Source organism: Beta vulgaris, chromosome 8 (assembly GCF_026745355.1).
Source record: "Beta vulgaris subsp. vulgaris cultivar EL10 chromosome 8, EL10.2, whole genome shotgun sequence".
Taxonomy (NCBI): Eukaryota; Viridiplantae; Streptophyta; class Magnoliopsida; order Caryophyllales; family Amaranthaceae; genus Beta; species Beta vulgaris.
Genome location: NC_079209.1, coordinates 55,338,451 through 55,410,133, shown reverse-complemented (window position 1 = coordinate 55,410,133; position 71,683 = coordinate 55,338,451). Strand labels below are relative to the sequence as shown.

At 34.7% G+C, this 71,683-nt stretch overlaps 6 protein-coding genes across 9 annotated transcripts; 4 read left to right on the top strand and 2 right to left on the bottom strand.

Annotated features, from left to right (window-relative positions):
- Positions 1-7,363: 7,363 nt before the first annotated feature.
- On the bottom strand, positions 7,364-14,149 carry LOC104901984 (zinc finger BED domain-containing protein DAYSLEEPER). 2 transcript variants are annotated; one of them, XM_010689623.4, is made up of 2 exons: positions 13,775-14,149; positions 7,364-10,785 (listed from the first exon to the last, which is right to left on the bottom strand). In XM_010689623.4, exon 2 carries the CDS (start codon positions 10,763-10,765, stop codon positions 7,604-7,606), a length of 3,162 nt encoding a protein of 1,053 aa, XP_010687925.2. In that variant the 5' UTR covers positions 10,766-10,785; positions 13,775-14,149; the 3' UTR covers positions 7,364-7,603. The 2 variants fall into 2 exon arrangements, with proteins under 2 accessions (XP_010687925.2, XP_010687924.2); XM_010689622.4 differs by lacking the exon at positions 13,775-14,149 and adding an exon at positions 12,829-13,064.
- A 7,475-nt stretch (positions 14,150-21,624) lies between these two features.
- LOC104901982 (hypothetical protein) lies at positions 21,625-29,931 on the top strand. The gene is made up of 9 exons (XM_010689620.4): positions 21,625-22,398; positions 22,917-23,040; positions 24,132-24,211; positions 24,577-24,703; positions 26,927-27,040; positions 27,920-28,118; positions 28,209-28,254; positions 28,793-28,868; positions 29,294-29,931. Exons 3-9 carry the CDS (start codon positions 24,143-24,145, stop codon positions 29,701-29,703), a joined length of 1,041 nt encoding a protein of 346 aa, XP_010687922.1. The 5' UTR covers positions 21,625-22,398; positions 22,917-23,040; positions 24,132-24,142; the 3' UTR covers positions 29,704-29,931.
- Positions 29,932-31,584: 1,653 nt separating this feature from the next.
- LOC104901981 (probable galactinol--sucrose galactosyltransferase 6) lies at positions 31,585-36,130 on the bottom strand. Its single transcript, XM_010689619.4, has 5 exons — positions 35,813-36,130; positions 33,590-34,929; positions 33,115-33,324; positions 32,554-32,688; positions 31,585-32,451 (listed from the first exon to the last, which is right to left on the bottom strand). Exons 1-5 carry the CDS (start codon positions 36,080-36,082, stop codon positions 31,806-31,808), a joined length of 2,601 nt encoding a protein of 866 aa, XP_010687921.2. The 5' UTR covers positions 36,083-36,130; the 3' UTR covers positions 31,585-31,805.
- An 11,114-nt stretch (positions 36,131-47,244) lies between these two features.
- LOC104901980 (hypothetical protein) lies at positions 47,245-56,077 on the top strand. Of its 3 annotated transcripts, none has more exons than XM_010689618.4 (10): positions 47,245-48,521; positions 48,599-48,666; positions 48,934-48,995; positions 49,093-49,242; positions 49,778-49,954; positions 50,761-50,973; positions 51,313-52,946; positions 54,000-54,053; positions 54,145-54,214; positions 55,241-56,077. In XM_010689618.4, exons 1-10 carry the CDS (start codon positions 48,310-48,312, stop codon positions 55,766-55,768), a joined length of 3,168 nt encoding a protein of 1,055 aa, XP_010687920.2. In that variant the 5' UTR covers positions 47,245-48,309; the 3' UTR covers positions 55,769-56,077. The 3 variants fall into 3 exon arrangements, with proteins under 3 accessions (XP_010687920.2, XP_048490694.1, XP_048490695.1); XM_048634737.2 differs by having other exon boundaries at positions 48,406-48,508; XM_048634738.2 differs by lacking the exon at positions 47,245-48,521 and having other exon boundaries at positions 48,921-48,995.
- Positions 56,078-57,690: 1,613 nt separating this feature from the next.
- On the top strand, positions 57,691-67,413 carry LOC104901979 (uncharacterized). Its single transcript, XM_010689617.4, has 6 exons — positions 57,691-58,335; positions 61,615-61,701; positions 62,143-62,307; positions 62,423-62,509; positions 62,593-62,664; positions 65,080-67,413. The coding sequence occupies exons 1-6, from the start codon at positions 58,147-58,149 to the stop codon at positions 67,018-67,020; spliced, it is 2,541 nt and encodes an 846-aa protein (XP_010687919.1). The 5' UTR covers positions 57,691-58,146; the 3' UTR covers positions 67,021-67,413.
- Positions 67,414-68,463: 1,050 nt separating this feature from the next.
- On the top strand, positions 68,464-71,389 carry LOC104901978 (hypothetical protein). Its single transcript, XM_010689616.4, has 3 exons — positions 68,464-68,693; positions 69,409-69,628; positions 71,075-71,389. Exons 1-3 carry the CDS (start codon positions 68,567-68,569, stop codon positions 71,199-71,201), a joined length of 474 nt encoding a protein of 157 aa, XP_010687918.1. The 5' UTR covers positions 68,464-68,566; the 3' UTR covers positions 71,202-71,389.
- Positions 71,390-71,683: the final 294 nt, after the last annotated feature.

The window sequence follows — 71,683 nt, the reverse complement described above, 5'->3', positions numbered from 1 at the left end:
TTTTTCCTTGTTTAACTTCTAAATTCTGATTTCACAAATTGATATTTAAAAATTTTCATCATTTTAATTTTTCTCTTTCTAAATGTTCACACGTTGAGTTTCAATTATATTTGAAATTAAATTTTAATTTTTTATACACAACTGACTTAGCATGAAATGGTCATTTTTAATTTTTCTCCTTTTCTAAATTTAAACACTTTGAGTTTCAATTATAGGTTAAATGAAATTTTAAAATTTTCATACACAATATGATTTTGCATGAAATGGTTTTCGCAAATTAATGTAAATTTTTTTTTTCTGAAAATGGATTTTTGCAAAAGTTGTCCGCAAAAAGGTTTGATATTGTTTTGTTTTTCAAAATTTATTTCTGAACATGGATATTTTTGCAAAAGTTTTTGGGCAAAAATTTTATATGAAACTGAATCAAATTTAAGTCTAATTATATAAAAGCCCTTTTCAACTAATTGCTATTATCTACATTTTTTCAACTACATAACAGTCGACTACTGTAAAATAACTTTGAAGATTAAAAGAATTATGTACCTTGTCTGAAAGTTCGAAAATCCCTGATGGACGAATGTGTGATATAACAGTCAAAATCTTATGTTTTTCTCAGATTTGTGTTTATAGGTAATTTTTGTGAGTATATAATTGTGAATAGTTATTGAGAACAATGATTTGCAAGTGAATTTTGTGAATGTTTTGTATGTATTGACGTTCTAGTATATTAGTTTTAGTTTGTAAGTTAATTTTTGGTTTTTGTGAAGTTTCCTGATCATGAGTGATTTGCGTGATTTTTACAACGTGATTTCCTCAATTCTATGAGTGATTTGTAAAATTTCCTCATATAAGTGATTGTTGAGTGATTGTTGGAAATTAATATTCGGTGGCTTTGTTTGACTCCAATTTTGGTATTGAAATTCCTTTTGTAATTTAGAAAGGGAAGGGGGGCAAAATAGTCAGTTCAAAAGAGGACACCATTGCTCCCCCTTTCCCTTATGTAATAGAGATTAGCTAGGAAATTACTTTATATGGCATATAATGTTCCAACAGTTATTTCATAGCAATATTGTTATAAATTAGTACTAGGGAAAAGGTGGGAAAGGGGAAGGGAACTTGTGAAGTATCCATCATGATTCATGCATACATGTCATGCATGGTAAGATAACCATGCTGTCATGCATGGATAGTGGCATGCTAAATTAAACTTCTGTAATTTAAGCTTTACATTGGGGCTAGCTAATGAAACTCCGAAAGCACATAGCCCTAGCCCCTAAGTATAACAGAAACATTTTAATAATAAACTTAAACACCCTGGACTTTACTGAAGCAAAAAAATTTAGGTTATGTCCCAATTGTGTACCATTTTAAGTTTTTACTCTGTTATTATTTGGTGTTCCTATTCAAAATACTTCTTCTAAATGATTTGTTATTTTCAATTTATTTTTCTTTCAACTTATTATATCTTATTAGTTTATATTAGATCTTATTTGAACTTATTATATCATATTAGTCCTTATTAAACCTTATCTAAACTTATTAGTTATTATTATACTTTATTTGAAGGTCTTTTTTCTTGCCGAACTCAAAATCAAGTCTCCAATAAGTAATATTGTTACCTTAATTCTAATTCTTTTTAATGCATAGGAATTATTAATGTAAGACTGACATTTTATCACAAGAGGTGACCACTTTCTACTGGATGAGGCATATCAGACTGAGATTAAAAAATATGACAGAGTTAGAAAATTTTGGGAGCTGGATTGCATACTAAAATGCAGGTTGGCCAATCTCGCCTCTCTTTGGATTGTGAATTAGTTTGGTTAAACATAGGCAATTTTTTACTTTTCAAAGTTCGGCATGAAAATAAATTGGTAAAACAAGTTAGATCATAGTAAGCCGGATGGAGGGCTGATTCTAAGTTGTCCTTTCCTTTTCAGAAAAAAAAAATAGTAGGTCGAGTTGAACAAGTCTGAAGCATTAGAAGCTTAATCCAGCATTCGTCCACCAAGCTAAGTGAACCGAGCTATGCTGGTTGTTCCCAAGTCAAGATCAGGTTAAACATAAATAACTCATATCTTTATGAAAATATTATATTTATAGAGAAATATAAATAACTAACTTCTTTTTAATTTTCAATGATCCTTATATGTTCAATTATAAGTCTCTATGCAACTGTCCTATCAAAAAAAGTTTCTCTCGTTGAAACCTAGAAACCCTAAAACAAAATCCTCCAGCATCGCCGCCTTTACAAGCTTGCTGGTAGCAGTGACGCTCCACCAGTCGCCGGCGAGCTTGTCCTTTAGTTTTGGTTGCGTCCTTGTTCTTCTGCCCTGTATGGTTGTGCTTGGGTGTTCCTCAGTGGTGATCGGTGGGAAGTACAAAGTTCTTGGTTTCCTATGACAAAGGATTGTCTAGGAAATCTGGTTAATAAAGCCAATGATGGAGTTGCCAAGGGGTTTATGTCACTTTAGGAATTTCAGTGTGGGGTAAGATGAGAGGAGTTTCTCAATTTACTTCTGTTGTGTGTTGTTCTTCTAGTTTAGGGATTGTGATGTTGGATCTTCACATCCGTGAGTTGGGCGAATTCCATCATTTTATTTGTCCAATGTTCTCGTGATGGCTGGATTCAGACTTCATCACAATTAAAAAATGCATCTTGTGGGAGGCCCTCCAATTTTTTTTGGGCCAAGTTTCGACCTCTGAGCATTTCGAATTTCAGGGCCAGAAGTCACCAAAATGACATGAATCCACTGTTAGTTGAATCAGTAGGATAACGGAAAGATGTTTCTCTTCAAGGACCTTGAGATTTAGCATCTAGTGGATATTGTCATGCGCGACAATCTTTTTTTTGAAGATCATCAGGGTTTTATATCTCAACAAGTTCCATCTCATATCAGATCTTTTTCATCAAGACATATAACCCAACCCCACCCATAATCGCTCTGGACAAGCTGTTTTGGACTTGACACGTAATAGTTAATTTTTTCTTCATAAGTAGTAGAGCAATCGAAACTCGTTTTAGTTTCAGTTATAGTTTATTTTTATTTGATTATATTAGCATTAGATCTGTACTTCCGTCTTTACTTGATACAAATTTTCCCGATGATTACAAGTTTGTTTATATATATATGATGCGGTTGAAATTTGAATTATATACATCTATCGCAATTCTCTACATAAACCACTTAAGAAAGATTTTATTCTCTTAATCTTTTCTTTAAGAATTTATGATTACAACATCTAGACAATTTAAGAATACCAAATACCTGACAAGGTTGAATTTTGTTTGGCAGCTATTGGTGCTCACACATGGTCGGTTGTCAAGATGCATAAATTTTTTTTTACTGACTGAGCTGTCTATTGTCCATACATGCATGAGTATTATTGTATGTTTATATATATATGATGCGGTTGAAATTTGTTCTAATAATATTAAAAATAGGGTATTTAGTGAAAGGAACATTCCAAAGATCAGTGACAAAGAGTGACAGAATGGAAAATTCAGATATGCACGTGTATGGGGAGTACTTGGAACATTTACATTGGAGAATTTCATGTACTCTGTAATTTGTCAGTACAGAAGTGACATCTATTCATTTTACCCTTCTAAATGTATTCATGTAAAATGTAAATATATATAATTAACACATGCCTGACACCATCTCATTCCAAGACCCATTGTTCTGCTCTATATATTTTCTTTTGATTTAACCCACAATTTTGTCTTTCATCTAATTTCCCACCATCATTTTTGCTTTAACCACAAATATAATTTTGGTACCATAAAAGCAAAAAAATGTTTCCAAAACAGAGTTTAACATTCGGTTAATGATTTAGGACTTTAGGTATATAGCTGATAAAAATCAACCAAATTCACCAACCTAAATACCCAACCCAACAATAATGAGTTGAATTGGGTTAAGATTTTCAACTCGTGTAATTAAATGGATTAACCTAACGTCCTAACCCAACCCGTTTAATAAAATGGGCTGGGGGTTAAGTTGAAATTTTCCAACCGAAATTCAATCCGTTTAACCTGTTTATACTTAGATCGGTCAGGTTCAGGTTGGGTTTACCATTAATTCGTTCATTTTTCCATCCAAAAAAATAATTTTTCGAGTTAAATGAACAATAAAAAGGTTTGTATAGCATTTAGATTTATCTTCTTGTTGTGTATGGACTCTTGTACTTCGAAATTCTTAGAATGTGAGGTACTTAAGTAATTACTAATGAGATGACCGTTAATAGGAAATTTGAAAATGCTATTAAACTGGTTAGCTGGTCGATTTCAGGTCGACCCATTAAGTTGGGTTGTGTTGAGAATTTCAACTCATTTCACTAAACAGGGTGGGTTTAGTTGAGGATCTCAACCCATTTAAGTAAACGGATCAACTCAAATCCAACATGGGTCAACCCACTTCCAGTCCTAGTTAGGTAGGTAGAAAAAAATCATACTAGGTCAAAATTAGAGCTCCTATTTTTATTTTTTATTTGTTGAGGGCAACACTAATTTCCCTTTTTATTATTGTTTCTTGTATGATACTCTCTCTATCAAAAACTTATTTCATCCGTTCAAAAAGTAGCTACAACGTTTACTTTATCACATTTCAATGCAAAATTTTAACCATTAGTATCTTTGGTTATATGTTTGTAAGATATATGAAAAGTTGTTGTATTGGAAGTTTACATTAACATGAAGATCCCATGTTATTATACATTACATATATTGTTAGGAAACAGAGTGTTGTAGTTTGATTAATGCGGAACAAAATCAATGAAATAATTAATACAGGTGAGAAAACAATATATAAAGATGAACAAGCAAAGAACACAAGGATTTACGTGGTTCAATCCAATTAGACCTACGTCTACATGTGGGGGATTAGAGCTTCTTCAATATGATGGAGAAAAACCAGAGAGAATCATACGAGTCCTAAAATTACTAGAGGCTAAAAGTGTTCCAAAAGTTATATGTCAAATAATGAACACCAGGAAGCCCTTTTATAACATAAGGAACCACGTATAAAATCCTAAAAGATAACTCAAAAACGGAAAACCGCGTAACAGTTAAGTCGTCCGATCGGGTCGGGCGACATCCTCTCGGTCGGGCGATCATTTTCTCCAAATCTGTCGATGTCTCGGGCACGATTGGGCCACCCGGTCATAATTCGCGACGAACGCCCGGACGAGCTGCAAAAACAGAATCTGACGAATTTCGAGGCATAAAACTTAACATATATATTGGTCATTGGTGGTGAAAAAGTTCTTACCTTGACTTTTCAAAAGAGAAACATTGTAATTAGAAGTTTGTTCTATTGAGCTGGATTTGACTTATTAATCTTCACTTTACGCCATGCGCACTCCTCTTTCATCACAAGGCGTGGAAACAGACCATTAATCAAATTCAAATTCATTGTTGAAGTTATGAAATTTCTTAAAATTTATCATAACTCATTGAAACTTATTAAAATTCACATAAATATTCTTTGAAATAAGTAAAAAAAAATTATAAATTGAATAGAAGACATTCTAAGTTTTGAAACAAATGAGCCCAGCTAGGAGGTATGATTCAAATAAACTACTTTCTTACATGTCAAAGTAAATATAATGATAATTTTGAGGTGTAACAATATTATTACTGTTTTTTTATCTCTATAATCTGCTAGATTTGAGCAATTAGTCGGCAAAGTAAGGGTCAATTATGATTACTAAAAAAAGGATGTATTTTAAGAGACAATGAATCTGATTCTAGTATCTTCATGGTTAAATCTTTGCCAAGTCTATAACCATTAACCCACACAATAGAATTATCGATCTAGTCATAATGATCTGGATTTAGTCATAATCTTCTCATTATCTGAATCAGCTTTGCATACAAAAAAAAAAAAAAAACACCCACATGACACCAGCCAAAGAAGCTGTAATTTTTTAATATTATAAATTTATAACAAGGTCGCAAAGCCGCAATAAAAATTACACAAAACTTACTTTGTATCAGTCAATTAGGTATTGTATGATATAGTCCGTTTTTATTCGATATAGTCAATTTTTGTATGAGTTGAGCACCTTTTAATTTGTATAAATTAAGTTTTTGTATGATATAGTTAGTTTTATGTGGTATACTCAGTTTTTGTATGATTTGAGTGGGTCTTTTTATAGTTAGATATTATATAATATAGTTAAATTTTCTATTTATTTATTTTTTTTTGACAAGGAAAGAAAACTTAGGAAAGTCACCCTCAATCAGGAAGCCAACCTAAAACATCCTTACGGGTGATAAGGGAAAAGTCAAAGCCATAAGGAGGAAAAGAGTACAACAGAGAAGGACATGAGTGGCCCCGATGAGCCATAAAATTCGATGCTCTGTTAACCTCCCTGAAGATATGATCGCACCTGAAGGAGGAGAATTGATTAAGCTTCTTACCTACATCACAAATAATATTATTAATTTCCCAAGGCGTAGCCCAAACTTTATTGACTGAATTAATAACCGCAATATTGTCTCCCTCAATTAAAAGATTAGCGATGCCTTGAGACAGAGCACCACGAAGGCCTGCCCAGAGGCCCCATGCTTCAGCTTGGAGAATGGAAGCCGAAAGCCCAGAGCTTGGGCACCTGCTAGAATGACATCGCTATTCGAGTTGCGGAGCACAAACCCAAAGGCCGAACTCCCATTAGTAAGCCTAGAACCATCAAAAATCAACTTAAAAAAATTCCCTGTAGGAGGAGACCAAAGAGACTTGGGGCCTGAGACTTATAATAAATTATTCTCAATCCGAATCCACCAGAGACTTGTTAAAGCAGCAATAATCTCTGACCTTTTTGTCCATTACAAATTTACAATCTATATATCACAAATGTGTTAGAACTGTTAGGGTTACAGTTATCCATGCCTGTCCAAGCTAGCAAAATAGGCCTATTTCAAGTAAGCACAAATAGGACTTGGAAATAGGATTATCAGTCTGACCGAAATAGTAGTAGAGCCATCACAAAATATCAGAAAAAATATTAAAATCATCTTAGAGCACAATGTATGACAATTTATAGTGATGAACTTTGCAGGAAAAACCTCAGGTCATGTGCAATTGTGCATGCTAATGAAACTTAAATCCTCAAATAATATATATTTTTCTCCATACACTCAAATATTTAAAAACACATTCTAAAGTGATAATTGATGGTAATTAAATTTTAAGAAAAATATAGATGTTTAATGATAGACATGCATTACGGTAACTCTCTTATAAAATTAGGCCAAAAGCCGCTATCCTCGTTCTTTTACCACCTACCAAACGAGCAATTAGTCAAATACTAACATAGCTCTTGAAGCGTATTAACCAAAAATAGTGGACACTGACAGTTGAAAACTTCAGAAGCTTCCCTCGCATAAAATTGTAACCAAAATGCAATCCCTACAAACATCTACTCCTAAATCACATAATGGTTCTCGCTTGAAATATTACAATGAGACTACCTAAGAGTCAGGAATCATTTTCACAATCTGTGCTAGAAATAAAATGCGCATCAACATGCGACAACGATGGAAAGAAGCCTACCTACACATTGACATAATACAAGATTTATAGTAATAGCTGCAAAGTCAGAGTTCCATCTTCACTAGTTCTTTTGAGGAGGCTTTGGTTGAATCTGGCTGCAACCAATCCTTAGCACATATGAGGGCCTCGAGAGTCTCTGGCCGCAATGAGCACCGGTATGAATCCATCTCCTTGAACGATGTATCAAATACAGATTCAGCAGAGACAGTCGAGAGGGGCATGGACAGTATATCCCGGGCCATCTTTGAAAGCGTAGGATACTTAAGCTTGTTCAGCTTCCACCAACCTAGCACATCAAAATCTTGGATCCTTGGTAAAAGAGACTCCTCCAAATATTGATCCAATTCTGACTTCATTTGTTGGCTTGATGTCTCCATGATATACATATCAAAGTCTGAAAGTCCATTGCTGTTAAGAAGGTTACCTCCTTCTGAGTCTTCTCCCTTGACATAACCACCATTCCCGTCCCTAACAGGGGTTAATGGAAGAGGATGATTCATGTACTCATGAAAAAGTTCATGGATTCCATCATCAACTACTCTGATGAAATGCGGAGCTTCATCCATAAAGATTTTTGTAAAGCTGAACTCCACAAGTTTCATCTTAAACCGGGGATCCATAGCTACAGCAACTGCCAAGACCAGACAAGAATTTTTCCAGTATTTGTGAAACTTGTCTTGCAAAGGCTTAGCAAGGCCAGCTACAAAGAGATCATCACTTGCAGCAGCACGTGCTAGCTCCAGCTGGATCTTCCATACCTCGTGGAAGAACACGTTTGAAGATGGAGTAGGTTTTGCTAAGAGCAAATTCACAGTATCGTACAAAAGTTTAAGGTACATGCAGATGTTCTCAACTAGACTCCAATCCTCCATGGAAGGGGCATCCTTATAATCAGGGTCACATGTATCTAAGCAGGAGAAAACTTGTTTCAACTCAGAAGCAGCAAGGAGCATTTCATATGTAGTGTTCCATTTTGTGACGTTGTCAAGAGAGAGACTCTTTTCTGTAGGTACTTGGAGCTGTTGCTTTAGCTCCAGAAATTTTTCCTCATGAGATTCTGACGTCTTCACGTACTTCACACTGGTCCTGATCTTCTTGATGGTTACTTCACTAGCAGTTATTACTTCTTGAGCCATGCTGCTCAGAGTGCGAGCAATGCAACTCTGAATCAACAACTGGCCATCAAAGAGCATTGGGTTTTTTACTGCAAGCAAGGCCCTTAAGTTTTCAAGGGCAGCTTCACCCAGTGGTTGATTAAAAGTAATTGTGAATAATTTACGATCAAATCCCCAGTCAGACAAACAAGTACCGATAGCATGGCTCAGTGCTCTATCTGATTCTGGAAATGGCTCCATTACAACATTCAGAAGTCTCCGATGCAACTTCCAGTCATTATCGATGTACTGTCCAGTCACAAAAACATAACCAGTTGATTGACTTGAAGTCCACATATCCAATGTCAGACAAATTCGTCCCGGAATCCCCTCGATGAACCGTTGAAGATTCTGTTTTTCCCTCAAGAAAATTGCTACACAATCACCTTGCACAATGTTAAAGCTCACCATATCAAAACGGGGCTGAAGATTCTGGACAAAGGAGACAAATCCTGGATGTTCAACCATGTGAAGTGGGTAATCATGCATGATGATCATCTTAGCAATCTCATGTCGGCAACGATCCTGATCAAAGATGAGATAAGGTGAACTAGAGCTCCTGTAACGCCTTTTTGGTTGATGTTCAGTACCTGCATCAGTTCCACCGGTCTTTGGCATATATGGGGACAACTGATTCTTCTCCTGCTGACGCAGGACAACAGGGCAAGTCCCTTTAGCAATATGACGCTTCAGGTGGCTCGTTCCAGCAACCTTGGAACCAGTACTGTATGCAAATGACTGCTTGCATACCTTGCAGTATGCCCTCCTGCAGCCCACACCAACTGTTTCAATAGTAAAATGCTCCCAGACGATAGACTTCTTCTTCCGACGCTTATTAGGTTGGGTCTCAGGAGTTGCTAGCTGTGAATTAGGGAGCTCTGTGCTGAGCGGCTGTGTATTGATCAGCTCCATACCAAGAGCATGGGAATTTACAAGCTCACCTCCATGACCATGTGAATTGACAAGTTCTAGCCCAACTGACTGCAAATGAACTGGCTCTACATTGGCATGCTGTATATGCACAAGCTCCGTACTAACTGGCTGGGAATGCACAATATCTGAACCAAGTGGCTGGGAATACACAATATCACCAGGCTGGGAATGAACCACCTCTGCAGCAACCAGGTGCGCATGAACATGCCCGTCACTGACTGCCTGAGAGTGCACAAGTTCTGAACTCTCAATCTGTTCCGAACTGACAGGCTGAGAAGGCATGTGCTCCAAGCTTACAGGCTGTGAATGCATGTTTTCTGCAGTGACAGTCTGTGCATGGATTTGCTCCGAACTAACTGGCGAATGGGCATGCCCTGAATTGACTAGCTGTGGATGCATGGCTTCCGAGCTGACTGGGTATACTGCCTCCTCACCCAGTGGCTCAGGATGAGCAAGCTCAGCACTTGCGTGTTCTTCACAAACTGAATGTGGACCAACTTCTTCGCCCAAACACTGTGAGTTGGCTACCTCCACATCCATTGTTACAGGTTCAGCTCGTTCTGGTTTCACTGTCACACAATTCTCTGCTTGCAAATTTCCGATCCCCGACTCTCTTGGCTGCACATCAGCCTGCTTCGGATCTACCAGTTGATTGCTTTCATTAGTGGAACTAAGAGGTTCCGAATACATGAGATCTGCACTTCCAGGCTGGGAGTGAACCACTTGTCCAGCGATCGGGTGCGAATGAACAAGCTCAGTACTAACTGGCTGTGAATGCAGAACTTCTGAACTGAATGCCTGTGATTGCATATGCTCTGAGTTGACTACTTCTGGATGCATATCCTCTGAATTGACTGGTGGTGAATGTACAGCATCCTCACCGAGCGGCTCAGGACCAGCAAGCTCGGAATTCACATTTCCTGAGTTAACCGGTTCACCAACAGTTTGTGGATCAGCTTGTTCCACCATAGGCAGCGCCTCCTCCATCTCCATCGGCTCGGGTACAGCTCGTTCAGGTTTCACCTTCACAGAATGCCTAGCTTGTGAAGTTTCAAACTCTGACTGTTCATCAGCGTGTTTTGAATCTACCATTTCGTTATTTTCATCAGTGGTCGTCATACTGCAAAATAAGCTAGAACCTGCGATATGGATACATAGTCTTAGCACACATTCTGCAATGAAGTAGCAAAACTCACATATAATAACAAACCAATTAACTGTATAAACTAGAAACAATCGAATATCGATATATATTTTAGTCTCAAAATGAAAATTATATATCTACTCCGCTCCCAATTAATTGCAACCATGGTTCTAAATGCAGTTTCGGTCACAATCGCCGTAAGGGTCACGGTGATGCAGGGACGGGAATGATGTGGTTGTCGTACCGCCAAATATCGGCTTAAGCCATGAAATATCCTTTAAAACCCGCCTAAAATGCGGGTTTTTCTTACACCCTCACAATGCGAATAATATCGGTTCGGTAGATTTGAAAAACTTTTATGACACGGGCGATACAATGCGGCCTTGTTTTGACACCATGATTGCAACACTTCCACTTTTAATACTATTCACAATCACTCATATAACTAGCTTTGTGTTACATATGTATGGAAAAATATAGTTATGTGGAATCTTGTCGGATTCTTCTCAATGTGTAATTTATTGATATCTAATTTTTACCAAAACATAACTAAAGATATTAACAATGTAAATTGTGCATCGGTAAGCGTAAAACTGAAAGTGTTACAATTAAATGGGAGTGGAGGAAGTACAATATACATCACATTACACAACATTGCTCCAAACACTTTCATTAAAATGTTCACATCTAATGGGCTTTGAAGGTGCTAAAAGAAAAGGGTTTCCTATGGTATACTCGTATGTTTCTTTGTATTCTATGATATACCTCCCGCTACTTACAACTTCCAAGTGGTACCTTTCAACTTATAATTCTAACTATATAGTTACCCTTCCATTAACGAAAAGGTTAGTTCTTCTGTTAAATGTATACTTCATGGTAATGTATTTTTCAGGATTCTCTCTCACATTCTGCAGTGTATAGCCATCTAACACATATGTTTGAAAAATCAGCAAGCAAAAAGTTGATAAAAGAACTGATATTACTTAACAGAAGAACTGACTTTTACTGAAAAAAAAGAGTATTATGTAGGTAGAATAAAAAGTTTAAGGCTACTACTCGAAAGCTTTAAAAAGTGACGACACAAAGTAGAAAACAAAGAAACACGAGGATACCCATTAAGAAATCCAAAAAAAGAAAAAAAGGAAAAAAAAAAAAAAAAAAAAAAGACAAAGGCTTTAGAAATTGTGCGATATAAATTTCATTGTTTAAAGCATGGATTTTGCGTTGTATCACCAATTGCGAAATTGAATAACACTAAACTGTAATCCTCCACAACTAAATGAAGTCCCTTTTAGCATTAATTTCTCTAGTGATGAAGGCTCAATAGCAGCAAAATCTCATAACCTTCACAAGTAACACCCACAGCTCATAGCCTCATACACAATCATTTTCCATAATCATGGGGAAATTAATCAATCCCTCAGTTTTTATTAATTGTAACACCTTAATTTTAAATTTTGCCAACACACAACTTTGATCATCAATATCTATTAGCAAAAATTACAAGAAGATGATATTTTTGAAAACATACATTGCAACAAATCCAATAACATTTTCTTCTATACTAGTAAAAAGGAAATGGTTAAAAAACAGGGAGGAGGTATTCATTCGAAGCTGATAACCCAATACTTACCACCAACAAGACTACCCACCCCAATTTCACCGACAACCCGCCACCGCCACCCACCCCCCAAAAAAAGAGGGGGTGGAGGAGGAAGAAAGGAGAGAGAGCAATTTCCGAACCAATAGTTACTTGTTATTTGTTAACATGTATCAGTAGGAGCAAGCAATATGCCAATATGTACTCTAATGCTCACAAACCAAACCCACCAGCGAAGACTTTCATTAAAACAACATATATAGATGGGGAAATGTTAATTTGATGATTGAATAATGATACAAATCCATGATTGACCCACCATATAATTACAAAGAAACAATCTTTGTTCCAACAAACATTCGCAAAAAGGCTATTGTTGAAGACAAAAAGGATGAAACTTAAAAGACCAGAGAAAATGAAAGAGAGAAAAACAATTACCTAAAACTGGGCTCATCCAAGTGCAAAAATAAGACCCAAAAAAGCCAACAACTTTTTTTAATCAAATCGTAGTTAAGGTATGTTTTCGATCCATCTACAAGAAAGAAAAGTAGATCTCCCTAGTTTGTAGCTAATATAGAGAGAAACGAGAAGTCCCATAAAATATGGGCCACCAAAAACACTAAAACAAGATAGAATTAACATACCCTTTTGCTAAAAAAAAAATAAAAATAAAAAAAAATAAAAAAAGTAGGCCCAGTAAAGTGAGCCCATCAGAGGAGGGGAAAATGGCAACAAGGGTAAAATAGTCATTTCACTTAATAAGGTTTTCAGCCCCAAAACTTTATGGGCTATTGAACCATGATTGAACAAAGATCGAACAATTTTATTTTTAGGGTTCATAAGTTTAAGTTCTGTTTTACAATTTCATCCAAATTCAACTACTTTGTTGGGCTCTTTCCAGAACAAAAAAAAAACCCCTCTTTTTTGTTCTGTGCAAAAATCAAACTGAAGATTACTAACAGAACACAGTCAACACACACAGAGAGAAACTGACAGACATAACATAGCATGACATAACATAAGCCCAGATGAAATTGACCAAAAACAAAATTGGAATCAAACCCACCAAAATCAGAAGAATGAAAAAAATTGGAGCCAAAATTCAAACACATGAACAAAGAAGTGACTTACGAACAACTCATGTAGACTTTTTTAATCACATCGGAAAAACAAAAATCAGAATGTCGAACAAAAATCGAGAATCGAAAATCAAAACCTAAATTGAATTTCACAACAAAACAACACAAATAAAAATCATACACACACACTCAAAAATCACTTCACGAACTACTCCAGATCAAAAACTAAGCTCAAAATCGAAAGAAACAAAATCTCAAAACCCTCAATTCTCAACGCAAAATCTAGGGTTTGAGCGAAAACTTACAATTCAACAATCGATAAAATAAACCGAAAACAGATCGGACGAACAAATCGAGGAGAGAGAAAGATGAAACACCGTCAACGGCGGTGAAGATCTAGGATTTATTTCGACCGGAGAAAAAAAAAATGGAGGAGAGAGAAACAAAAATGGAGGAGAGAGAAAGTAAGGTTGGGGGGAGAGAAATGATAATGGGCTTGGATTATTGGATTGGGGGATGAGAAAAGGACCAATGGACCTTTATTTTAGGGAAAATAAAAGTTTGATGAGATTTGTAGAAATTTGGGACTTTGGTTTTGGTGGAAGAAGTTGATAAGGTTAAGAGGACTACAAAGTTAGTAGTTACTAGATCAAGATGGTATAAATATTTTTAGGACACTTTTGGGTGAAAATGAGAGGAGAGAGAAAAAAAAGAAGCATATTTGATATAACTATTTTGGGCACTTGTATGGTATTGGATGGGTCACATGGACCATTATATCATATGGTTCTAGTCCAATTGGTTAATGTATTAGATATTTATGATGAGAAAAAATTGGATTTTTCTTATTTTTTGTAAAAGAAATAAATTGGTTTTTATTGGTGGACCAATAGCCCAATTTTGTTGGTGTAAGGTATAGCATATCCTCATATGTGTGTAAGTATTGGGTATTGACCTAAATGTTGAGGGGTCCTTGGTTGTAATTGGGATGTTTTTGTTTTATGGTGGGAGAATGGGGGTTGGTGATGGTATGTATTATTTAGCCCAATATTGAGTAATAGTCATTGATAATTTGGTAATAGTATGTGGTGAGGTTATGGTGTATAGTCATGGCTTTTGTTGTGTGTTTTGAAGTGGGAGATTGGTGTTTTTTGTTAGTCCAACCCAGTATTTTCATGGTTTGAACGTATTTTTTGAGATTTGCATGTGTTTATGTTTTGTATTAAGGTTTTTTTATATATATAATGGGGAAGAACAAGAAACTAAAAATTAGTAGTGGTGAATTGCGAACAAGTTCGAGCACATAGCTGAGCTATATCATGCGTTCTTCGGACTTATTAGCGATTCACCTTCAAAAGAAAACACCGTGAAAAGGATATTGCGAGTTGCTTTATCTTGCTAATAGTCCAGTAGATCGAAGTAGGAACATCCAATGAAGATTGCAGCGCAGTAATAAGGTTGTTATGGAATGTTGATGGTTGATAACACTAATATATGATGTTTGTAATGTTAGTTAACTCCAAATTTATGGGTAATGAGCCTAAATCAAATAGCATTTAGTCGAATTAAATAATAGCTACATAAAAATTATCAAAAATTAAACAAATTAGGTGAGTACTACCTTTTTAAAAAATGAACTAATTTTTTTTTATCCGGAACAATGTATTTCACTTATTTGTGACTACTTATCATAATTGTCATGTGGCTGTTATGATTAGTAGTAAGATACAGTTATGGGTGAAAGGTATCCGAATAAAAACTGAAGTCCAATCCAATCCGAATTAGTAGACCAAAATTATAATGCGGATTGAACTCAAGCTACATCCGGTTTAGATACGATTTGATTTTTTTTATTGAAAAAATTGACTTTTCATATCAGATCGAGTTCGTGGGTGATTGGATCCAAAATAATCAAATAATAAATAGGCTTTGAATTATATAATTAAGGATGGGCTTAACATATTTTTTTAAAAAAATTAACTCAAATGATCGAGCAGCCCTTCTCTTTCCCTAAAATTATGACTAGCTAACTCCCTAATCATTATCGAAAACTTTATTTTGATGCTCGAGCCTATCGAAAACTTTATTGTGGTGCTCGTGCAAAATTACAGGCTTGTACATATTATTTCTACTATCGAAAACTTTATTTTGATATTCGTACCTAATTTATTTCATCGAAAAATGGAGTTCTAAAAAATTGGATAGTCTGGATCCGGTCTAATCTTATCTAGTGTCTAGAATTTCGGATTGGATTGACCTGTAGTCAAACTCTAGTTGGACTGGATTCGGATTGAAAATTTGAAATACAAATTTTGTTCAGATCGAATTGGACTAGATCTAAGTCCAAACCATACCCAAACTTCAGTTTCACCCCTAAATGCAGTTGGTCAAATTATTTTGACAATGGATATTGTAGTAAAGTTGGTAATACAATAGATAGATTGACAAATAAAAATGCTATATTTTACACATTCACTTTTAGCACTGATTTTTTTAAAAATAAAAAACTAGTTAACTTACAATCGAGTTCATCACTTCACTAGTTGAATTAGAATTTGTTCTGTTATACTTATTTAGATTGGGCTTATCTTGAACTTTAAAAAAATTTCTAAATTTTTTTGAACTTTTAAATTTTTTATCGACTTTCGTGACTTTTTTTGAACTTTCCAAAGCCACTCTCTAATTTTACTAAACTTTTTTCTTACCTTTTTCAGAAGTCCTTTTAATTTTCTAAACTTTTCTTGTTTTTTCTAAAAATAAGTTGATGAGAATATACTTAGCAAATGAAATACTGATTTACTTTCATTCGCAAGCCTTGTGCGGGCTGCTTGGACTTATCGTTACTCGATGATTCATCCTGAGCCGTGGCCCAATACCCAGGCAGGTGCCTTTGGCTTTTTAGGTTTAGTGAATGACTATAAGGGCTATGTAAGGGTTGTCTTTGCGCGACGGGCTGTCAGGCGTGACATCTCACTCTAGTTGGGTGAAGCCACGCGATGGAGTTGTGCGAGTAAACACAAATGATGCACTACTAGGCGACGATGGTGTTGGACTAGGGGTGGTGATTCGTGACTCTGGGGGGATGGTGTGCGCTGTGGCAATCCGGCGAGTTCAAGCACGCTGGCCAGCAGCCTTGGCTGAAGCGATGGCGGCTAAAATTGGGTTGATCATAGCATGTGGATTGGGGTATGTTAGTGTCGAATTAAAAGTGGATGCGTCAAACCTCGTCAAAGCTTTATATGTGCGTTCTTTTGGTCGGGCTCCCATTGATTTAGATTTACGAAGATATTAGTGTGTTGGGGGATGATTTTACCTCATTTACTTTTTCTCATGTGAAAAGGTGTAGGAATACGTACGGTGGCTCATTCAATTACTAGATATTTGCCATTGAATGGCTATGAACAATTGTGTCTTGATGACTTTCCACAAGATATTTTACCTTGACGAACTGGATCTTGATTAATAATATTTCTCACCGCTTCCCCTAAAAAAAAACTAAGATGCCATAGGTTCATGAATCAATATCTCATATTTTCCTTTGAAAGCTATGTAAGAATGATAAAGCGATTCTAACACACTAGGTTGAGTCAACAATCATCAAATATGCATCTAAGACCAATAGTTGTCCACAAACCCATTAAAATTGAACATGAAGTCACTTATCTAAGACTGTTTTTTCTCTCACACACACAAACATGTGACATATCTCACAAATACACTATTACTACCTACGATCTTTATTAGTTTATCCGTTTTCTTTTTTGGGATGTCCCTTATTAGTTTACTCATTTTTTTGTTTTTATTTTTGTAATGGGACCACTAACTTTTCATCACATATACATTCAACTTTAACATAAAATAATAGTTTCTCTTTCTTCTATGTCTCATAATATTATTTCTCCTAATTTTTTGTGTAAAAGAAATGAGTAAACTAATAAAGATCAGAAGGAGTATTAAAGTAAGCATTACATTATGAATGAGAGAAAAGACAATTACAATATGTAAGAGCATTAGTATTTAGTAACCATGAACTATTTTATCCTTATACTAAAAAAAGTACTTCATGGTCATGATCCAGTTTTTATCTTATCACTAATTATACATTAGTAAAAAGGAAAATTTGTCAAAAAAAAACTTTTAAAGGTTTAATTTGCGAAAAAAAAACCTTATAAAGCATTATTTGCAAAAAGAAACCACAAACTAAAATTTTCTTGCAAGAAGAAACATATTCCCATTTTTCGTTGTATTTTTTCTCAATTCCAGCGACGACCCTTCTATCTTTCCTTAATCCCCTATTTCCATTTGCAGCACCACCTCTACTCATCTCAAAAACCACACAGAAAAACGAGAATAGGTTCCATCTTGCAAGAAAATTTAAGTTTGTGGTTTTTTTTCGCAAAGAATACTTTTTAAAAAAAAATCTCGCAAAATTGAACATTTAAAAGCTTTTTTTTTGACAAATTTTCCTAGTAAAAATTATAAAAAGTTGATATTTTTAAAAAAAAAGAAAAAGCAACATCATACAAGTAAAATAGTAAAAGAGGAGAATATGTGAATCTCAACACATATTTGCAACTTCGAAAACAATTTGGTTTCCTTGTATAAAAATCAAATAAAGCCCAACCATGACACATTGATTTTCAATCAATTTTTCTTGCGAATTAGGAATTTGGAACTGGCCAACAACAAATAGAGGAGTGGCAGCATGGACATGGTACCAGAATGTAAAAGGTACACCTCGGTCAAAATGAGTATGAGTTTTCCAAATGAGTATGAGTTTTCTAAATGAGTATGAAGTCAAATGAGTATGAGTTTTCCAAATGAGTACAAGTTTTTCAAATGAGTAGGCATTACATAATTGAGTATAAAGTCAAATGAGTGTGAGTTTATCAAACAAGTATGAGTTGGGTTGGGGTTTTATTTAATTTTTTAATTACGATATTTCTTGATTTATAAAATAAACATACTCATTTGAGTTTTATGTACTCGTTGAACTCAAATGCTTATAAATGTGTATGAAAATTTCCAAATGAGTATGAAAGTTGTTCAAATGAGTATACGTTGGGTTGGAGTTTTATTTAATTTTTTAATTATGATATTTCGTGATTTATAAAATAAGCATACTCATTTGAGTTTTATGTACTCATTGATTAAACATAATACTCAAATGCTTGTAAATGAGTATGGAAATGTCAAATGAATATGAAAGTTGTTGTTGGAACATTTATACATAAATGGAATCAAGTGTACAAGGCAATGAAACAACATTGGATACCTTGTGTTCTTGGATGCTCTTAGTTGATTATGAGGGATGTTACTAGTCATTGATTTAGCATTAATCTTGATGGTTAATTGTAGTATGTTACATGGGTTTAATACTCATTAACATGCTAATGAATTAAGATTTTAATGAGTTCTTCAATGGTGTAGTATCATCACTCCTTTGTGACTAATGGCATCCTAGGTTGATGGCTATAAATAGGCCATTGTAGTTCACTTGTGGACAAGTAGAGAAAGGAAAAAGGTGTTAAGTGTTATCTCCTCTAAACACTTGCTTGCTCTTTGAATTTCTAGCTAATTTTCATATAGTGTAAATCAAAATCCAAAACACAAAGTCCTTTAGAATTCACTTTGATTGATCATATAAGTGAATTACAACTCCATTGTATCTCATTAGTTATTTCGTGGTAACCCGATGATCCTAGTGGGGCGAAATTAAACTAATAGGAAAGCGTAGATTCCGTTCCTTGGAGTGATATATCCGGTTCTCTCATTGATCACACCTAACAGTTGTTCAAATGAGTATGAGTTTGTCAATTGAGTATGAATTGTGTTGGGGTTTTCTTTAGTTTTTTAATTATGATATTTCTTGATTTATAAAATAAGCATACTCATTTGAATTTTATGTACTCATTGATTAAACATAGTCAAATGCTTATAAATGAGTGTGAAAATGTCCAAATGAGTATGAAAGTTGTTTAAATAAGTATGAACTGTACAAATTAGTATGAATAATATAAAAAAATGAAAATTAAATTAAAAAGAACAATTGTGGTTGAAGTAAGGAGTCAAACCGCCAACCTCTATGCAAAATGGGGAAGGAGGCGCAACACCATGACCACTGAAGCAAATGTGGTTTTGCGATAGATTAGCACGTGAAATGTATATAACAGATTACCCGGGTGTACCTATCGCAAGGTGCACCTAGGTGTATGTTATAATTTGCGCATGGGTACTGGTCCATGAGGTATTCCTATTATATTCTACCTATTTTTCAACTATTAAACTACGAGGATTTGAAGAATGAGTAGGATTTAATTAAGGTTAAAACTAACAAAGTTATTAGCCATCAATTACTAAGGACATGTTGATATATTGTCAAGAAACTGAGGGGTACATGGTGTATTTTGAAAAGTATGAGAATACATGATGAATAAACCGAAAACTCGAGGGTAATTGATGAAAAATCCGTTTATTTTATTTGGGTTCAACCCAAAAGAAACCCAAGATGCCAAGACCCTTCCCAAAGTCCTAACTAAACCCTCTAGAATTCTCGTTTTTTTACCGGTGAAAAACCCTAAGACGCAATTCTCAAACTCTCGCTCACTTGCGTTGTTGCCTTGCCGGCGTTACCGACAGACCCGTTTCTGGCAATTTCAAGGCACGGGACGGCATGATAAATGAGGGCCTCTATATATATATATTTTACGTTTGTTGTACCCTCTATGGTCTATGCTATTTAGAATTTATTTTTTAAAAAAACAAATTTATTAATGGCACTCACTATTTGAAGTGAACAACACTTGAGAAATTAGTATAACAATTAATATACATAAGCCAACAAGTAATTCCTATCAACTTCTCACTTCACATCTATACTAATTTAATACAAAAAATTCTACAAACAACAAGACGTCGACTTCACATCCAAACCCAAAAAACCTATCAAATCTCTCATATAAAAAAATATACGAAAAAAGAAATTTCACAAACACAAAGATAAAGTAGAAGAAATCCATCTAAAATATAAATGAACAAATACCTCAAATTTCATCACCTCAAAAAAAAGTGAAACTATTGGGTTAGACCGTCTGACCCAATGTATTTGGTCGGACGGGCTGAGCCCACAAGTTTCATGAACGCGCGACCCTCGCAACTAAGTTTTCAAATATTAGTAAAAAGCACAGGTAAAGAAGAAGAAGACATTGTTAGATTACGAGACATGAAAATCAATGATGTGAGGTATATTAAATCAAGAATATGTCATTTCTGAATTTTCTCCAAGCAATTAGAGATAGAAAGAGAATTCAGAGGAGGAGAGAGAGAGTAAAGAAAAGAGAAGATAACCTGGATGTAGATAAATACGGCAGTAGCAACAAAGAGAAGCCATCTGTAATCACATGAATATCTCGACATTTTTACACTCGTAATTAAGAAATCGAAGATGGAATTATTAAAGCTTGTTTATCAAGTTTTAACGTAGATGAAGTTTTTGATCTATGATTATGAGTTTTGGAGTTTCATGTTCAAGATTTTTGCGGCAAAGGAGTGGTGAGAGAGAGAGTTTTGGAGAGAGAAAATGCGGCCATGTCGCCGCCATTAGTATTGGCGTTCGAAAAATCAGCAGAGGTTAGTGTTTTGTTTTTCAGTTGAACTTTGTTTTCTTTCAGTTAGACTTTGTTTTCTTTCAGTTGGACTTTGTTTTGTTTCAGTTGGACTTTGTGTTTCTTTCAGTTGGGCTTTGTTTTGTTTCAGTTGGACTTTGTTTTTTTTTTCAGTTGGACTACCTGAAAAAAAATGAAGACTACCTGAAAAAGAATGAAGACTATCTGGAAAAAAATGAAGACTACCTGAAAAAGAATAAAGACCAACTGACCCAAAGTAAGTCTAACTGAAGTACAAAAACCAACTGAAAAAAAAAGAAGACTAACTGAAAACAAAATGAAGACTACCTGAAAAAAAATTAAGACTACCTGAAAAAAAATTAAGACTAACTGAAAAAAATTGAAATCACCTGAAAGTCGTCCGACCAAAGATTATGATCGGACGAGTCCGACACAATACGTTCTCCCAAAAAAACCCTCAAATTTCACCATTCAAACAAAAACTGTATTAAAAACCCAAAAACACATGAAAATAAAATAACAAAAAAGAACCCACAAAAGAAAAAAATAGAACCTGCCAGCAGAAAACAAAATCCAGTTTCTCCATTCTCTCTCTATTTTATCGAGAACTTCCTTCCCTGGTTCTTTCAAACTCAACTGCATCTTCATCTTCCTTTCAGAATTTGAGTCAAATTTAGATTATAAATTCGAAACCTCTCTCCTCTCTGTGGGTTTTGGGATTTTCTTTTTCTTTTGTGGGTTTTGAATTTCGATTTCGGATTCACTCAATGGTAAAATTGAAGAAATTCGAAATCTCTCTTTTCTCAAAAATGTGTGTTAATGGAGGAAGAAGGAACTGCATGGGCGGATTTATTATGGTTCACTGGTTCAGGTGAACCCAATGATTTTTGGAAAAAAATTGCCCGTTTTTTTTTTTTTTTAAATTAAAAATATTTTAGATATTAAATATTAGATATATACTATATGCGTGTAAAATAAAATATGAAAGAAGCTTGTTTCCTAGTGATTTTGTATCTCCACACGCATGGGGTTCGAAACCTCAGGCAAACTTTTTTTTGTTTTTTTTTTTCCTAAGCCTCCTCATTTCTTTTCCCCCACAACCCAGCCAACATTTTTCGTTTTTCTCCCAAACAAAGTCAAAACCCTAAATAGTGAGTAGTAACTCCCTAGCCATTGACGGCCCACGGCCAGTCGCCCACCGTGACGGCGTGACACCGTCTCTTCCGTCTTCCCCACCGCGACGGCGAACCAGCCGGCAGCAAGCCTGCAACCTTTCCGAATTCCGGCCGATTGAATATTGAAAGGTAAAGCCCAAACCCAATTCTCCAATTTTAAATATGAATTTTAATGTTTCAGATTTTAGTCTTTTACCTGATTAAAATATGTAATTGTAGTTATGTAATTTTGTTAATCATTTAAATGTTGATTGTTGTGTATTGTGGATTGTGGATTGTGGATTGTGGATTGTGGATTGTGGATTGTGGATTGTGGATTGTGGATTGTGGATTGTGGATTGTGGATTGTGGATTGTGGATTGTGGATTGTGGATTGTGGATTGTGGATGAATGAATGATTAATGTGATTGAACTTTGTAGTGTTTAGACTCATGGAGTTGAAATTTCTTAGGGTTTAGAACTTTTTTGGAAAGATCGTGCAGGAACCCATAGTTTGATATTTGAATTAAGGGTTTAGAATTTTTTTTGGAAACATTGTATTGTGACTATGAAGGGTTTAGATTGTATTGTAGTTTGATATTTGAATTAATGTATTGAACTTTGATTGAATGAATGTATTTTTTTTTTTACCGGCTCCGAACCCATAGGGTTGGAATCTTGGATACGCCATTGGAAGGAAGGAATTATGAGGTGATTGAGATTTGAGAAGGCCCAGAAGGGGAAGGAAACTCACTGTCAAAACCTATTATCTCGTGCCGGTGTTGTCGTCTGGTACTAATCACTCCTCCTACTTCTACTTTTCTCCTCTCTGTATTTGCAAAGCTGTAATGCTTATAATTGACGAATTCTAAAACTTGCGTTAATTTAACTGCTTGATGTTTTGAATTTTGGGATTTTAATATTGGATTGAAATGTATAAGCTCCTAGTTCAATTAAACTTTAGTGAAGATTAAAAAGGGCTAAAGTACAAACTTTTGTTTTTGGAAATGTAAAATCAAGTGAGGGTTTGTGTATCATCCTTTGAATTATATATGCTGGAAATTAAGCTAAGTAAGATGTAGAGTTGGTAATTTTGGTGCTTTAGGTTCTATAATTGTAACAAGACTTATTTTATATAATTATTAAGTTAAGTACGTTTTGAATATTCATAATTTTATTTGAGAGTAAGAGTATGAGTGTTTATCAATTGATTTTGGATTGTTGTTGGTTGTTGTGTGATGTTGTTAATGATGCTGAAGATATTGTTTGCTTGTGTATTGAAATTCCAAACTCATGGTGATGTGTTTGATGAATATATGAAGGTATTAATTGGTTTGATTTAGAAACCTACATGATAGAGTGAGACTAAATAGTTACTAGGAGTCCTAAAATATATTAATTTGTGCTGCAAGCTAGATAATTAGATATTGAATTAAGAACTTTTCATGACTTGAATTTCAGACTGAAAAGAAAGAACACACAATTATTACTAAAGAGTAAAGAACATTGACTCTAGCAAGCGCTTTGTGTTTTAATCTTGATTTAAAGTCGAATTACATCCATGATTGTATTTAGAAATTTGGGTTTTTGTTGTTGTTGGCTTGTTGCTTTACGAATCTCGGTTTTTGGCTCTTCCTGAAACTCAAATTTGGGGAATGTTTCCGAAACCATAAATTTTTTCCAATTTTCTCTCTAGTCAATTCTTGCTTCAGGGGTATAATTCCACTAAAACTAAACACACTTTTTCACCGATTTCGACTTATAAACTCAAATATGTCCAAAGTTTTTTTCATGACATGATAAAATCTAAACTTCGTTCTTTTGGTAGCCTGTTTTAGTAGTTGTATGATTTAATGAATGCTGACAGTCTTGTTTTTCTGCAGGTTCTCGTTACATGTTGCGTGCAATGGATTTTTCCCATTTTAAGCTAGATATTGATGATCTTATCAAAGAGTTTTCCAAGGTATGCTCGGATGGTATTCAGATCTTCAAGCCCCATTATATTCTAGCATATGATTAATGTTTTCTACAGTTGATTTGATTGATATAATTGGTCAAATTCAAGCTTATTTGGGGAGGTATGAAAATCTACTGTCAATTTGCCACTTCCCTTCTTTGTCCCATATAATCCTAGACGCTTCTTTTCTTTGTTGGTTGACCTTTTTTTCACATGCCTGTATATGTGGTCTTCCAGCTTTCCAATGGGTTTTACTTCTGAAGTAGTGTCTGGCTTTGTTATTGCTCTTTTTTTTCTGTCTTGTTACAGTACATTCGGATGCCGAAGCATGTTTTGCCTTGAAATCTAGTAATGAATATGTTTGCTTTCAGGGAGAGCTCAAAACGTTGTCGGACATGAAAAAATTGTGGCTTGAACGAAAGTTTTCCTACATATTTGATGCTCGGCCTTCTACCGGCTTGACGATATTTATGCAATGTTTTTACAGCCATACTATAAGTAAGTTACTTCTTTGATTCTTAATCACGTAACATTGACACATTGTACATTTGTACAGTTTGTTTCAAGATACATCTTTTATGTTTGTTCAGCGAGGTGAGAATTGTCATGAATCCTTAAATCACTACTAGTCCGTCCACTTTTACTGTCACCTCTAGTTGAATGTGAATCGATGTATCTAGCTAGTTAGCGCATATGCAAACATTTGTGAAGCCTTAAAATGTTAAGAACTGCTGAGTTTATATCCTGCTGGTTATACCAAGTGTATGTAACTCATGAATTCATTCAAGTTTCTTTTTTGCTTGTTCTTGGCTCTTTTACTGTTGTGTTTATCCCTTTTGGCCTTTTTATCATCAATTTATGTGTTATTCTCTAAATCCCTTTTCAATCCATATTATCTTGAAGTCAGTTAGAGCGGAATTGAATTCACAAGTTGGTAGATTATGCTTTAATATGTTCTATCTGGACAAGGATTCTGCTATGCATATAAAATATGATCAAATATTTATCTAATGAAAGTTACAAAGAGTGTGTCATGATACTCAGTGACTCACTAAGCAGAGTATGCAGTGTTGTTCATGGTTCACAAAGCAGACTGAGATGTTTTATCTTTTTCTCCTGTCAGTCTGTTTGCTAGTTAGGATAGTGAGTGGTATCCTTCAATTTGATAGTTGAAGCTTGACAGTAATGCTAGCAGACGCAGAAGGGAATTCTTCTGGAACCCTCTGTCTTGATCTATTGAATTATGTTTCTGCAGTGTGAGTTTCTCTACTTTAAGGAGATGACAGACAATACTAGGACTGCCCTAAAGTCCATTGCTTCCATGTGAACTAGTGCTTTATCCTTTATCCATCTATATTAGGAGTAATCAACCATATCCAGAAACACCCAAGGATTATCTTTGACCCACTTTGTGCATCTGAAATGTGCTCGTGGCCTACTTTGTCACACCCGATAGACAGAGGACATACATGATGGTCAGAAGCAACTATTGGATTGATATAATGTGATGCAACTAGAGAAGGATAGAGAACGTGGATGTCCTATACATTTATGACTCAGTCCTCTAAAACGCAAAATTGACCCACTGGATTAGTATATATACTTTTGGCAGTATATATGGATTAAGTTAAGAACCATGTATATAATCTCAATTTTGGTGTTTCACTACCTTCTATTTGGTGCCCAATTTAAGGACGAAATCAATATTAAATCAACAACCCTCAAGAAGGGCACCATCAAGCAAGTGCAAGACCATTTCATAATCTGTAAGTCATATTTTAGTTAACAAGAGGAGGAAGAGGGGAAAGGAGTGTAATTTCTCATGCTATTCTGAGATAGAAGAGCTGGCTTTTCTTCTGACATCTTCTTTGCCTTTGGGTCTCTGAGTTACTGTACTAGCCACGTGCAGAAGCAACTGCACTTCTTAACTTCAATCCCTTTCTTTCCAGTGCTCATGGTAAGCATTCAAATTCCAGATTAGAGAACTAATAAAGTTTGTGACGACAATGGCATGAAGAGCTTACTGCTTACTGCTTACTGCTTACTGCTTACTGCTTACTGCTTACTGCTTACTGCTTACTGCTTACTGCTTACTGCTTACTGCTTACTGCTTACTGCTTACTGCTTACTGCTTACTGCTTACTCAGGCATTTCACCAGGGTCCAGGAGGGTGAATCCAACTCTTAGTAGTTACTCCCTTCCATTTAAAAGTGCAAGATTTGGCTTCTTCTATTTTTAACTCCCATCTCTCTCTCTTTTTTTATTGCTCTTATGGGTTTCAGATCCTATTTCTGATGTTCTGGTGCTGAAACTTCTCACCACTAAATTAATCTTGCTATATCATCATAGTCAGCTAGAAAAGATGAATATGCTTGTCAAGATTAGGATAACAAACTTGAAACGCGGAGTGTAATTTACTGGGATCAGACACAAGTTTAATAAAGAAATTTGATGCTTACTGTTTTATCCCATATATTAATTTGATTATCATTCACATACGGAGAGTTGAATGAGTTCCTTCTATTGCCCCTTTGTTTTAAAAAGCGAATCTTGTGTTGTAGTAGTATTGCTAGTCTGTGACGTAGTATTTGTTTTGGTTGGTTGCTGATATTCTGCCCTTCTTGAGTCTTGATAAACGATTGTCATTGTCTGATTAAAATTTATATAGTTTTGTTGTTGGATGAATACTTATGATATTCTTCTTTCTGGGACTCTAAGCAGGTCACATGGCCCCCACTAATTCTTTGTCACAAAGATTGGGCGCCCTCTATGTCCTCTATTGTCTCTATGAGACACAACCATTCAAGCCTTTGATCAAGATTTATCTATCTCTTGGTATGATGTTGCTTTTTCCTATGAGTAAATCAACTTATGCTCTTTTTTCTTGAGTTTAAGTTAAAGTGCGAATTTATTTATATAGATCAATGCCTATCACATATCACAGCAGACGAAGCTATCATTGAGTCATTAACTGATTATTCTTGCCTTAGCCCTAGTACTTTAGGTGCCTAATAAATTACATACTTCCTCCGTTCTGTTTTAAATGAAACATTGGGTGAAATGACATTATTCATTGATTCAATTTTGACTCCAATTTATTGCTGTTATCTAAAGAAAAACATAGTCAAGTGGGATCTTGTTAGATTCGTCTCGATGCATACTATAAAATTGTAACTTTTTTATATTTTTTAGGTGTGCATAACTAAAAATAGTAATGATTAAAGAAGTGCGTCGAGTTGCGTGAAAAGCAAACGTTTCATTTAAAATAGAACAGACGAAGTATATAGTCTTCCTTTTTTTGGCAATAACTATACAATCTTCATAGTTGCTTTCCCTTGTAGTCATCCTGGGAATTCATTTTCTTCAAGGGCTTTCATCTTAGGTAAGAGCTTGGTAGTTGGTAGTTTGTACGGACACAAAATCTGTTAAAAAGCAAGAAAGCTTTATTGTCCCTGATGTCATGAAAATATCGTAAACTATTTCTGTTCTTTCTGCTAATATACTCCAAAATTTTCATAAATACACAAGGTGATCTATAAATCGTTAACTTTAGTCTCACTTATTGCTGTAAATGTAATAGAGAAACTTCTTGTATGTCTTGTTTAGAAATAGAAGGCCATAGATGTCTTCATGTCTTCTTTGATTGATTGACATATATCTTTTCGCCCCCAACCGTTCATTCAGAGGTGCCTAATCTTATGATGGACTTGACAGGAGAGTTAAGACAACTGAAAGCTCTAGTTGTTAATGCAAAAGAAAAGGGAATCAAAGTAGCATCTGTTTTGGTCAAAAGGATGCTAGATAAGAATGCATTTTTGTTTGGCTTTGTTAACACAAATGATTATTCTGATAAAGAGAGGATAAAGGAGTTGGTAAATGTGCAGAATGCTTGCATAAAGAAGATGCATGAAAAGTATGTCTCAATCTTAAATTTTAATTTAAGAATTAGCTTATATGAATTTAGCTGCATGATTGGTCTTAACTTGCTGCTTTTCCTTTTCAGATTGTTGGCTAATAATGACATTGAACGTCATCTTCACTTGGACATGGTATGTTTCATATTTTTGCGTTGCTATGTTTGTTGCTGACTTTAGATAAAAGAAAAAATAAATATCACACACCTACATGACTGAATATCATGCTATCACTGTGAAAACTGTGGCAATATGTCTAAGATGACTGAAACTTTTTATCAAGTTCAGCTGGTTTTAAACAGGTTTATGCTGAGCTCACAAAAGCTGGTGAGATTGAAATACGTCTTTTGAGTCACTAATGATCCACTTTGAGGAGGTGGTCATTGTTGTTGACTTGAACTTCAGACCTTTTTGGCCCTTATCTAGAAGAAACCCTGATTTCTGTTTCTACTTGCCCTCTAACATACAAACTTATTAGAGTAAAATTAATTGTACTACAAGAAGGTGATTACCCTCGTTATTCCCTGCTTTGCTCCTTTATATGCTGTCTTTTGAACTTCTTTGTCAATTCTTAGGTGAATTACAACTGAAAAGAAATGCCTGAATCCTTTTTGAAATTATTACTGTAATTTCGTTTCTAGTCGTTTCTTCATAACTTGAATTTATGGAACAGGGCATGGAACTTGACCTAGAAGCCCTCATGAAAATGTCCAAGGAATATGAAGAAACAAAAAATCTTGCCATCAGAGGTATTTTTCTTTTTTGTATATCTTATCTTTCTTTCCTCTTGCTCGAGTTCCTTGTGTCTTGAATGTTTTATTCTTCTTCTGTCTTGATGTTATTGAACCCCATTACTAGACTTGGCTAAACTGGCCTGTTTCTTATTACACAATTCAAACCCTCACTACACCTGAAAATGTATGACCTATCTTCACCTGAGCTGAAATTGACCCAAGTCAACCTGGAAATTAGCATGTCTAATATTGATTACCCATTATGATAGAAAGAACTTGTTAGTTATTACGACCCAACCCAACACCAAATCCAGCGAGACTCAGGACCTGATTTGGACGACCCGTTTGCCACTTTGCATGAGACCATAACTGCCAATGCCTCTTCTTGGTCCTTATCTTTGCTAACTTCTTTTATAAATTCGCGTTTTTGTTTCTTTTAGAAGCTAGCCAGATAGTTGATGTCCAAAATATAAACCATATAACGGAAGATAGGCTGACAGTTGGAGATGAAGTGCAAAAGATAAATGAGGAGTGGGGTAATCAAAAGGAAATGTTCTTGCAACTAACACGAACAGACCAGCATCCAGCTGTAACTCATACCAAGCAAAGAGAGAGATCCCAAGAGCGGTCGATGCTGCTGCATGCTGCTGAACAACAGCAAAATGATGATGAACTGCAACAAACTAGGTTCATGGAGCTACTCTTGGGAAATCAATCACCAGAAGCAGCTCATGGGAATGCTGGACGCACGCCAAATGAGCAGCATTCAGTTCCCGGAGAAGTTGAGCTAGATGATGACTTAGATTATGCTATGGACCTGGAGAATGAGTTATTTAGAGATTTCCTCTAGATTATTTATTGTGGGAATGTTGATATTTGTGCCAAAAGAAGGTTTGACATGGAAGATTAAAATGAGTGTAGTTATATAGGTCATAGGTGAAATGAAATTTATACATATTCCAATTTTGATCAATTATATGTAAATACATAAGCAAAATCACTATCTTGTGCTATTTCTCAGTGATGATGAATACTCACGTTTTGTATTGTATTTTAGGCTTGTATTATTGTTGTGTTACTCTTTTGACTTGTGGAACTAATTTGTTGATTGCTGCTTCAATTTGTGGATTTGTGGAATTAATCTGCATATACTATATCAATGAAAACCTACTTTCATTAACATTAATTTTGTACTGTCAAAGAAGAGGATGAACTTTAAGCTATGGTTTTTTTTTTTATCAATACATTCTATGTTAAATTGTCACACTTTTGTAATTTGTGATAATATTCTGAAAAGAAAGAATATATACTGTTTCATCTTCACACTAAAGATCATTATGCTTGAAGATGAATTATTGGTATAGAAAATTATTATGGGACTAAGAGGGAGTATAGCTATATACTCTAGAATTAAGCACATTGATTCATCCATTTGAATATTGTATACTTCCTCCGTTTCAAAATAGATGGTACATTGTTGACTAAAACGCTTGTCGAGGCACTACTTTGACTACTAACATCTTTAATTATGTATTAGAGTAAAGTATAAAATTTTGATTTTCTGAAAATATACATTAAGACAAATCCAACAACATATTACATTATAACATTTGATTTTACCTGATAGTAAATAATGCATGGTCAAACCTCATTCATGAATAGTGGAAAAGTCAACAATGTAGCATCTATTTTGAAACGGATGAAGTATTTGTATTGCTTTGCCATAGTAACAAAATGTCACTATGGGCAAGAACTCTATAGTGAGTAGGGGGCCTCCCCCACCTCATGGTTTAGCATTATTTATACCCACTTTGTTCGAATTGATTTTTTCGTTTGGACGTGGAGATTAGAGATAACTTAAGTAGTGACATATAGTATAATTTTCTAGAATAAGAATAATTAATTAGAAAACGTGATAACTTTCTTGGAACATCTTAAAATAGTAAAAAGGCTATTAATTCTGGACGATAGGACTTTATATAAGTATACAGTCATACAGATATATCAAATATGATATGGGTAGTGTCTTGGATTTTTCTGAGACATTTCTTATAAGCATCACCATTTGAAATAGCTAACTAGTATTGCTTTGAGTTTGCATCTAACACTTGATCACTGCATCTTTTCATGTTTATTTGATTGAGAGTTTTGTTTTTATATGAAATTATAAGCTTTATTTGCTGGTGAATCTCGGAATGATGAAGTACATGAATTTTGGCATTTTCTACCTTTTGTTTTTAATGTGATTGATACTTTTGGTGTTTTGTCCATTTAATGATGCACCGAGTAGTCATTAAATATTCAGGTGGTACACCTGGCATTTGATACCGATGAGTCATTGTTTTCTAGTCCAAATTACTTGACCTAAATCCAGATCGCACTCGGAATATATGATTTCATTTTTTGAATCAAATTGAAGTTGACCCAATTAATTAATGTTGACATCTATTGTCTATCATAATATAATCATAACTCGAAACTTGAAAAATGACTCATCATCCAATTATGACTTGAACTAAATTGATTAAAATGACTTAATTGTCAAATCTAATATGAAAGTTAATATGTTAAATTTACATACAGATAATGGATTTCGCCTGAGACACACTTAACTATAATAATGTTAATATTTACTAATGCAACATCTTTCTCCGTAATATAAGCGCTAGTATCCTTAAAGAATCAGGAAATTCGATTATGTAAGAATGCACTACAGTTTCTGCACCATGAATAATGTCTAACAGAGTAACAGGAGCATTTGAGTTGCCAATTTCATAACTATAAGTATCCTCCATAATCAGAGTATAATCTTACAATAATTTAGTAACAAGAAAGTTTACATCCTTGCTTTTGAGCAGAAGAATAGATCCCTCACTATTGTGCACCTCCAACATTTTCACATATGAGGAGAGCAAAGGGAAAAAGAATATAGCACTACTACAAAGTACAAACTCATAACTCAACCTCAACAATGTGAAGTTCCTTACTCTCATCTGGCATTTGATCTAAACTCAAGGTGACCAAACCTGATCCAGAATCATACTCAAACTCGATCTCCTCGGACCCAACTCGGCATCTCTTCGGCCTTGTTGAAGAGTAAGCCCCAAACATCCCACAACCTTTCACCTCCATTTGGACCTTCCCCACCATTTCATCACCATGGGTCATACCATTCTCCACTCGAGCTCCGCTCCTGACTTGATAGGTTAGCCCGTTGATGGCTCCACCCGCATTAAACATTTTTATTAGCCCAAATGGGGCAAAGCTAAAACCAGGTGCTAAGACCTTGATGGGTGTTACAGTGTAAATTTCAAATTCCAAGACTTTGAGGGACACAGGCAAAGCTACATTGTACGGCAAGGTGATAACCTCACCAGTCCTGTAACGGTAGGCAGCACAGTCCCCACTCCAGTCGCTGGGGTCCACTGCAGCCTCGTTTATGAGGTGGACATCTCGGCCACGGACCACACCCGTTATGGCTTCTGGTCGGGTCGGATGGAAGGTGTTTTTCCGCTCGGTGCTACTCCATGCTGCCCCTTGGCAGTTGTACACTCCTAACACCCCAGTGTACTTGTTCATGTTCCATATCTTCAACAAGCTGCATTTTTGTCACAGGAAATTAGAAGTTAGACATTATACTTTAGAATCATAAACTATAACAAGCTAGATAAACGAGCTTTAGACTTTAGAGGTGTTATACCTAATACCGTCTCTAGCTGGATCACTGAACAAGCAATCACGGGTTGGTCTACCAGGCAAACGAGCCCTGAGGACTGATCCATCAGGCAAAACAAGCTTCCTAAGCAGATCAAAGTTGTGCTTTCCTGGTGCATCACTGTAACACAAACACAAAAATCAGATAACTATAATTATAAATGATATAAACTCAATCAGGTATCACACGTAGGTTTGTTTTCCCCAACTTCTTTTCACTTATTTCAGGAAAAAGTTTATATAAGTTAAGCAAATGGCTAATAATTCCTAACAAGTTGCTAAGTTCAGATAAGTTAAGTTCAGGGATACTAATTTCAGATTATAACTTTCAAGGCTAATATGTTTAAGTAAGTTTAGTAGTTAGGATTAAGATATAGGACCATGGCTCATAGGTTATTATTAGTCAAGTCTTTGGGCTAATAAGGGATACACAAGTTCAACTAACAACTAGAATAAGTTCTAATAAGTTCGATAATATCACATAGGAAGATTAAGGGGAAGAGAATGGACCCTTAATAAGATAAAAGACTACACAGATTTTATGTACCTGACATAGATTGGTCCACCACTGATAGCTCTAGCTGAACCATGATATTCACCAGCAGGGTGGTCTGAATGGAACATGTCCCAATCAGGTAGCATAAACTCTCCTAAGAAAACACTGTTGTAAGCCACGGCTGCAATATGGATGGTATGTGACACGGGATCTCGTGGGTAAAAATCATCTGATGCTCTGACAATCGCGGTTTGTTTTGAGCTGTTCACAACACAACAGATTACAACGTTAATGCATAGTACTTCCTGCAATCAACATGGTTGGTTTTAAAGATTTTGGAGTATAAGATCTTATGTCACAAAGTGCAAAACGACAACCATTCTTGAATACGAATTCTCAAATATTTTACTGGTTAAATTAGCTCATAAAAAGGAATATTAGAAAATGTCCATCACAAATCCAATATTAGAAGCAGGGAAAAGAAAACAGCCAAAGCTTTGTGAAAGGAGGCGAAGAAGAAAGTTACCAGTACAATGCATCGGTGTTGTGGCTCATGCAGGCGATGCAACCATTGTCGGGAAAGTTCCTAGCCACAGAAGCATCGAGAGCCTGGTGGTATTGTCTAGTGAGCTCCACACGACCACCGAACCCTGTGGCTAAGGTCTCTAAGATGCATTGGACATCCACCTTAACCCCATCAATCCCATTAGAAGCCAAATAACTATGCAAGTCATTGTAGAACTTGTACACACTCTTTGGGTTCACTAGCCCTAACCCTTGCACCTTCATAGGGTCACTCTTCCACACCGGCTCATTTTCCACAACTCCTTTAGACACATTAGGGTACTTCATCAGTGACTCGTATTCTTCCATCTCCTTAACCCCAGGGCGGACCCCACCCCAATATCCTGTGATTGCATGCCAAACATACACGTATTTCAACCCGTATTTTTCCTTAGCTATATTTACTATATTCCTAATCCCTACACTAGGGTCATCCTTTTTTTGAAACTTCTCGTTCTCCTTAATCCCAGTTAGTCTTGGCACTAGTTCATCCTCTTCCGATGAAGTTTCCTTTTGTTGATCCACCCCAACAGACTGCCAACCATCATCAATGATCACAAACTTAGGTGGGGTCCCACCAGCAGAGAGGCTAGCCAATCCGGCCTCAACGCCTTCTTGGGTAACTTCTTTGTAAAATGCATCCCAAGTACACCACCCAAAATAGTCAATAATGCTAGGTAACTTCTTCTCATGACGTTGCCTAAACGTCTTGAGATGAGATTTAACGGCCCTCATAGCCTCAAAGATCGTGGCATAGGGATCGGTCCCTGCACTAACAAACAGAGAATGAGTGAATGAAGTCCCTTTGATTTCATCATCCCCGCTCTCTAAGCAAAGCTCTAACTGATCATCCTGTGTGTTCCCCTGTAGGCAAGCCCTAAATGGACCCTCAACCAAAGGAAGAAACACTGTATAGATGATTTGATTGGATTCATCTCCATCGTCTGATTCAATGTGCGACCCATCTTTGGTCTCAACCAATAAAAACTGAGTTTCCAAAGGAATCTCACCACCTTTGTCACCCATTTTTTGGGCCATCCACCATAACTTGAACCGGAAACATGCCATGAACCGGACATCTCTAAGAGAGCCTAATGACACCACATGGCGGCTGCTCAGTTGATCGAACTCTGCCCCTACAAAAACTCCCTCCACCGGACCAGATGATGAGCCTGAGGTTGCTATCACATTGTCTGGAACTCCAGTTAGGATGGTCCGGTCTTTTACAATTGCTTTCCCGTCAGCAATTCGAACAGCTGGTGCTATTGTCATTTCTTTTTCTTTCTCTAGGCTCTCAGATCTCTGTCAAAAATGGAGAATTAGATGACAAAAAAAAACCCCTCAATGATCATCTTGTAATTTTGAGAAAACCAGAACCAGATTTTAACAAGAGAAAATCCCTCTCGACTTAAGGATTGATTCATGATCTCTTATTCAATTCTACAATCGATGTGTACGTGTACCATGCGCATGATACACCAAGGCTTTCTTTTATAAGTAGCTCATTTGGAATTTGGAGGCTCCAAATCAGCAATAAGCAGAAGATACCTAGGCCTAGGGTGTGCACTATGCTACATGGTACACCCGACTGTATAACGTATGCATTGATCCAATCAAGGCTTTATAGTTTACAAATACAGTTTGTTATATGAGTTAAATAGTTTATGATAGGATGGTGGCATGGTGCAGATGTACACTAAAACCATAATGAACAAAAAAGAAACTTTACAAACTAGTATTACACTTGCTCTAAATTAGATAGTATATTCCTAGAATCCATATTAATATAGTTGATCAAATATTAAATATCTCAAGGTAATCAAATTTCTTTTCTTGATCATAGTATATAATTAAAGTTAAATATCTAGCACATAAGATTAAAACTACCCACATAGATATATTTGGAAGAAGATTGATTGGACCCCACCTAAAATAACTCTTACAAAAATGGAAAATTATCTCAAAATCTATTAACCCAAAATGGTATACTCTATTTCCATATGAATTTCATCTTCAACTAACAAAAATCCCCAAAATGTTTTGGACATTAACCCATCTTAGACCATAACAAAAACATAAAAAAAGATCACAACTTTACATAATTATCATCAATCATCTACAAATATAACAAAAACCCAGAAGAAGAAAAAAGAAAGATTTAAGCTTTCATAGATTAAACACTTACTTTGAAAGATTTTACAGAGAATGCTTGAAGATTAAGTGGCTTCTTATAAGATCTGAAGCAATTTAAAGAGAGAGAATTTGAGTATTGCCCAGAAAATTTAGGTGAAAGATTGGAAAAAAGTGGTAAATTTTGATTATTTGGTTTGAATTTGCAAAGAAATGGGTAATATCTGTTAATATTATTGTTGTTTGTGTGAGAAAATAGAGGGAGAGGAGATGGATTTATAGTGCTGCTAATTGGTCTATTTCCCTGCAAAATTTTTGACGCCATTTTTTTTTTTGTGGGGTTTTAGTGTTTTACTGTTATTTTAGAAAGAGAAATTAGGAAGGTGGGAAATACTTCTCTGCTTTGAATATCTAGATCTTCATTTTAATTATTGTTGTATGATGATCCAACGGTGGATATGTGATGTTGTTTGGATTTGATGGTTGGAAATGTTACACGTTGGATCCACGTCCTAGCTTAATCCATAATATAACCCTCTTTTTGGGAATTTGGCAAATTGATTAGTTTGAGTGTTTGACTAGCAATAAAGTCCAAAAAGATGGATAATTGATTTTTCACATTATCCAAAAAAAATTAAGTAATGAGTCATAGTTTATAGTAGTATTGTTATTACGAACTTAAAATTATCAATCTAAAAAAAAATTTGTGTTATTTTCCACGTTCTTTATTTTTTTAATTCATGTAGAAAATTTTTCACTCCTACATTATGAAGATCCTATTAGATCTCTCTTAAATTGAATGTTTATAATATCAATATTTTACTAGTCATATATATGTATTATGGATTGTAGAAACACAAGAGTGGCCATTTCAAAATTGAAGGAGTACTGATATTGTAATTAAACTCGGCAAAATTGATGTGTAATTAAGCGATTATCACGATCCAGTTAATATACGAAGACTTTGATTTCGTGATTAAAATTGATAATATAATTCTAACTCGAGCTAAACTGACTCGTTATTAACCTGATTAATAGCGATCAGGTGAAAATGAGATCAAACAAAAAAATTAACAAAACCAAACTAAAACTAAACCACTTGACTCATCACTCTGTATGTGAGTCATTGCATGCACTTGTATCTAATTAACCTGACTAAAACAATTTTAAAAACTTGTTTATCGCCATCATTAGTTATGTGTGTGTTTAATTTTGAATGTAGACACATTAACATGGGGTTGGTCTATCATGACCTCTTTGGATATTGATTCTTTACTAGATTATAAATTTGCGTATTTTAATAATTTAGATTATTTAGGACACAATCATAAGAGGGGATTTTTTTTAATCGTGTTAACCTACAAAAATTAAAATTGTTGACGTATCATTCATTAGAATTCAACAATTGCACATTATAAAATTACTTGTGAACTAGTAATAATCAATTTAACAGATGAAAACTATCAACTAAAACCAGTTTTAGTAAAAAAAATAAAAATTGAATCGGTAAAATTCTCCTTATGTAACAATCACGTGATATGGTTAACATAGTTTTTTTACATGCAACACGTCACATCATTAATTGATTGATCGATAATAATTATATGTACAAAAATACTGATAAGAATTACAATGAAATTAGTATAAATGCATATATGTAGTTACCAATAAGCAAAAATAAAGCTATTGATCAAATTCAAATTAATATAAATCAAGATAAATTCACATATTAGAAAATAGATAGTCCCTTTATTAGAGGTATGTTGTCGTTCAAAAAAAAAAATTAGTCACTTCTTCACTTTTTGTTTCATCATTCTCGGGATTAATCTAGATGGTAATGCATTTTTCTAGTTGATGTATTGTAGCTACGTGTTCAATTTCCAGGCTTTTCGTAGTAGTTGAACAATCATAGAGAGGATCACTAGTGTATTAGTGTAATTATAAGAATGTGTTTTGTCCCTTTTTCTTTTTACACTTTCTATTGCTTTTCACCTGTTAATCTAGCGTTGGTGCAACGTTTTACTTTATTTGGAATTGGAGTTAAAGTGAGCAACTTGTTATTGTAATTTGTATTGCAACTTTCTATCAAGTACATGGTGCAATTTCAGGGTGGTTCTTGACCAATGAGTAGATGGTGGTATGAGGTGTAGGATGAACCAGCTCCAAAACGCAAGGTAAGAAGAATGAAATGCACCATTTAACATGCAAAAAGTAATTGATTTGACAGCCAATATACATTTCCATTACATCCAGTGTACATGGCGAAAATTCAAAAAACAACTGATTTGACAATTACTGTTCACCATTTAATAACTGATTTGATGTCAACCGCCATCATTTCCCTCATATACTGTTCACCACTTCTCTCTTTTCCACACTCATCCTCCTTGTACATTCTTGGTTTCATGGTTGTTCATTAACAAAATCAAAATGTATAATGACAGCCCCGCAGCTAAAAGTAACCCAATTCCTGAAGCTGATGTCAAGTGAGTAATTTCCAATCTTTGTACACTAGTGTGTTAATGTTTGTTCACTAATGAAATTCAATATGTACAATTACAGTCTCATCCCAAAATTCAATAAATCACAATGTACACTGATGATCATTACTTTGATCACTGAAAATTCTCAAATGTACACTCGTATATTATTGTACACCAAACCATATGCATTTGTACATTTAAAAAATTATTTCAGCAAATTAATGAGAGAGAACGAGAGTGAATGAGTGAGTGATGAGAGAGAAAGAGCTGGCCCACTTTCAAAAATATTGCCAAAAGCCGGCCAAATGGGCAAGGTGTAGGATGCTCATCCTACACCTCGCGGTGTAGAATCTAATTTGCGGTTCTTGACCCATACAATCACAACAATGGAATAGGGCTTCTGAAATATAAGGATCTCTATAATATAATTATTTTTGATTGTTTGAAGAAAAGATAAAAGAAAAACATTTGGATCGGTGGTAAAAGTGTAAAAGAAGGTATAATGAGAACATGAAATTCATCAAAGTTTTGTTGTTTAAACTTTTGAACACGAGTCTTATACTTCTATCTTTTTTTGAACTACAAATGAATGGCCTAATTAAGAAAATTGTTCAGGACCTTTACTATTTTTGCCCATACTTACCCCGCCCCTGTGCAATTTTCATTTACTTGGAGTGAGTAATTAACCCACTTTCATTGCAAATCAATGACATGGCATATGACATAAAATTTTAACATTCACAAATTTTGGGGTGTAACTATTATACTTCCTTCATTCCGTTTTATATGAAATATTGGATGAAATGACACTATTCATTGATCAATTTTGACTGCAATTAATCACCATTATATAAAGAAAAACATAGTCAAGTCTCAAGTGAGATGTTTTTAGATTCGTCTCGATGCATACTATCAAATTATATTATTTTAATATTTTTTACGTGTGAAAATTAAAGATATTAATGATTAAAGAAGCGTGTTGGGTTGCGTGAAAATGCAAACGTTTCATTTGAATCAGGACGGAGGAACTACTATAATTTATGATGTAACGACTCACAAACCATCATTTTTTTATTAAAAAAATCAAAATGACATGGAATAAATTACAAAATGACATGAAGTTTATGTCATTATTTGTATAGTTCATGTCATTCTAGTTGGAGTCTATGTCATTATGCATGTTATATAATAAGTTATGGTGTAACATGTTACACCCAAGACATACTTTTTTTTTTAAATTTTAGGTCAAAGTGAATATATTGATACTATGGAGTTTTCCATGTTAGAATTCGATTTTATTTGTAAATCAATACACTGCATATATAGATCAGTTTACGTGCACAACATTGACAAAAATATTTTTAATGTATATATCATTATGTTAATACATAGACATTGCACCAAATCTAAGATAAAAATAAGTAATCATTGTTTCAAAAAAAAAGAGTAACAAAGCAAGATAAAAATATGGTCAAAATAAAACCTTGGTGTATATTTTTATTCATATATACGTGTTAAATTAATATCATACGATATAATAGCAATCTATTAAAATAAGAGCTACTATAAATCTATGATAATTACCATCTGCAAGTAGGTGGCATATAGCTCATTTGGTAAAGTGTTATACAATAGTACCCAATATTTGAAAATCAAATCTTGCATATATATTTGTTCTAAATAATCCTCTAAAGTCTGTTTACTTCGACATAAAAAAATGAATTAAACTGATTGCAATTGAACTAAGTTGAATTGAATTAAACGGATTGCAACTGGACTGAAATGAATTAAATTATAATTAATCGAAATGATAATTGAAACTAAATTGAACTGAATTGATTATAACTGAACTGAAATAAATTAAACTGAAGTGAAAATAAGTTGGAGAGAAGAAATTCTAAAAAAATAAAATAAAGAATTATATGTCTAAATTTAGCTAAACTCCCTTGCCATACGCGACACCAATAATATCTTTGTTAGTATATCTATACAATTATATTAAAAGGCGTGCTCTTCTTAGGGAGTTTTAGTTCATGTAAACCATCTACAATAAAAAAAATTAAGAAATTGCATAATATAGAGTTTGATCCCAAGACCTCAAATACTATTAAAGTTTTAACCACTAGGCTAAATTGTACTTAGTGTTATTATGATAAAGTATTATATTAATAAATGAAATTTTTTCTTATCCAAGGCATAACCCAGGCCTAACAACTACTCCCTCCGTTTCATTTTAATCTATACACTTTGACATTTTACACTATTCACAAATTGCACTTTGACCCTCATTTGTGATTTATAGATAAAAAATATAGTCATGTGGGATCTTGTTAGATTCGTCTTAGTATGTATTTTATTAATATGTACTTTTTATAATTTTTACAAATACAAAATTAAAGATATATGTCCTTAAAGTTTTACATTGGCATGCGAGCCATGCGTGAAAAGTGTAAGTGTGTAGATTAAAATAAAACGGAGGGAGTAGTTTTATTCCCATAAAGTGATAAAGGTATACATAACCATGCACACGAGAACAGTAAACTTCAATTTTGTTGGCTTCAGTTTACTTTGTAAAATAAAAATACGCGTAGCTTCCGTTTATATCCTTCCACGTGTTTCCAGCAAATTTTTATGTCATCACGTACACAGCCAATTTTTCTTCTGCGTATGAGTTGTCTATCTTCATTCCATATAACCATCTAATTGCAGTAATTAATTGAGCAGTAGGTGATAACCTACTAGTATTGGCATCACTTTCGATTTCAGAGGTTATGAAATCGAGTCTCACTCCTTACAAGGAGGAATTCCCAATTTACCCTCTTTCTTGCAAGGGATTTTATCTTACCTAAAAAAAAAACACTGGTAGCATAATTCATTAATTACTAACTAATATGAGATGATCAACATTTATTGCTAACAAGTGATAAATTAGCACATATGAAAAATATAATGATTATTATTGTTAACCTTATTTGACCATGCACAACAAGAAAATCACCCTTTTTCGACGGTCAAAATTCATCGGTAAAAACACGGTGTCCGTCAGTAACACTATTACCGACGGCTAGCCGTCGGAAAAACACCCTCAGAAAACTAGGCGTCGGTAAATTTCGGATTACCGACGGAAAAACCGTCGGCAATTGTTATTGTTGGCTTTTTTCCAATTACCGTGAGATTATTTGTCCATCACAAATTAGCGACGGAAAAACCGGATTTCACCACCGTCACAAATTAGCGACGGAAATAAAGCCGTCGTAAATTACCATCGGTCAGTGGTTACCGACGGTTTGTCGTCGGCAAATGGATTCTTTTTTTTTTCTTAACAGCCCACTTATACTGACGGACCGAGGGTAATTTACGACGGAATAAATCGACGGTAGTTTCTATTGAATTTTTTTTCCATATTAAATATTTTATTTTGGAACCTATACAATATTTAATATAATATACATATGATCCAAGCTCCATACTCCATACTCGTTGTAGTTTATAGAATAACCTGTTTGTAGTTTATAGAAATATCAAATACTATTATAGTTAATATTTGATTAATATCCGACATAATATAAAAATATGCATCTTCCACGTTTACAAAATACAAGTCTTAGACAAATCTAAACAACAAATGTGGATCTGTTTCCTCCCGCCGCTGCTTGGGTCGTCGCCAGGGTCCTGAGTGGAAGAAAAGAAGTCGCGGCACTGACTAAACATCCGATCGTAGCGCTCCAGTGCCCTCTTCATCTCCGCAAATTGTGCTTATCTTTCCTCTTCCTTTTGCAATCTCGCTCTCTCTGCCTCGAGTCGCTCTCTTTCCATCTCTTCTCTTTTCCGCTCAGATTCTTCGAGGCGCGCAGATAATTGAGAAATCATGGATGGAGTGCAAGTCGAAGAAGAGGAGTTTCCACACCTCGATGACCTCGCTCTGAAAGTAAAGATCATTTGCACTCGTACCAAGACCCAAAACTCTTCCCTTTTTCCTTCCACCAACAGTCTCGAAGAATATTTGGTCCGGGTCTTTCTGAGTTCCGCTTGCTTGACATTCTGAAACATTTTTGTCATATGCGGCCTGCAAAAATTCAGTTAGTATACAAGCAAAAGACCTGAAACAAAAGTAAAAAAAAAGGATGATTTAAGCTTGTTACTCTAATGCACAAATGCTATAACTCTAATCCAGTCGTGTGATTGAGATTCATTATTGTTTCTCATGTAAGGAGCATTTTCATTTTCCCTACATATATATACTAATTATTCTAAAGATTTAAATGATTTATCAACAATATGTTTTACTGTAATTCTATACACCTCCCATCAGGGCAACACGTATTGAAATCTGTAGTATTGTAACTTGTTAGATGAAGTTTGAAGTATCAATATTCATTAGTCATTACATTAATTTAAAAATACATAAAATTTTCTATCTGTAGAGAGATTCCGTAACTTGTACACGATGATTATCTTTCATGGAGTGTGGGATTCTAATACATTAATTATAATTATAAATTTGGAGGACATAAAATCAGGAATGCTGTAATTAAAATTCTTAAAATATTTATGTGATAATAATGTTTCGTCGAAGAAAGTACCATAGAAGAATTAAGCAGGTGGTGCAAGAAAATTCAATCATATTTTAGTTTAAAAATAATATATAGAACTATCAATTGTTATTTTAGTAATTTGTATAACAATCAGTAGGCTATACGTGTAAACGTGTAATCTTATATAACATCCTTAGTACACTATGATAAATTGATGCATGATTGATGTCCTAAATCTCAACAAGAACGTATTCACAAAATACTACGTATTAATGTCTAAATTAGTTTTGGAATTTGTGTAATGCAAAATACAAGAACATTATGAGTAGTAAATTAGTACTCTTAGGCTCTTTCTCATAATCTAAAGTAGAGTGGAGACTCATACCATATGGATTGAGTATTAGAGTTATGGAGTAAGTTTTCTATTTAAGATAACGGGATATTTATTTAAGGATCGATTGAGAATAGTATAAATAATTATTATTAGTAGTAGTAATTTTTAGGTAGTTAAGTTGAAGTTCATTTCATGAGAGTGAACGTTGGAGATCCCTCTTGTAAGGGAATAAGGGTGAAACTCGATGGTAGGAATTTATTCACCTCGGATTCCAAAAGGTGATAATGCCAATACACTAAGCCATCACTAGTTGCTTATACAATCAACAATTATTTGAGGAATGGAGGGGTATTAGATATATTAAATGCATGAATTTTTTTATTGTATTTTAATTATTTATTTAACACTCGCAATATAGATATTAGTTGTGAAACATGCATTTTCATTGTGTTGAAACCCATTGAAAATTCACTTATGAGTGTCCTAAATTGGAGAAATATGAGAAGAATAAACCACTTTATAAGATTAGGAGTTACTCCTCCTATCACCAGTTGGTTTTAAGAGGGAACCTCTTTGGCTTGTAAGTGAGCTAAAACTCTCATCCTCTATGTTGGGTTACCCAGACCCATTTCATATAATTTGAAAATTAACACATTGAAAATCGTTAATAATAGATTTTCTTTTATGTATTTTACAACCATGTATCAACGGATGGAATATGTGACATTGATGAGATGGTGATCAACATATTTTCCATATACCTTATCATTGTGCTTTTTTTTTATTATTAAGAAAAATAATTGGTCTTAACACCAACTCCTGTTAAACTACTAGCTTATCGGACACATCAGAGGTTAGTTATAAAATTAAACAACCCAAAAATAAATTCTCCAACATATTAATGAGATGAGGATTCGAATCCTAAACATATATCCTGAAATTTAAGGTGATACTCCTCCAAGCTACTACTTTTCCCCCGCTTTATCATCATCATGCATGGATTTGATAAATGATAAGTATAGTGTATAATTTGTTGAAGAATCATTCATGGTGCGTTGATAAGAAAAACGAATATACTCCATATTTAGATCGATACGGCTTAATTTTACGGAGATGCGTGACAGCAAAAGGCAAAAGTATATGATTGTCACACACATACTAGGATAATGACGCACTAATCTAAACACAAAAATGTGAGACATGTTAAATGTACAGCTATGATTGATGCCATGTAAGGATAATGAAAACGAAATGCTAAATTTTTGTTTGTTCGCAAATTATTGACCACAAAACTTAGCAATTTTTAATAATATGCATGGATTAATACTAGGTTTTAAATAATGAGACAAGACATCTGTATAAATTCTTTTTTCTCACAAATACTAATTTCCATCTTAAAGATAATGCAAGTGAATACTAATTAGTCCATCTTAAATATTGGTGTAAAATCATCATATAGTATAATCTAAGTAGGAAAGTAACTAACAAAGTAAAATTTTGCACCACAAAAATAGTTTAAAACTTTAATTGAATATGATTTGTTGGTAGTATTTATTATGTATGATCTTTTCAGTATATTGATAATAAAGTTATGAAAGATACTGATATGTTTCCTTTGTTTTTTTTTTTAAAAAAAATCTTTCTCACTTGAAATCTTGACATTATTCATATTTAGAGAGAATCTTCTCAATTTCTTTCAATTTATAAAAAAAAATATAATCATGTAGGTCTTGTTTGATTCGTCTCAATTAGTACATTATTAATATTCAATCGTTATAATTTTTACTAATATATAATGAAAGATATATGAGTTCAAAGAGGTGCATTGAGAGGCGGGTACGAGATAGTGAGAATGATAAAAAAAAGTGAAAGTATTGGGTCAGACCGTCTGAACAAATACTTACTGTCAGACGGGCTGACCCAGTGACCTCAAAACACCCTCTCCTTTGGCCCTTAGCTTCACAAAGCTCAATCATCACCATTTTCCCAACACTTTTCACCTTCCCAAACCCCCTAACTTTCCCACATTCTCTCTCCTCCATAACAACCCAAAAAAATGGGACTCAAAAAACGCAGCAAAAAACCCACCCTCACCGAGCGGAGACTCGCCGCCGGTGGGCCCATTTGTTGAGTTCCAGAACGGCGAAGACAACGCATGGTACAATGTTCAGCTCTTACTTCATGGTGAGACTTTCATCGTCACGTTCATCGAATTTTAGCAGAAGTTGATTCGACAAAGAAGGTGATTAATAGTAAGGATGAAGAAGGTTGGGCCCCACTTCATTCTGCTTCCAGCATTGGCCATCTCGATACTGTCTCAACTCTCCTCAATAAAGGTTTTTTATTTTACCTTTTTTTTATTATATTCTTTTCCTATTTTCCATTTTCAGTTGGACTTTGTTTTGTTTCAGTTGGACTTTGTTTTGTTTCAGTTGGACTTTGTTTCGTAATATGTAACCAACTGAAACAAATAATGGACCAACTGAAACAAAAAATGGACCAACTAAAAGAAATAATGGGCCAACTGAAAGAAATAATGGACCAACTGAAAAAATTAAGACTAACTGAAAAAAATGAAGACTACCTGAAAAAAAATGAAGACTACCTGAAAAAAAATGAAGACTACCTGAAAAAAACTGAAGACTACCTGAAACTCAAGTGATGTGGTCCGACGAGAATATTGTGTCGGACGAGTCCGACGCAATACGAACTCTAAAAAAAAACAAGAGTACTAATGTAGATATAATTTGCTTCCAAGTCCTAAATATTTCGTGCAACTGTTTTTTTTTTTTTTTGTTGAGCATGAAATCAAGCCAGTAACTCATAACTTGCCAAGGACAACTAGTACTTCATTATTTTCTACTGCAAGGTCGAATTTTGGCATGTGCATAAAGGTCTACAACACAGGATCACATTTTCTAAGGGTCTAATATTGAGGTTAAGCTCATTTCGAAAGAATTCTGATATTTTTCTCAATTACAATAAGTTCTTCTTTCTCTCTCTTTTATTACTGATATATACCTATTTTTCAAAATTTCCCAATTCACGCTTCTATTTATAATAAAGGTCTCATTTTGCTATAAGAATAGGGTCACAATGATCTAAAAAATGACTAGTTTACCCATTTATTGTAAGAAGTGGGGTAAGAAGGAGAACATTTAATGTGGATTGTGTAATAAAAATGTATAGAGAGAATGTTGCATGTGATGTTTGAGTGGAAATAAAATGTGAAAAGAGGGATTGAATATAGGATAAGAAAGGGTAATTTTAATAATGTTTTGCTTTATGATAATTGGTGTGTTTCTAGTATCGTAACTCATAAAAATGGTCTTCGCCCTTTGCTTATGAGTAGTGGGGTTAATGTTGATCCTCGCTTGTTTGTACTTGTTGTAAAAAAAAAATAGAAAAAGAAAAAGGGAAAAGTGAGTACGGTAAAGGGATAGAACTAGAAGAGTAGAACAAAGAAATATCAAAAAACTCAAAATTGGTAGAACAAAATGAACAGGGATTAAAATGTATTTTGATGATTGCAAGTTTTGCAACTAGAAGATATCATTTAGGCCCCGTTTGGTAGGGCATAAAATATTTTTAGTGTAAAATGATTTTCATGGAAAACAATTTACAATGAAAAACACAATTCCAAAATTCGTTTTCCGTTGTTTGGTTCGATGTAAGAAAAATGATGAAATGAAAGGAAAATGAAAGGGAAAGTAAGGAGGTAGTGAGAGGAGTGTACAAGAGAGATAAGGAAAATAGTTTTCCCTTCATTTTGAAAGTAAAATAGTTTTCCATCATTGGGAGAGTAATTTTACCCCAAGGGAAAATGGTTTTACACTCTTTTGCCAACCAAACAATGTAAAACTGAAAATAGAGGAAAACAGTTTTCCGGGAAAACGTTTTACACCCTACCAAACGGAGCTTTAGAGAAAGAAAAACAATTATCAGCTAGTTTCCAAAAAAAATAAAATCATCAAAAAGATCAATTTGGTACACTTTTCAAAACTTACAAGTTTTCACATGTTTCACTAAATCACGTTCGCAACTCGCAACTCGCAAGTAGACACTATAGCACCATGCTGCGACTCTGCGAGTAATATATTTCCTAGGGACTTGGAAAGTAATGCGACAATGCAGTTTCAATAAATCAATTTGGTAGACATAAACTATTTTTTTTTTCTGAAGCACTCTTTTATTATTTATAGAATTTAAGGAGAAGGATCTAATTTGATTATCTCTCACACAAATTTCTAATCTAGATGTGAGTGATGGGAATAAGAAAAGAAATTCACACTTCCAAACTCAAAATTGGTAGAACAAAATGAACAGGGATTAAAATTGATGGGATGCCCATAATTTTTTAATTTATTTATCACAAAAGATAATTGGTCTGAAGACCAACTCTTACTAATCTACTAGCATACAGGGCAGGCCAACTCAGAGGTTAGGTACAAGACTTAACAGCCCAGAAGTAAATGCCCCAATATATTGTTAGAATGAGGACAATATCCTGAAATTCGGGATGATACTCCATTGATCTACTACCTCTTCCTCACGGTTGGCACATAATTGATAGTTTTTTTTTTTGAGAGGAAATGGATAGTTGAGAATGTTGTTGTTAAATTTTCCAATTATATATGAAATTATCTACGTGGAATCTCTATTTTATATGGGAAGAGGGGTAGGACACCAAAATATTAGAAACTCTATTTTACCCTTATTAAATCTTTATTCTAACTACTTACTTTAATTAAAAAATAAAAAAATTTGAAAATAAAAAAGAAAATTACCTAATTTATTTAAAAAATTTTAAAAAGATATTACAAAAAGAAAACCATCAACAATTCAAATATCCCCTAACCTATTAGATATAATTAACAATTAATTTAATTTTCTACGTCCCCTGAAAAAAAAAAATTTCTACGTATTTTCGCACGCATCGCGTGCATATAAAAACTAGTAGACTGAATATCAATACCATCAAATGAGAAACTTAGCCCAAAGGCCGAAGCCCATGTATATATTCCCGCCAACTTCATTTACTTCACTCTCCACTCTCTAGTATCCACCCAAACATGGCGCGAAAATCAAAAACTTCTCCCCTTCTCAATTTAGGGTTTTCGATTAAACTTACCTTGTCAATTGAATTCTGATCACAGTTTCTCCAAAAAAATCATCTCAAAAACTACTAACAAAAGCAAAAATGTCGAATTTCTCAGAACAGTTAGAACAAATCAAATCCCTATTTTTTTCATCTGCAACATCTGAGAAATCATTTGCGTATTCAACTCTACAGCATCTTCAAGAGCAAGCGAGCAGCGATAATTCCTTGATTCAGCTGCTTGTTGATTTCAATCAAACTCTCATTTCTTCGATTATTGCCGATATTCGTGTTGTTGACGGTGATGAAGAAATGTAAAATATAATTAGTTGGTTAGTCTTCAAATTATTGTGATTTGATCGTTTTCCTAATCTTTGGATTCTTGTTGCAGTTCTACAATGGCTTTAAAGTGTCTGGGCTTCATACTTTATCTTCCGTCCCTCGTTGCGGCGATTCCGAGTATGTTTTGGATTCTCCTTTTATTGTTCCATCTGTTTGGGGTTTACTTTGATAGTGAAATCAAATGTAAAACTATTCAATCTCCTTAAGTCAAATATAAAGATGATTGCTTGATGATAGCACTTACGTTTTGTGTCATATAGTGATGAATGAATGGTGGTATATGGATTATGTTGCAAGAAAAGAAAATGTAAAGCAATCATGTAGCTTATATTCTTATCTGACAATAACATTTCCTTTGTTATTGTATGGAGTGATTATTTGCAGAGGAATATGTCAGTCAAGTGATAGAGTCACTAGCTAGACTGATCACAACGACGAAAAGCAAGGTAGTGAATGCATGTCATATACTACCTTTTTTTTCTTCTTATTTGGTACTTTTATATGAGCTATCTCATTGTAACATGTTGAAAATCATGATTGCAGGTGGTTTGCAATCTAGGAGTGTGGTGTATATCCATTCAGCAACTAGATGCCTCGTATCTAGCTTCTCATTTCGATACATTGTTAAGGGCTATTATGCATTCCCTTGATAATCCTGGTGGTTCGTTATCTACAACGTTTGAGGCTATTCAGGCAATTTCTTGTCCTGTCCTATTGTTAATATACTATTAGTACACTTTGTCTTTAAATCTTTATGTATTTTCTGTGCATGGTGTCGTTGCGTTTCATGAAAAATATGTATGAATAGTGGACTCAAATGTAATGAGAATGTCAAGCCTTTTGTTATGCATTATCTTCAACATGAATGGAGAATGTTTTAGGTGCGTACTGTGTATTAAGTCTTCAATAATCATTACCAGCTTCGTTTTGTAGTGTTTTGAGTAGCCAAACTTTATGAATCATGTTTCCACCTTTCTCCATATTTTTTGGTAGACTTTCATTCACGGTTCATGTGACATCAGAAATAAATAAGGAAATATGGCAGTGGGGATGGAGAAGGTGAAAAGTCAAAAGCATTTGTTTTGTGGCATGAAGTTTTTTGCATGGAGGAAGTTGTTGCTTTGTGTTGTAGCATAATTGTAAGGTTAGTTCTGTGTTCCTTTGCTCAATGGATTGACGGCAATTTCTAAGTTCCTATCTCTCTTTCTTGTGGGTTTTGTATCTGCAGGCTGTCATGAAGTTAGCAATTCAGCTAAGTAAAAATATGAGAGACACGTCAAACATATGGGCACCTCCGCTATATAGAAGACTCCTTAGTGCTGATAAGAGAGAGCGGGATATGTGCCTAAGATGTCTTTTGAAAATCAAAGGCCTTATTGTTCCTGCACAATTGTCTCTCTCAAAGGTGTGGTGGTTTAACTTTGTTATGTATAAATTGATAGTACAAGGATACTCTCATAGTTTACAACTTGTGAGGGAGTGGCAAGAAATTGTTCTCTCATGCTATCTTGCCCTTTTTGATAGTACAAGGATACTGTCATAGTTTACAACTTGTGAGGGAGTGGCAAGAAATTGTTCTCTCATGCTATCTTGCCCTTTGATTCTGCCTAATTATTTACTGAAATTATCCAGTTATCAAAATTAACATATTATTCTTCCATGGTGATGTTTACATTCAGTCCTCTTAACTGTGCAACTATTTATAAGGAATAATGGGATGAATTAGATTCCATGTCTCTCTGCCTCTAGACTGCTGTGCAAGGTTGCTTTCTTCTATTTTCCCAATTCCCTGCAAATTTGGCATTACACATTTACATGTGAGTAACTCTCTAGAATGAAGTATGTGTTGGACTTGTGAAACTTGTCATGGTATAATCAATAGTGGTAAGTTTTTGTTTGCATATTGCAAGCCATTACCCCCTCTATAGTTTCTGCCTCCGATCTACAATAGGGCTCAAGGCTTACAGATGCTTCAGAGTGTTCTTTTATTAGCTAAAGGTCTGACTTCTGAGTCATGACTCATGTGCATGGCTGTAGCTCTTTCAATCTTGGTATGATAGTAGGCGAGGTCATGTGAAAGTGATGTTCTTATGCCGTAATGTGGTTCATATGAATTTTTTCTCTTCCGAATAGGCCATTGATTTTAAATAAAATTATCTGCTATTTTATATTTTGTAATCACCACTTCCAGATTATGATAATTTTTGTTAGGCCATTGCTCAAGACATGAAGCTACGTTTACTTCCCGGAATGGAGGAAATGGTAAAGCATGGCAAGAAAGTTCAGGCTCTCCAAGCATGGGGATGGTTTATCCGTATACTTGGACATTATTCATTGAAGAGTAGGCATTTGGTTAATGAATTGCTCAAGATTCCTGAGCAAACTTTTTCTGACCTAGACCCCCAGGTCCAGATTGCCACACAGGTACTATTTTCTACTATGATTTGGTTCATGTAGTGTGTAATATCCTGTTTGTTTATTTAGTGTCAGAGATCATTTCGCAGAATATTGCAGCCTCTGGTATGCTTGCCCATAAAGGTTAAAAAAGAGAAAACAGAGAGGGAAGTGCATATTGGTGTTTCTTGGGAAATGAGTTTTATAAGTATAATATAATAGTCCGTTACATCATTTTATTTGGCTTATGATTTTATGTATTCAATATTAGGCATGTCTATGAGCAAGATCCCGAAATATTGTATGTTTAGGAATTATGATATACTTATGCTCTTCCTCTGACATCTAGTTTGTCTGTTTGGTGTGCAGGTTGCATGGGAAGGTCTGATAGAGGCACTAGTTTGCCTTCCTTCAAGAGTTTGTGATGACACATCACAAGCTAATGGAAGCATAACCCAGAAAGGAGCGCTTTCAAAAAGTTTAAAGCTCATAATGACACCAATTATTGGAATCATGACTAGCAAAGCTGTTCTTTCTATTCACTCATCTTGCCTGAACACTTGGTGCTATGTGTTACATAAGCTTGATATCCTAGTAAATGATGCTCATATACTTGGTATAGTTGTGGAACCTATGGTTAAGGAATCCATCAACAGACTTGAGGATGCAAACATCTGGATTTGGAGCTTTTGCATGGATCTGCTTCATGATTTCATACAATCAAAAACTGTAAGTTATGGATCGCATACCGAGGATAGCGGTAAAATACAACCCCGAATAAGTGATGATGTAAGTTGTTTATTTGAGGAAGCTACAATAAAGCCTTACTGCGTTAGATGGTTGCCCTGGGATCGTAGCCAGCTTGATTTTCTTGTGAGTATGCTACAAATGATCTTCTCTCAAGCAGCAGTGGCTACTTTAAACCCTGAAAACAAGAAGCTGGTTTGTGATGCTGCATTGAGGATGTTTTGTTCCTTCTTGAAAGGTGTCCAAATTGATTTTGCGAAATCTTCAACTGATTACGATGCCATTATGCAGTTCATTAATGCAATTCTAATGTTTGTCAAGACAGTATGTGAACTTTCTTTATGTGCGGACGCAACCAATTACTTTCAAATTGCTTGTCTCCGCACTTTAGAGGCTGTAACTCAGGAGCTTGATCCTTCTATCATGGGCTCCCCTCTTTATAAGGTTGCATTAGATGTGAAATGTATTTCTGGAGGTAAAGATGCATATGGTATGCTGACAGGAATCACCCCTGTAAAATTTATGGATATGGTTCCACCAATAGTTTATTTAACTGTGAATTACTTTGATTTGTTGGATCAACTTAGCCATAAAGAAGCCAATAATGGGTCCCTTCTGCAGGAAGCATATAATTATTTTAGTAGCGTGCTATCGTATGATTCACTGGAAGTTATCCATGCTGTTGTAACTTTGCTGTATGCTCATATTGATAACAATTATCTAAGGTTTTGGAATACAATTGCCCTATGCCTGAAGGAATACATACATGGTGCGAAGGATCTCGTGGCATTGAGAGTTGAGCCTGCAAGTAGTGGTAGCCTTACCTTGTGCTATTTCTTAATTTATCCTCTCGTTGTCTGCTCCTCTCAGATACCATTTACCACCCAAAAGCAATGCAACTCCCTTACAGCTTCTCCAATTTTATCAGAAGATGTTTCATTTGAACAAGTTACTGAAGCCTGGATGTCACTTTATTGCCTACTAAATTCTACGTACCTGCAAAAAAGTAACAGTTTTGCAGAAGATCTTTGCTCGTCATTGAATGGCTTCCTCCTTCAAAGAAGCAACACCGATCAGACCTTCACTGAGGTTGATCCTCCTAATAACAAGCAGGAGCTCCATTTTCTCTCTCTTTGTGCTAATGTAGCAAAGTGTGTTCTAAAGAATGTGCATATAGAAAAGGTCACTCCTGAAGCAATCAAGTGTGGCTATACGGATTCCAGTGGCATCAACAACTGCTTGACATTCATAGCCAGGTTAGTGCAAACATGAACTTTCTGCCCTTGAAATTACTTTTAATTTTTTCTACTTGCCTGATAGTGAATGTGGGTTCTGTTTCTGCTCCATTATGGAACAACATTTCAAAGTCTTGAACATATAGCAAGTTATATGTGTTTCAACATAATTGGCAAACCGCACTCTAGATTTTAGTGTTTTGTTGTAAACAATTCACCAACATAATGGAATCCAGTCTGATTATATAATGTTGTGCTCATTTTCTTGTCAATTGTTTATGTTTGTCTGATACATTGTCTTGCTCTATCTAGTAGCAAGGCGAGTTGATATGTGCTTATTTATAATACGACTTTTACGGTTTTACTCATTCATGGAGTAAATTTTTAATCTGTTTTGCACAACACATCTTATACTATATATTGCCTTTCTTTAGAAGGAAAGAATGACCTCTTGGTTGAATATTGAGATGAGATGCAATTTTATTATCTTGCCTCCAGCCCTTTACACACTAGTTCCAGTTTTTATTCACAAAGTGGTTGTTTACAGACATCTCATTGTCCTTATTTTAGCAACCTTTGATTGTCTCACTCATCCTTGTGCATTTTCCGAAATTGTGTTTAGCTGAATTTGTCATCATGATTTCTGGTTATTATATATAGCCACACATTCATGTTTAAATTTTAGATTTGGCGGACCTGCAATGCATAATGGATATATCTTGATCCATTTAAGGTAATGGCTATGAATAATGAATATTCCAGTTGATGCTGTCTACTCAAGTCACTACGACAAATGTAAAATCCTTAAAGGCGGCAATTTTCTTTTGGTTATAAATAACAATCCTGAATCCCTGCCAGTTTATAGTGGCGGGAAGATATTTTGTGCTCTATAATTGGTTGCAATTTTAACTTTTGAAATGTAGATATAATTGTTGAGATTTTTTTGTGTTGTTTACATACCGACATCTTTGTTGTTAACTCTCATAATCCATTGTTCACTAGAAAGTCTACTCTGCAATAAAATGGCTGCTTAGGGTGGATTCCCACCCGTTTTTCTTTTGCTTGATTGTGCAGGCTTATGAATCTTGTGAGCATAAGTAATGAAGGACCAGAACATTTGATTTCAAGGTCCGTTCTTGAGACACCTTACAAGGCAAATACATATTTACTTCTATACATATCTTAACGCTAACTTTCTAGCTATTGCTGTGTATTACAGGCTACTTCCACAATTGACATGCTTAGTCAGTTGTCTTCAGTGGAAGGAAGATATTATTCCCTTGTTCAAGGTACGTTTATGCTTAAATTATGCTGTCAGGAAATACTCCAAGAATGAGTAGTTGACTAGTTGTAATCTCATAGATATATACCCATTCAGGTTTCTAGTGTAGTTTTCCTTTTTTTTTTAATCATTGTATTGGCAACCCCTTGGCAGATCTTAATAATTGATGGTAATGAAAATAGATTTATAGGTACTTTTATGAGAAAAAATCTCATGCAAAGTCCATAGTGATACTTGTCCATCAGTTAATACCTATTTTCTTTATAAGTTCTCATTATCATTCGTTACCACTTTAGACGTAGAGTGAGTAGTAGATTTTCTATGAAATTGCACAGGTTTGGGGATGAAGTTTTATTGTCACAGGAATTTCCTTACAGATTACATGCGTATTAACATAAATCTTTGAATGAAACGGATGCACAGTAAATTATTGTTTGACGAGGGTAACTTCATGCCCTAAATGAGTTACTTATTTAGAAGTGACCCATTTAAGGTAAAAAAGTTACCCTTTGTTTAGAAGTGTGACCCTTTCTGACTTGAAACCCATTTGACTCAAATAGTGACCCATTTGCGCGGGAAAGTGAAGTGGTCTTACAATGTGCACTTGGTAGTCTTGGTTCAATAATTAATATATTAATTAGTAATTACCATTGCAACCTTTTGTTGCTAGCTACCAAATTGAATGCATCAAAGATTCTACTATTTTAGAACATTTTAAAAATCATTCTTGATGCTATGTATTTTATTTCCTTTCATTTTATAGTTGCAGTAGAATGTAGATGACAAGCTTTCAGAACTCTTAGTTCACAGTTGTAGTAGCATTGACCTTTAGCTAAGTTCTAATTGCATCAATTATATCATTAAAGACCCTTTTTATGATAATGTTGAACACAGAGATTTTAAGATGAAAGAAATCAAAGACAAATATCTATTTGAGAAAGCACTTTTTCTTCAGTTTGTAGAATGTTAAACTTGCAAATAGGAGTACAAGTAACCATTTCTTTTGTGCTACTTCACTGTTATATTTATCCAGGTACTATGTGATCCACTGCTTCCCTGGATGTCAGATTCTATAAGCTGTGAAAGTGTCAGAAACCAGCTGCAGACCTTGTGGACCGAAATTATCAGAAGCTTGCAACGTAGTTGGCCAACGATTATATTCGACTCCTCCTTCCTTAAGCTCCAAGCACCTCTACTTGAGAAAACACTTGACCATCCAAATCCATCCATTTCCAACCCTACAATCATCTTTTGGAACTCGGCTTATGGAGATCAAATTCATTTAGGTTTTCCTCCTTGTTTGCTCCATGTCCTAGACAAGCTATCCAGAGCTGGTAAGATAAAGATCAGAAACAGAACACCAGCATTACAGAAAGATAGCTCGACTTTAGAAGTTGTCACTTCTCTTCCCAGACACAAGGTAAAGGCTACACTTAACATGTGCTCAAAGAGAGTAGAACTTTTGGAAAATGTAGTGGATGGTCTCCCTCTAAGATCAAGCTGCCTCCTCCATGCGCGAAAAGAAAGAGGTCAGAGCTCACTGAACATCAGAAGGAAGTGAGGAGGGCACAACAAGGGAAGCTGACAGATTGCAGTGGGCATGGTCCTGGAATTCGAACTTATACTAGTGCTGATTTTTCTCAAGGAAATCATGAAGATTCTCAAGATAGTCAGGATATTCGTGATTCTGTACTGATCTTGGATTTGCTCAAAAGAGCTGGCTGATTGATCATATTGACGGTACGACACTTCAAGTAGTCTTTTGGATGTAACATGCTATAATTGTAATTATTCCTGTGTATAATTGTAATTAGTCTTGTGTATAGTTGTATGAAGTATTAAGTTATGGTAAGCATTTCTTAAATCTCAATCATCTATCGACCAACTGAAGGGCTCACCTATGTGGTAATAATATACTAAGATACACGATAAGGGTCAGCCTAGGAGTGTCAATAGGAACTAGGGTGGGATGCCTTCGGAAGAGGACGTGAGAAGTAATTCGAGAATCGAGACTGGTTGGATGGAAGGTTATTAATCATGCTTCTGGAGAAGTTTTTGCTTATAATATGCAACGAGGAAGTTCTGTCCTATACTTGATATGAAACAAGTATTTAAGAACAAAAAAATAAGAAAGTACTTATTTGCAAGTAAGAAATAAAAGTTAGGCTCTGTTTATTTTGAAAGAAAACGATTTTGCTCATATTTTGTTGTTTGGTTGGACAAGTGGTTGAAAAAGGAAAACTAAGATGGAAAAGAGTTTTTGATCCTTTTGTAAATATTTTCCTCTGAAATTTGAAGGACAATCATTTTGCTCCATGTCTTAAACTTGAAGTCCCCATAGTCAACATCTAGCCTGTTTTCTGCATTTTGCTTAGTTAGAAACTTAGAATAGGTATTTTTTCTTTCTTTTGGCTAAGAATCCCGTAGGCTGTATGTCCTCTCATTTCTAACCTCTTCATTTTTTCCTTCTTAGCTTAATAATTGTCCATCAAACAAAAACAAAGGAGATTTAATATTCCGTTTTTCGACGGAAAATATATTTTATGAAAGACCATTTTCTATAAAACTAAACGAACCCTTAAAATGATTGCTATGAGGTGGTGAAGACCATTGTCTAAAAATTCAATTTTAGGGTACATCGATATAGTAGAAAATGATTGTCTTCCATGATTAGCACAATGCTGAAAAAATGTTTACGCTCATTCAATAGATATTTAAATAACCTTTCGTTAACAAAATAAAATAGGTAGTGATTGGAGAATAAGGAAATGAGAGATTTAACGAACAATTTAACGGCAAGAAATCACCTAGCAATAATTATAGAATTGAGCTATATAAGGGAAGATAATACTAAAGCAATTAGTGAGAATAACAAAATTAACTGAATATATTCAAAAACAAAATGCCGCGAACACTCATGTCTTCCATGAATCCCGCTAACTCTTTACCAAACAAGAATTAACGTAAAACACTTACTTTACTTGATAAATTTTACATCTATTCTTCTCATATGTGAGAATAATGTTCAAGATCAAATAGAAGATATAGTTTTGAGCTTCAAGCTTAAAATTGTCAAAGGAGACATATAAAACTTTAAATCCATCAGTAGTTAGTTAAAAGTTCGGTAATTAAGTTAGCATTTCCCCTCTATTACTCAAAACTTCCTTATGTGGCTAATTGACCATGCCAAATTCTGTAAACTCAAACTTATCGAAGGAAATGTATAAAACTTTAAATCTATCCCTAGTTCGTTAAAAGTTCGGTAATTAAATTAACGTTTTTCCCTCTATTACTTAAAAAAATATTACTAAACACAAAATAATCTTCCCCTCACTCACACCATAATTTCATCCCTCTCATCTTATCAACCGTCTGATATCATCAAATACCAATCATGAAAAAAATCAAACGGTTCTAAAAAGCCGTCAAATATCTTAACATACTCCCGCTCACACCATATAACTTATTAATCATAATCAGAATTCAGAACAAAAAATTTATGTCATCTGAAAACACTGCGAAAAAGAAAAAGAATTAAGCAGCGCAAAGAAGAAAGACGAAGAAAACTCAACCCTCAAACTCAAACCCACCCAAGAAAACTCTCTTTCTCTCTCCTCCAAATCCTTTATTTTCTCTCTCTAACTCCATCTCTTCATCCTCTAGCTACTTCATTTCTTCAGGAGGAGAAAAATTGTTCGTCACTTCAAATCAGTTTAATCGGCGAATTTCGAATTGTTAGGGTTTTTCGATTCTCTCTCCTCTTTTTGGTGGTTTTATAAGCTTGATTTTGAGCGATGGAGCATGCAATTCTGAGATTTTAGCTTCAAGAAAGGTTTAGCGGAAAAGGCTAGGGTTTTTGTTGATTTTTTCGGCTGCATTTCTTGTTCCTTGTTTTGCTGGTTTTGTGTTTGAGTGAGTGAAATTTGGTTCGATCTTTGGATGGATTCGCGAGATTCAACTTCATCGTCCCCGATGAATGTGGTTCGGGAAGGTGCGGATGACGATGGTGCTCTTTCAGTCACTGCTATGCTCGCCAAAGAAGCTTTTATGTTTTTTCAATCTGATAAGTTTTCGGAATGTGTTGATGTATTGCATCAATTGTTGCAGAAGAAAGAAGGTGATCCAAAGGTATATATATCTATTTTTTTTTGCTTATATCATTTGTGGTTTAGTTCACATTTTATTTTATGTGTCATTTGAATGGAATTACCAGCCTTTGAAGTTCACTTGTTTTCTCGTTTTTGAATTGCGATATTCGACTCAGTTTATTTGGATAAGTGCACTTGTTTTAGTTCATAATTTATTCTGGAGGTAGCTCTTTTACTGAATTATTAGGTGTTACTCTACATGTGATTTGAATGGATTTTTGAACTTGTAAACTCTACTGGTTTCCTTATATTGTGGTTTCGATCGGCTACATAAGATTGGGGAGATAATCTGGTTACTTCTACTTAGTTCGTGTGAACGGATAAGAAGAACTTTCTTTGGAGTGAATGTGTGAGATTTTGAAGTATTCTGGTTGAGGTTTGCGGTTAACTTTTCCATAGGTGAGCAACATGATGAGATCAGTTCAACTAGGGCATAGTAACTTGCTTTGGAGAAGTACATGTCTTAAGGTTGAGAGGCTTAGTTTTGAAGTATATTGTTCTTGCTGAAAATTTAGTGATTCTAGTGTGAGGTGCTCACACTTGGATTCTAGAGTTTTGGAGATTGCAGCTGTTAGCAAGGAGTATATTCTAGACGATCATTTGAGGGTGAGGATTTTAATTATGTAGTATTCGGTGGTAGGTTATAATTTGAGTGGATATGCATGAGTTGGTGGTTTTACTCTTATTTTCTAGATAAGGACAGTTGGAAGGTCTACGTGGTAATGTCTGTGATTGAAACCTCCCTTTTTGGGTGAAGTTCATGAACTGATAGTTCTGATTGTTTTCTTTTAAGCCTTTGTTCAATTCATTACCACTTGCTGAAATGTAGAGGCAAATTGTCTCTTGAATTTGTCAATTTTAAGTTGCAAGTCTCTTAGCCAAAAATGTGTTGTTGCTATTGGATATATGTTTGTGACTGCAATAAGCAGATCTATGCGATACTGTGTCTTGGGATCTTTAATAGGAGGGAACTTGAAAATTCTTTGTGGTAATGTGGAGACTACCCCCTTTTTTTTTTTTGGTTTTGGTCAAGTTTAGGAATTTTCTAGCTTGATCTGCTAACTAGTGCCTTTTGTCCAATGACTAGTATTCTTTGGAAGATGAATTTAGTTTGCTGCAACTGCATAGTAATAATGATATGCTTTTAGCCAGGGAATGCGTATTAGGCTATTAGCATATTTGTTCTGATACTTGATGCCCATGAAAAAGATGTGTTGGATAAATTCCAATGCTGCATGGATCCTGGAATGCGACAACTTATGATACTGACTATGTACTGGGGTGCTATTGGATACTTAGCTACGCTGAAGTATCCATAAGTGCTCTACTTCATTCCAGACTGGTGAGTAGATTAGGTGAGACTATTAAATATCAATAAGTGCTCGACTTCATCTTTTAGCCTGTACCAGTTCTCACTTTTCTGAAAGGGTTCTAAACTTGTGAGTGAATTAGGTGACACTAATCAAATCATACATCCTTCTTTGGACCACAAAGTTGCGTTGTTTGTATGGGAATCATTGCTTATTTTTCTTATATGAACAAAATTGTCTAAATAACCAAGATCTTTAAGTCATTTCCTAAGGATAAGAAAACAGGTCTTATAGTTGTAGCAGTAATCATCAAAGTGGAGGTTCAACAAATTGGGTGTTTGGCAGCTGAATGACTTCAAGCTGGTTTTCGAGGTTTTTGCTCTCTAGGTTGCCACTTGCCAGCAACATTTCTCTGTCTATTCCTTTTATCTATCGCTCTTCCCTCCCTGCTCATGCAATGAAATAAGTGGAGTGAACTGCTGTGGATTGCATGAGATGACATTTGCTGCTCTTAGGTTTCCTTTTGTCTTCTTTACCGTTTATTTTCTGTTTCTCTTTACTGTAATAATGTTTAATTCTACCTTTCTGGTGTATGTTCCTTCATATCATTAGCTTGTCATCTTCTCCTTCAAATATCTATCATCATCTCTTTCTTGTATCTCTGCCTTCCTCTTTTGAATATATCAATTACCGAAGAAACAGAATTGGTTGTGTAGAGTGATCTGGACCTATATGAAGTAGTAAAATTAACTTAGGGGCTAACAACTGATTTTGTAACTTCCAGTATCTGATTACCAAATCAAATAGTATAAGGGTGGACTTCTGAATTTTATAATTGGCCAACATGAATTCTGAGTCTCCAAAATAATTCTGTGCTTGTATCTCCACTATTGAGAAACAACTTATATTGTTATCATTAAGGGTGTGAGCGACACTGTTTAAGTGGATGTTTGTGAAATAAGTCTAATGAAAAATACCACTATCTTGTGAGGTTCTGAGCAGATCAAGGTGTGAAGTTAGGTGTATGAAGCCTGATTTTTGAGAGTTACGTGGCTTTTTGTTTGGGACCCGCAAAAGAAATAGCCTATTATGAGGAAGCTCTTAAAACATGAATAAGACACTGTGGATAGTAAATAACATAGATTAGAGGGCAGCAGTTTCCATTTCCTTCATCCTGTAAATTTGAGAGTCCCGTCATGCATATTCAGGAACTTCCTCATGCAGTTAGCGAACGCTTTTTATCCCTTCCTAAACCGATACAAGTTTCATGAGTTGCTTTATCAGTTGTTCATTGTCGCTTATCTATATTTTGTCATAACCAATTTGATTATTAAGTTAATATATGATAGAGGTCACTCAATCTAAGCTCGTATAACGGAAGAGCTCAAATTTTGCTGTAATCTTCCCAATTATCGTGCTGTTTCACTCCTAATGTAAGCAGGTTCCAGGTATTGAATGGAATTAGCGTGTCATGTCATATGTTATTGAATATAATATAAGACATGCAGTAATACTTTCATCTTTCTTTTTTTTAAACATAGTTTGTTTCTTTTTGGAGGCCGGGATAATTTGTTCATCATTAGGTTTCTTAGGTGGACATGAGGAACATTGCCAGATTTTATATTTCCGTTATTGTCTGCTTTTGGTGGTTGTTATCCCTTTAATTTTGTTTGCTTTTGAATATATTCAGAAGGAATTGCTAAGATGATTCTTCATGTTAAGTTCACATTGATGATAATACAAATAAAGTTTATTTTGGCCATTTCGTTTTTATTAAACTGTATTAGATACAGATTGAGGTTTGGATTATATCGATATGACTTGAAGAGTTCTCTTATTAACCGAGTATATGCTAAACACTGAGTGTGCATTATCGTGCTCGATTCACTAGTGGATGATCTTGATCATTCCTTATAGGGTCATTTGATCACGTGTGTATTATGTTACAGATTCTGCATAATATTTCGGTCTCAGAGTTTTTGCGTGATGGATGCTCAGATCCAAAGAAATTGGTTGAAGTCCTTGTCACTGTTAAGGTATGGAATCTTAACTCTGTACTTGATGCATTCGACTGTTCTGATACTATAGCAGCCTATTATCTCTTATGTGATATGCAATGACGATTTATATCAAGTTGTTGGAAGAAATAGATGGGGAATGATCGGTATGGTGTCAGCAAGCTGCTTGTCAAACTTTCTTTCGATTTTCTTTAGTGCATTAACATTTATGTGGTACTCCATGTTTACCATGATTGCTCTCTTGCTTCTGGATACTTTTCTTTTGATGAAGCTTTAAGCAAATTTAGTTCAGAATATTTGAAATGTGGTTGTACTAGAAAGCAAACCCTAATTTTGGTAAATATAAAAATGGTGAGGCTTGAGTTGACTCCTCTGGTCCCATAAAAGTGGTGGATTTAATGATAAAAAACCCTAATGGATAAATTAAGTTGGGTTCTGAGAAGTTTCAACTATTTCCAGAGAAAGAGTGAAGACCTTGCACGCGCATCCAGAGAGCAGTCAGATGTTGCTGCTCAGGCTGCTAATAAAGTCATTACAGGAGCCAAAGGAACTAATAATTTGGCGAACAGTCCCAGTACAGTTTTCACTGATGAATTTGATGCATCTGTGGCGGCCCTAAACATTGTACGTATTATGTGGCATCTCACATCCGTGATGTTTATCTATACTATACCATATATTGATGTTTTCGGTAGATCGGCAGAGATTAATTCTGTGGACTTGCTAATTATGGTTCCAGGCAACTGTCTTATTCCACCTTCATGAGTATTCAAAGGCATTGTCAGTTTTGGAGCCACTGTTTCAGAATATTGAACCCATAGATGAGGTATGCCTATTCTTTTCCGTTTTCCGCACATACAAATGTGCAGTTTTCTCAATCCTATTTTTTGGTTTTAATTATTGATGCAGACTACAGCTCTTCATGTTTGCCTCTTGCTGCTGGATGTTGCCTTAGTGACTCAAGAAGCTTCTAAATTTTCAGTAAGTCTGGAATACTGTGAATGGGTAGCTTATTGTTGATTCTCATTTTATATCATCACTGTATGACAAACTGTTTCTTTTTTGCAAGTCTTATACACATTTAATTTTCATGAATATATATCTGTTCTTATTGGGGAATATAATTCTGTTGTTATTAACTGCGTGCTTGAAGAATGGATGAGAGATGGTAAATAGTAAGCATCGGATCCATGATAACATCTCTGGAGGATAATCTTAAACATTTAGCTCTGATGGGTCTTTGAAGGCCGTTTATGATTTTTTTTTTTTTTTAACTTAAGAAACAGTAATCAATATGATGAACATAGATGACCTGGTGGAATCAATATCAAAATTATAACATCTCTGGAGGATAATCTTAAACATTTCGCTCTGATGGGTCTTTAAAGGCCGTTTATGATTTTTTTTTTTACTTAAGAAACAGTAATCAATATTATGAACACAGATGACCTGGTGGAATCACTATCAAAATTATTTGTTTCGCTCAATTAGTTTCTGCAGTGATATAACTTTTGGAGGGAAGCAGTAATATTTTGTTATTGTAGGCTACTTTTAAAAGCATATATGACCTATTGAAACATGTTTGGAAAATATCTGTTCTTTTCGATTACTTTCTGTAATGAATGACTTTTAGAGGAAACAACAATTCTTTCATAGTGGTATGCAAATTTGCTGTGTTACCTGTGGTATGGAATCATATTTCACACCACTTTCCCGTTTCATTATGTCCTGAACCTTTTTCTTTGAGGGGATGGGGTATGTGGCAGGTACTGTAACCTTTCGTGGGGATTTACCAAAGCGTGTGGACATTTACATATTCCCTCAATATTGTGAAACTCTTTGCTGCTTTTCTGCTCTGGTTATTTCCTCACTTATCCAACACACGGCCGAGGTTGAAAACTAGATTATCTGACTTCTGAGAGAGCATAGTGGATAGAGATCTATGTGACCAAGGAATTGATGCACCAGAGGTTGCTCTAGTATTTTTTTTTTTTTTTTTGGGAGTACTATTAGATGTAGGGAGAGGCAGAGTGGGAAAAGGTGGATTGTTTATGATCTGTAAACCCTAGTTCTGATAATTCAAAGAAATATATACGACTTTATTTCTTGAGATATTGGGGGTTTTACCTGTTGAATCACTTGATATAGTCTGGATTTTTGTCATCATAATTCATTTTATTGCCCACTTCTTCGACGATGCTAGAGGAGAGAGAGAGAGAGAGGTGAAAGGTGCTAGAAAACGGAAAGTCAAGATTTCTGGCTTATTTTCTTCATCTAATTATTTAATGTGGGAGTAATTAGAACCTATGCGAACCAAAAAAATAAGCAGGATAGCTATACAGTTTACTTCTTGCTCTCTCACCCAGTTATACAGTAAATCAGGGGCTCATTATTTATTGCTTTTTTTACTTTCTGAACTTTTTTAAACTATTAACTAGTTATTAGGCCCGGGCTATGCCCCGGGTAAGAAAAACTTTCATTTATTAATATAACACTTTATGATAAGAACACTAAATACAACTTAGTCTAGTGGTTAAGACTTTAGTATATTTACTTGAGGTCTGGGGATCAAATCCTATACCATGCAATTTCTAAATTTTTTTAATGTACATGGATTACATGAACTAATACCCTAGGGAGAGTGCCACGTGGCACATAGATGTTCTTTAGCACGCCTTTTAATATATTAGTATGGATATGGGAGCCTTTAAATTTAAAACTCCAAAATGATTATTTTTTTAAAAATTTGTAACTGTTCGTATCCATGTCCAAATTTAGGATGATGTCTCCATATCCAAAAATTTCAAAATTAGTGTGTTAGACACTCGGATCCGCACCAGTATAATACCTCTTTGGAGAATGGAGAGTTCAGGTTGGTTTTTGTCACAAAGTGATTCTTGCCTTAAAAATCTGGGGTACCCTTGCCATAAAAAAACCCCTTAAACAGGGGACAGCAGCAAACATCAACAGACAATCCTGTATATTTTCTGTAAATTATGCTAACCTCTTTGGGTACATCAGGTTGGTTGTTGAAAGTAATTATTGCCTTGTGATTTTGGGGTATTCCTGCCATAAAATAAAATGTTCTTGGGTATGCCCTTTTAGCTCGTTTTTTATCCATAGTATTTGTATTCTGTTCAAATTCTAATTCTAGGGTTCTGCAAAGCATTGCGTTATTATATTGCAATGAAGATTTTTATTTGAGAGACTATTTGGTTTTTGAAGAGCCGGATGCCTGTATGATTATACTAGAAAGACAGCCAATGTAGTTGCAGTTGTAACTAATGATCTTTTCTTCTTAGTGTATTTTTGTTATCTTGATGTTACTTGAGTCTGGTTTTTTTTTGTTTATGCCTCGATTGTGATTAGAATCCACCCTTTTTTTTTTCCCTCCAGGATGTAATAAGTTATCTTGAAAAGGCGTTTGGAGTAAGTTATATGCTCAACCAAGCTGATGGTGGAAGCACAGGGCAACACCAAACTTCAAACCTTGTCTTGAAGTCAACATCAATTCCTAACAACTCATCAGCCTCAGATGAGTTCAACCCTGAAGGGACGGTCTCCGGAATTACCTCAGAAGGTTCCTTATCAAGAACATTATCAGATGAAACAATTGAATATGAGAACCTGTTATCAACACTCGATATCAGTGGCCAGAATATATCTAGGGCATCTAATCTTTCAACATCGAGTGATCTCTTAAGAGCTGATCGCTCTACACCCACCATTAATTTGAGGTTGCAGTTACCCCTGTACAAGATACAGCTTTTGCTTCTCACAAGAAATCTGAAGGCAGCTAAGCGTGAAGTTAAGCTGGCAATGAACATTGCACGTGGCATAGATTCTTCTAGGGCTCTACTACTTAAGTCACAGCTTGAATATGCCCGTGGGAACTACCCTAAAGCATTCAAGCTTTTGAGAGCATCAAATAGCCAATCAGATGTTGGAAGCTCAATCATAATTAACAATAACACCGGGTGTATCTACTATCAACAGGGGAATTATCACATATCAAGCATATTCTTCCATAAAGCCCTTAGCAATTGTTCATCTCTTTGGAAAGAGAAGCCCCGCAAGCTGGTGACATTTTCCCAAGACAAATCTTTGCTCGTAGCATACAATTGTGGTGTGCAATACTTGGCCTGTGGGAAACCTGTACTTGCAGCTCGATGCTTCCTGAAAGCTAGTTTTGTTTTCTACAACAAACCTCTTCTGTGGCTTCGACTTGCAGAATGCTGTTTAATGGCACTGGAAAAAGGACCCTTGAAGCATAGTGAGGAGTCACAGTTGAAGGCCCAAGTTATTGGGCAAGGAAAATGGAGACATCTTGCCTTTGAGAATGGTTCTTTGAGAAATGGGATCGTGAGTTCCGATGACAAGGAAGATTTAGGGCTTGACAATAATAATAGCAAGCCAAAACTATCAATGACATTTGCTCGACAGTGTCTTCTTAATGCTCTTCACTTGCTAGGCAATTCTGAGTTTAAACATACCAAGTCTCTTTCGTTGACAAGATCTTCCTCTGAGGAAAATGACACTACTGATGTACCATCAAAGAACCCGGGCCACAAGAATTTGGGAAGCAATGACGTGAAGTCTAAAGACACAGCAGGCTCAGGTCAAGTTAGTGCAAATGGGGACGCAAGAGAACAGAGAGGCGGAGCTCATTCTAATACAGCCGCAGCAAACGCCCTCTCTGAGTATGAGGAGATTTGTAGAAGAGAAAACCAGAAGATCAAGCAGGCTGTTCTTATTGATTTGGCTTTTGTTGAGCTTGAATTAGGAAATCCACTCAAGGCGCTCACTACAGCTCTGACTCTTCTCAAAATTCCTGAATGTTCTAGAATGTATGCCTTTTGGGGTCATATTTATGCAGCCGAGGCCCTTTGCTTGCTGAACAGACTGAAAGAAGCTGCTGAGCACCTTTCAACTTATTTGTCTGGTGGAACACTGGAATTGCCGTACAGTGAAGAAGATTGCAGACTGTGGCAGGCAAAGAAAACTCTGGACGCTGATGATCCAAACACTGGGCAAACTGCTACTAGGGTCCCTTCATCGGTAGAGCAACAAGATAACGTGTTTCTCACTCCCGAGGAAGCTCGAGGAGCACTTTATGTTAATTTAGCTTCCATGCTCGTATTACAGGGAGAATTTGAGCAGGCAAGTCGGTATGCAACACAAGCTTTGGCGAGTCTGCCTAATAGCCAAGAAGCCGCACTTATGGCAGTTTATTTGGATCTGAAGTTGGCGAAACCTCGTGAAGCTCTTGCCAAATTGAAACGTTGTTGTCGGGTTAAATTCTTGCCCTTCACTTCAAGATCAAAAGCCGATTCTTGATCTTTATTGTTGATTTTCTTCTCATTTTGCATTAGTCGTGTAGTCCATACCGCAGTGCGCGTTTATGACAGGTAGGTAACCCAGTCCTTACAAAGTATTTGTAACATAAATATAGTTCAATTGAGAGAATAAAGTTTCTCATTTTTCCAATTTTTTTCTTTGTTAATTTTCTCTTCTAGATTTTACATGTAGGGTTGGAGGAAATGGCCAACATTTTCGCTTAGGTCAGTGGGAATGCCTGCCACAATGTCATTTAGAGTCCTTTTAGATGTGATTTGTAGTTATTGAATTGTTGATGTTTTTAGTGCTCATCATTTTTATGTTAATTGGGAAATAGAAAAGGAGCACCTTGGAGCTCTTTCCATATAAATTTAGTCAGATATCCTTCCAACTTTTCTATTGTTCATGCTATACCTATACCCTTCTTATATTGCCTTTTGAAATTCAAGAAATAGATCCTTCTTCAAGAAAAGTCGACTTTTATGGATTATGAAGTTCTTAAGATTCATGAAAATCATAATTCATTTCCTTTTGTGCAAAGAATGTAGGGATATATAACTTCAGGCCCATTCCCGTTCCAAAAAAATCCATGAAAAGACTATACCATGATTTCCGAACCATAAAGAACACTAATACTACCAGTGACTGGCTAAAAACAGATAGAACACTCTTTCCTACTCCAGGCAAGTAGTACGAATATGGACTATAACTCCAGCCCACTGCTCGGTACTCTCAAAAGGTTTTCTTGTAAACTTGTAAAAATTTAGCGTCTACTTAGTATATGAAAAAAAACTTGTAATTTGTGCCTTAGCGTGCATAAAAGTCAAAATGTTGCAATCTTTCATTAACACATGATGTATAAAGGTTTAATCTCTTCGACATAGAACAACTGAAATGAACTGATTGCAACTGAACTAAACTGAACTGATTGCATCTGCACTGAACTAAACCTATTGCAACTGAACTGAACTGAATTAAATTATAACGAATAGTAATAAAAATAAATAAGTTAGGAACCGAACTGAAAATGAGATGGGGAGAACTGACCCTAAATTATGTTATTCTATGTAAAGGATGCCAAGTTGCCAACATCCTTCAAGTAATTACTATTATTAGTTTATTACCTCTTTCTTGAAGTACCAACAATCAACATCCTGTTAAATGGCAAAGAATATAACTTTTCTTATCAGAAAGAACAAACTTAACATATATTACTATAATTCTTACTTCTTAGAATATACAATCCCAAAAACTATAGTATATTTCTGAATTTCTCAAACTTTTATTGATCTAGCAAGTAAAAGAAAACTAAGAATCATGTCTTTTACTTTGCCTTGAGTTTAAGGCATGCCCTTTCCAACCCCACAAAGAAGCTTCCTTACAAGAAAGGAACCAAAACGTTGCAACTCTAAGTTCATATATAAAGGAGCTACACATCTGCCATAATCTACACCTTTCTTCATTGAACAGCTTTTTTTCTGTACTACAAACAATCTCTGTAATTTTTCTTTCTTAATTTTTTCTGTACTACACAAAGATATATAATATGGCCAACGAGTCCATGAAACCTGCTGCCACTTTGCTTTTGCTTCTCAACTTCTGCATGTATGCTGTGCTTTTGGGCATTGGTGGTTGGGCTATGAATCGTGCAATTGATCATGGTTTTATCATTGGTAATATCCTATAAATGTTGCCACATTTTTTTAGTAGATTATAATTCAATGTTGATTTGGAGTTAAAGAATGTTGGGAACGTAATTGTCCTAGTGATGTCGTTCCTTATGTACTCATGAACTCTTTGTCCCTTGATTAATGCACTTCTCTTTTCCCTCAAAAAATAATATTTACGCCTGGTTTATATCACCTGATTAAAATATATCTACTGATAAACATATCTGTATTGATACTTTTTAGTGATTGATTGAAATTATATTTTATTGGTTAAAAGGTCGGTATACTGATTTTTGCGAGTTTTATAGTATCTTTCTTTTTTTCACCAAAAAAAAATAGTATCTTTCTTTTAATTTATATTGATTTTATGGTGTTTTATATTTTTTTTTGGGTGATTGACACCGACTTTTACAAATTAAAACTGATTTTTACTAATAATTATGCTTTTTAAGTTGAAATGATAACATTGATCGTATGTAGTCATCTATATGTATGTATATGATCATATGAGATATAATAAATTCTTTACAACCCGTATTTTTAGAACTTGAATATTTCACCAAATTTTTACTAATACGTAACCAAAGGCATTTCAGAAGGAAAAAAAAAACATATATTCAATAATTGTGTCATAGATTATTTATAAAGACAAAGATATATATTTCATGTTGTATCAATAAATATAATTATTCATGTAACTCTTATAATTGGAAAACAGGTCCAGGATTACAGCTACCAGCACATTTTTCACCCATTTACTTCCCAATGGGAAATGCTGCAACTGGATTTTTTGTGATGTTTGCTTTAATAGCTGGAGTTGTGGGTGCTGCCTCATGCATATCAGGCTTCATCCATCTCCGTGCATGGAGCCGTGAAACCACACCCGCTACAGTCACAGTTGCTACTATTGCTTGGACTCTAACTCTCTTGGCTATGGGGTAAGTAAAATTATTAGCGAACTCAATACTGAATTTTTCTAACAAGTTCATTCCATTTTACTCTAACTCAACACTATCCTAGTCATCCCTTCTCTTCTCCTTCCTTGTTTTCTTGATTCTCGAAATAAAACAGACACTTTCAAAAAATATCTAGGCAGTAAGAACCGAACGGATTTAAATAGTCCTAGTCACTGAATGAGTTAGAGAATGTCATTACTGAATAGATTAAACTGGTCCCTAAATAGATTAAACTAGTCACTATATTAAAAAAAAAAAAAAAAAGTGTCATGTTCTCTTCTTAATATTGGGTTTGGGCCGTGTCTAATTTAAAACTAAAAGTAGGCGGTCGATCTTATAAGACCAACTGATGGAGTATTTATAAGTATAACCATTTGTTTGAGTTTCATTCTCTTACTTAATTTTATTTGAGATTATGATATAACCCTCCGTTTTTAAGTGTATGTGATTTTGTAAATTATTCACATTCTCCACTTTCACGATATTTCACTACTAATGTGTTATCCAAAACAATTTCACTTTAACCTAATTAGCTTTTAAAAAAAGGAATTGTACGTGATAAATAATTAAAATGATCAACACTATGTGATGGTCGACGTGTTGTATAAAAGTAAAACAAACAAAATATCGTGAAAGATAAAATTTTAGAAAAAGAGTTAGCTCCAAATAATACTCCATCTATAGCCCGTCTATCTTACATTAATTTATATAATTTCTAAAACATACTTCTAACGATCAAGATTTTTATGTAATATAACTAAAATTATAAAAACTGATATTTTAATTATTCACATTGAAATAAATACAATAAGATATTTGAATATACAGTAATGTTTTGTTCTATAGGAAATAGAGTAATGCGGTCAAATGATTATATTTTTTTTTTTAAAAAAAACAAGTCAAACATGTCAACTAATGTCGACAAAGGGAGATTTTTCTTTAAACATAGGGTACAAAATCTTATGACTTATAAACAACAAGTTACTGTCAAAGAAAAAAAAAGTTTACTCGTAAATATTAAGACACTTTTTTGTTTAACTTATTTAATATTTTATAAATTTGGATAAGATAAGATAAAATAAATTAAGTTCACGTAGTAGTTACCTAACGGTCTCATGATATTTCCTAAACAGTAATATATGGCCATAAACATATTAGTACCATTCGCAAAATAAAATAACATATTAGTGAATTATACAAATTTTCTAGTATAAGCTCTACAAAAATTATTAAAATAAAATTTAATTTTAATATAAAAGTAGACCTAGTAACTAAATGCATTAAACTAGTCATCGAAAGAAATTAACCTAGTCAGTATTGGACTAATTATTTTTTTAATATTGAGCTTATCATTGTCTAATTTTAATTCAAAAGTAGGCGGTCGCTTACAAGATAACTCTAAACTCTAATAATCTTATTTTATGACAGCTTCGGGTGCAAGGAAATCCAGCTACATTACAGAAACGCCCGACTAGTGGCAATGGAAGCATTCAGCATAATCCTTTCAGTCACGCAGCTCTTATACATTGCAGTACTTTATGGACCATCTGCCTAAATTATTTAATTTGTACTACACTTTTTTTTAATTTATTTTCATTTTTTATTATTTGGAGTGGGAAAGGAATTGTTCTGAAATTTGATTGATTTTGTTGCTATGTAAAGTGTGGTTAATTTATATGATTTATTTGAGTACAAAACATTGAATAAATTTGAAAGACATCACTGCAATTTTATGCTTGTTTAGTTGTTTACCATGAAGCAATGTAAAATGCCTTCAAAATGATTGATATAAATATATAAAGAAATTCATACAAGCAAATCCAAAGCGGACAATATCATATTAATGGTGCTTAAGAACAATTATGTTAAAGTCTAATATTAGTAAAGAATTACTCCCTAAATGTTACATGTATAATATAATGGTGTACTTGAGATATCAGCTTTGGGGTGTCACGACTCACACATAGGTTTTGAGACTGATAATATAAGTTCGCGGAATCGCAATCAACACAATTTTATGTAGCGTAGACTCTAATC

Coding starts and splice junctions, on each gene's coding strand:
- LOC104901979 (XM_010689617.4), top strand. CDS start 58,147: ATGGATTCGCGAGATTCAACTTCATCGTCCCCGATGAATGTGGTTCGG. Junction 58,336..61,614: donor AGAAAGAAGGTGATCCAAAG/GTATATATATCT, acceptor ATTATGTTACAG/ATTCTGCATAATATTTCGGT. Junction 62,308..62,422: donor CTGTGGCGGCCCTAAACATT/GTACGTATTATG, acceptor TTATGGTTCCAG/GCAACTGTCTTATTCCACCT.
- LOC104901980 (XM_010689618.4), top strand. CDS start 48,310: ATGTCGAATTTCTCAGAACAGTTAGAACAAATCAAATCCCTATTTTTT. Junction 50,974..51,312: donor AGGTCCAGATTGCCACACAG/GTACTATTTTCT, acceptor TTTGGTGTGCAG/GTTGCATGGGAAGGTCTGAT. Junction 52,947..53,999: donor TGCTTGACATTCATAGCCAG/GTTAGTGCAAAC, acceptor TTGATTGTGCAG/GCTTATGAATCTTGTGAGCA.
- LOC104901978 (XM_010689616.4), top strand. CDS start 68,567: ATGGCCAACGAGTCCATGAAACCTGCTGCCACTTTGCTTTTGCTTCTC. Junction 68,694..69,408: donor TGATCATGGTTTTATCATTG/GTAATATCCTAT, acceptor ATTGGAAAACAG/GTCCAGGATTACAGCTACCA. Junction 69,629..71,074: donor CTAACTCTCTTGGCTATGGG/GTAAGTAAAATT, acceptor ATTTTATGACAG/CTTCGGGTGCAAGGAAATCC.
- LOC104901981 (XM_010689619.4), bottom strand. CDS start 36,082: ATGGCGTCAAAAATTTTGCAGGGAAATAGACCAATTAGCAGCACTATA. Junction 33,325..33,589: donor AACACCGATGCATTGTACTG/GTAACTTTCTTC, acceptor TGTTGTGAACAG/CTCAAAACAAACCGCGATTG. Junction 32,689..33,114: donor GGTGGACCAATCTATGTCAG/GTACATAAAATC, acceptor TTTGTGTTACAG/TGATGCACCAGGAAAGCACA.
- LOC104901982 (XM_010689620.4), top strand. CDS start 24,143: ATGTTGCGTGCAATGGATTTTTCCCATTTTAAGCTAGATATTGATGAT. Junction 24,704..26,926: donor TTTTTACAGCCATACTATAA/GTAAGTTACTTC, acceptor GACTCTAAGCAG/GTCACATGGCCCCCACTAAT. Junction 28,255..28,792: donor GTCATCTTCACTTGGACATG/GTATGTTTCATA, acceptor TTTATGGAACAG/GGCATGGAACTTGACCTAGA.